The sequence below is a fragment of the Euphorbia lathyris genome, chromosome 10 (genome assembly GCF_963576675.1).
Source record: "Euphorbia lathyris chromosome 10, ddEupLath1.1, whole genome shotgun sequence".
In the NCBI taxonomy this organism is placed as follows: domain Eukaryota; kingdom Viridiplantae; phylum Streptophyta; class Magnoliopsida; order Malpighiales; family Euphorbiaceae; genus Euphorbia; species Euphorbia lathyris.
This window is the reverse complement of record NC_088919.1, coordinates 35,563,535-35,635,623: the sequence shown is the minus strand read 5'-3', so window position 1 is coordinate 35,635,623 and position 72,089 is coordinate 35,563,535. Positions and strand designations below refer to the sequence as shown.

The following is a 72,089-nucleotide window of genomic DNA, read 5'->3' as shown; positions in this document are numbered from 1 at the left end:
GGTCGAAATGATCGAGTCGTTAGTCAAAACCCGCAGTCTCGTCCATATGGCGCAATTATATGGTTTGGCTTAATTCGGCTTCGAGATTTTAAACGGGGTATACTCTCGTTCTAGGCACGTATTCAACGGCATTGGTTTATTTTCTTTAACTACTCGCGGGATTAACATATATCGTAGATTTGGAATGATTTTGGTCGTTTAGTTCATTTTTGTCTTTTTATTTTCTTAGTCACCTTTTGCGGACACGTCCATTTCTCTTAAGAATGACACAAGGCATAACGTAAAAGCTCGTCTTTTATTCGGGAGGGACGGGCTACTTGTGCGAAACTTTTCACGTTACAACAAGGTCGTTCGAAACAGAAATGTTCTTCGTTTTCGTTTCGTCGTGATCTCGTTTTATCCCAATTTATCTAAAGAATGTGAATAACGGCTACCGTTAATATAGTCTTTTGTATCGAAATATAACTATCCTTAACACCGAACCGATTCATACTAATACGTGCTTACGCCATAACGTATTTCCTGAACATGTGCCTTCGTCGGGACACCGAAAGGGACAAGGCGGGTCGCACATGTTCATTCATATGAGATGACTAAGTCGTCTTTAGTTCAAATCGTTTTGATGTTTTAGGGTAATTAGTATGTCGATTCATGAGTATATATTAACGCATCGTCTCATTTTCTTTACATAACTTAGGATTAGACACGTATCATGGCGGTTTGAAAACACGAACTGATTCATTTATCACATCAAAAATAGTAACGGGTAATCCTATGGAAACTTCTAAGGCTACTATATGCTGACACGGCTGACCGCGGGACCTCACAGGACCGCACAGATTCGCCCCTAACGAATGGATGGGGACCCTCTGGCGCCTTACTGTAAGGGGGAACTTACGCTAGCCTCTTTCGAGCGACGAATGGACTCTCGCTAGAGGTTTCGCGGAAATTACCCAAAGGGTTTGCAATAATGCATATGAGTGCATACGAAAAAAAGTAAAACGATCCGTCCCCGTTAAGGGCTTAATACACGCCTTCCGGAATCAAATTTCTCGCTTCCCCAGCAGAGTCGCCACTTGTTAGACGAGGTGCCGCGGCCTAATCTCCCGGGCGGACCGGGGGGGTGGACAACCTCATGGCGACGTAAGCGGTGATTGGCGCCGAAAGCAACCAATCGTGGAATCAAGCTGCTCGACAGGACCGGAGCTCGGAGATATGGAAGAGTCGCCACCCACGAATGGGAAAATGAACACCGATCCCTTGCGGGAGACCGGTGTGGGTTTGGGAAACTTAGGTACGAGCCGAGAAGGCTAGCTCCTTTCTGGAGAAAGGCTACTAGGCACCCCGACATCGCCCGGTTATGAACCACCGGCCTCCTACTCAGCATGTTAGGCGATAACGGACTAATCGTATACTTCTTTAAGTTTAAAATTCATTTGAAACCCTTTTCTTTCTCTTTTTAGAAACCATTTTGAGCATATATTATTGAAAAGCCACATCAGTAAAGAATCACCCATTTATGTTTATACATACACAGAGAGGGGGGGGGGGGGGGAAGAAGTGATTTATTTACAACCGTATTTAAATGTTATGTTGTGTGTTTATTCTACGCTAACTTATTTCCCCAAAACGAATTTATTTACATGGTTCGCACCTTAATCGCCGTTGGAACGATTTAGGTGCGTTTTAAAACCTCGTTTGATGAAGCTTACCCGAATCGTCGTTGGAACGACTCGAGTAATTGAAAACGTTAAAGTAAAAGCCTTTTAATAAGAAAACGTGGTTAAACATACAAGTCAATTTTATTTTGTACAAATTCATTAAGAAAGCGATTCAAAATCTCCATTATTAACAAAGAAAACGATTTTGATTACAATGTTCGCTTAATCCGTCGTTGGAACGGACTAAGGTTTTAAAACGTGGTGTTTTGAAGACGATTTGAAATATCAACCAAAATGACTCTATTTATCTACGTTAGAGATCTAAGAAAGCTCATTAGCTTAAATAATTTAATTGAAAACTCTCTTTTTGTGATTTATTTTCCCCACTTATTTAATGGACTCTCTAACTATTATAATTATAATAAGACACTTATTTAAAGCAAGACTTATAATCAAACAAGGCCCATTTGAGACATGGACCCATGAATGGGCCCAAAAGAATAGAGAAAATAATTTAGACATATATATATATACAAGTAAATCAAAAAGGAGGATATGAAAACCCAAAAATTAATATAAGAGGAACTTTATGTATATGGAAATAATAGGTACTATATACTTATACTTTAAAAATGCTAAAACAATAAGTAAATCTTATGGATAAGAAAATAATATTTACCCAAAAATAACTTCCTTCAATAATCAACAAAATAACCCAAATGTTCCCAAAACTATACATATATATACATAATTAATATAGTTTAAATACCAAAAATGACATATACTAATATCCATCCATTATTTCTCAAAATATCAAATAACTAATATTTAAACATAGCCTAAGTTAATAAAAAGGAAATACTTATATATATATATTTATACTTATATTATAAAATAAAATAAAAATGATATACCAATATTCTAAAATAAATGTATATACTAAAATTCTAAAATAATTTGAAAAACATGTATTATATAATTATATATATATACTAAGGATTAAAAGTCTAAAAGTTAAGAAAAAGGGACCGAAATGACATTTTTTACATTATGGCAGATTTACCGACGGAAACTCCGTCGGTAAACAGCATTTAGTGACAGAATTGACAAATTACAGCAGCACTCCAATATTTTCCAGATTTATTCAAAAGCTTTAAATTAAATCTAATTCAATCGTTTTGGACTTCCGAACTACCAAAGATGGATCATAGTCGAAAACGGAAGTTCCTAAAACGATGTTTTTATTTTAAAACGTTATTTGGAAACCTCTTTTAAATTAAAAAACTTATAATTACAACATTTTTGATACCCGAACTACCTTTTTATCGGATCACGGTTCGTATTGGGATATCCAAAACGAGGTTTTTATTTTAAAACAAAACCGAATTTTATTTAACACGAAACGAAAATTAAATAAATACGCTAACTAAATAAAACGTGACAAAATAAATAAATAACTAAAGGAATAAGAACTATAGCATAAAAAAAATAAATAGAAGGAGAGAATAAATTAAATAAAATAAAGAGTCTAGTCCTCGGATAATACCTTTAATTCGGTATCTGACAGTCGAAGCCGATTGATTCCACGAACCGCGAGCTCCCGTTTTTAATGAAAATTTAGTAAAAAATTGAACTTAGGAAATTTGGAATTTTTGAGGAAAAAAATATTTTTCTCAAAAAATTCACTCTCTCTCTCTAAAAATGTTTAGAGTGAGAAAGTTTATCCAAAAATCCCCCCAAAAGCCTCTCCTTCACCTTGGGATCCGTGCCCTTATATAGGGAAACGGATCCCGGAACAATGGACGACGCCCAAAAAAATTTGGGCGTCGCCCATTGTGGTTGGGCGGCCGCCCAACGGCGTTGGGCGAGCGCCCAATGCGTGGTTGGGCGCCCGCGCCCAACCCTCGTCGGGCGTCCGCCCGACGCGTTGGGCGTTCGCCCGACGTGGTTGGGCGCCCGCCCGGCGACCCTCGGGGCGTGCCCCGCACCGTCGGACGCGTGCACTCCGTGGCCGCCGAGCGCGCGTTCCGCGTAGCCAGACGCTTGCACGTCGCGGCCGCCGAACGCGCGCGTCACGCTGCCAGGCGCTTGCGCTCAACGGCCCACGAGGGCGCGCACCGCCAGCGGTCCCAGGCATTGCTCGGACGTCGAGAGCGTGCCACTCGCGGTGCGTCCGACGGACGCCGCGCGCACGTCTCGAGCCGTCAAGCGGGCGTTCGACCATCGTCGTCCGTGTGCGGGACGCCGTCGCGTGCCCGCGCCGTGCCGTCAATTTTCCTCCGCTTATTATTCTTTATATATTTTTCAAAACTTCCGGAATCAATCGCTTCGACCGTCTTGTTTTCAGGTTTTCGTCACAGGTCCTCCGACTCGGTGTCTACAACGTGGTTTGGAAATTTTGGATCTTCAAACCCAGGAGGTTGATTAACATATACGTCTTTGTTTATGAAACCATTAAGAAATGCACTTTTGACATCCATTTGGTATAACTTAAAGTTCATGAAACTGGCACAGGCACACAATATACGTATTGCTTCTAACATAGCAACATGTGCAAATGTTTCCCCATAGTCAATTCCCTCTTGCTGACTATAGCCTTGGGCTACAAGTCGAGCTTTGTTTCTTATCACATTTCCATGCTCATCTAGTTTGTTTCTAAAAACCCACTTAGTTCCTATAGGCTTTTGATCCCTAGGTTTAGGCACTAAATCCCATACCTCATTTCTAGTGAATTGGTCAAGCTCTTCTTGCATGGCATTTATCCAATATTCATCGTGCTCAGCATCAGCAAAGTTCTTTGGTTCATGTATAGAGACGAATGCAACATTGCTGAGGAATTTCCTAAGCTGATCTCTGGTCATTAGCTTGTTGTCAGCAACATCAAGAATGGACTTTTCTGAATGTCCTCTTGGGATTTTTATTTCTTTGGGCAATGTTGAGTTGTTTGGAATATGTGTTTCTACAATCTCTACAGGAATAGATTGGTCAGCAAAAGTTATTTCAACTTCTTGCTTACCTTTGGTCAGCCCTTGTATTGATGATTCAGAGGCTCCATTTTGATCAGCGGAAGCTGACCTTAGTTCATCTTCAGTGAGCTGAGTTAACTTTCCTGCAGGGTCAGCTTCATCGAACTCAACATGAACAGACTCTTCTACAAACTGAGTTCGTTTATTATAGACTCTATATGCTTTACTGTTTGTTGAGTACCCTAAGAAGATTGCTTCATCAGCTTTAACATCAAATTTTGCAAGATTGTCCTTTGTATTGAGTATGAAACATTTACAACCAAAGGCACGAAAGTAACCAATGTTGGGCTTTCGTCCTTTCCAAAGTTCATATGGGGTTTTCTTAAGTATAGGTCTTAGTAGAGCCCTATTCAGTATATAGCACGCTGTGTGGACAGCTTCACCCCAGAAGTACTTTGGAAGCCTATTTTCACTCAGCATGGTTCTAGCAATTTCAACAATTGTTCTGTTCTTCTTTTCAACAACCCCATTCTGTTGAGGTGTTCTATGCGCAGAGAAATTATGGTCAATACCACTGGTTTCACAGAATTCATCAAACTGTTGGTTTTTGAATTCTCCACCATTGTCGCTTCTAATATGAGCTACTTTTAGGTTTTTGTCAATTTCAAGCTTTCTAATAAGTGTAGTGAACATCTCAAAAGTTTCATCCTTGCTACTCAGCAAGATAATCCAAGTGTACCGAGAGAAATCATCTATAATGACCAAGGAAAATTTCTTACCTCCCAAGCTGAGTGGCTGGATAGGTCCGAAAAGATCCAAGTGTAGTAATTCCAATGGTCTCTTGGTTGAGACAATATTTTTACTTTGAAATAACTTTTTGGTTTGTTTCCCTTGCTGACAAGCTTTACATAATTGATCTTTCTCAAATTTCAATTTGGGTAATCCCTCAACTAATTGCTTTCTAGCTAATTTTGCAAGAAGGTCCATGCTAACATGCCCAAGTCTTCTATGCCATAGCCAGGAGTTATCCTCTTTAGACACTAAGCATATGTTTTTGGAAAACTGTTTTTCTAAATTTAGCATGTATACATTATCTACGCGAGGGGCAGTTAAAATCAATTCATTTGTGTTCCCCTCGAGGATTTGACACTTAGTATCATCAAATACAACCCTTCTGCTGCTCTTGCAAAGTTGAGCTACACTTAGCAGATTGTATTTGAGACCTTTAACTAGGGAGACTGACTCAATAGTTGGGTTACCTCCGATAGTACCTGAGCCGACTATCTTACCCTTCTTATTGTCTCCGAAGCTTACACTTCCACCTCGTTTAAGCTCTAGTGTGATGAATTGTGTTTCATCACCTGTCATGTGTCTTGAGCATGCGCTGTCTATATACCACAGCTTTGACTTCTCTACGCATGTCAAGCTAACATGCATTTTAAACTATTCATTTTTAGGTACCCAATTCTTTTTGGGTCCTTTCTTGTTAGTGTAAACAAGTGCAAAATCATACTTTAATTTGTGACGACATACTTTTATAGCGTCGCCTGGTTTACCACAAAAGTCACAAAATTTTACCCTCTGAGGGTTATACTGAGTGTGGTCAGCATTGTTGTGCTGAGCATGCCAGCATATCTTTGTGGAATGTCCTTTTCTTCCGCAGAAGTCACATTGGACAACTCGCTTGTTATGCCAACACACTTCTTTTGTGTGCCCCCTTTTTCCACAACATTCATATTGAGTGAACTGCTTATGCTGGCTAGTACTTGTGTACTCACTATGGGGTTTATTCCTGTTTGAGCCTTTTATTTGACTCTGTAATATTGTAACATCCTTTCTAAGTTTCTTTGACTCAGATTGAACCTCCGTGACAAGCTTATGCATTATTTGCATGTTTGTATGTAAATCTGAGTTGTCCTGGAGAAGATATCGGAGGTCACTTAGCTTGACCCCTTCAATCTCGTCACACCGCCTGCTAAGTGATTTGATTTTCTTGTTACACTTTTTAGTTAGTGCATATAAATCACTCAAGGCATTTACCATTTCATTTCTAAGCAAGAGTAGGGATGTTACCTCATTGTTGTGTTCCTCCTGGTCAGTTTCATTAGAGAGGTCAGCTTGCTCAGATTGAGATTGGTCAGCTCCATCATCTGCCATGAAGCATATGTTGGCAGTTTCATTTTGCTCAGTTTCGGATGATGTTGATTCATCGCTGTCACTCCATGTTGCTACCATTACCTTCTTGTTTCCCTTCTTATCTCTTTTTAGGTTTGGGCAGCTTGACTTGATGTGCCCAGTTTGGTGGCACTCAAAACATGTGACAGACTTGGAGCTGTCCTTCTTATATTTGTCACTGGACTCAGCTTTGTATTTGTCACCTCTTTTGTATGGCCTTTTGCTGTTCCTGTCATTTCTTCTGAACAGCTTCTTCATCTTTCTAGTGAACATGGTTATTTCCTCATCATCAGTTGACTCAGCTTCTGTGGAGTCAGCTTTCATCACTAGAGATTTTTGTTTCTTATCTTCAGATTTTTCTTTTGCATCAAAATTTTTCATAGAGATCTCATGGGTCAGCAGGGATCCGATTAGCTCATCATATTTGTAGGTAGTCAGGTCCTGAGCTTCTTCTACAGCTGTTTTCTTTGCTTGCCAACTCTTAGGTAGACTTCTCAGGATTTTCTTCACCTGTTCCTCTTCAGTGAAGTTCTTTCCGAATCTTTTGAGCTCATTTATGATGTTGGTGAATCTTGCGTTCATTTTTTAGATGTCTTCGTTTTCGTTCATCTCAAACAGCTCGTAGAGTCTCATATGCTGATTGACTTTGGACTCCTTAACCTTACTGGTGCCTTCATAGGTCAATTCAAGCTTTTTCCAAATCTCCTGTGCTGACTCACAACCTAAAATCTTATTGTATTCTCAGCATCTAAAGCACAGTGAAGCATATTTATAGCAGAAGCATTATTTTGCAATTTTCTGAGGTCATCCTCAGTCCACTCAGCTTCGCTCTTAACAATTTTCTCATTGTTAACAGTTTTATATGGCACATGTGGACCTTGAACAATTGCAAGCCATACACTCATGTTTGTGGCTTGAATAAAGTTTTTCATCCTATTCTTCCAGAAAGTATAATTAGATCCAAAGAATAGGGGAGGTCTAGTGATTGATAATCCCTCAGGGAGAATCTGTGTTGTTTGGTTCCCTGGAAGGAAACGAGTGCTATTCTCAGCCATTTATGGGATCCGCTCAAGATAGTTATATCTTTGAGTAATGGGCTTTGGCTCTGATACCACTTGTTGGTCCCGTGTGATTAGTTCCAGGGGGGTTAGGAACTAATATAACGTTTTTTCGTTTAATTGTATGCTGACTTAGTTATTTTGCAAGTTGGTCAACTCAGCTTTTAGTCAGCTTGGCCAGATATGTTATAAGACAGCTTTGGACGGATATTGACTAAAGCTGTTTTATTTATAAGTTAGATATTGACACTCTTGGAGGTCAGCTTCTAACTCAGCACTTGAAATTACTCAGAGTTAACTTTAAACAATTTTATATGCTGAGTAAATTTCACATACAACACATGCACATATATAAATAGAGAGAGAGTTTAGAGATTACTCAGTATCACTCATCCTGGTTCGGCCTCTCCGCCTACGTCCAGTCCCCAGAATCCTCCGGGCTTTTAAAATCCAATACTGAGCTCTTTAAAGGTAGAGCACAAACCAATTACAAGGTAGTTGAATATGCAAGAGTACCTTCCTCTATTCGTCTACTCAACTCCTACTAAGTGCTACAACCCAACACCTATATTTCTCTACCACTGAATGTTTACAACCAAACACTCAGCACAGCACTCTCAATTTTACAATTGATAAACACTTGTTCCTTTTCAAATAAAGAACACTTTAGAAGATTACAAGTAATCACTCTAGCATTTACACAAAGAATGAAAGATGGGTGTAAGATCTATTTTTGTAACTAAGTGCTTTTGTATCTTTTCTCTCTTGTATTTTTCTCTTTTTTAGTCCGGCAATGATCCAAGGATTTTGATTGTCCTTATATAGGAGAAAATCTGGAATCGGATCATTTTCAAAATGATGTAGCCGTTAAGGTTAAAATGGCTCTTTTAGGGGACAGGTTCTGGTCAGCTTCAGACTGTTCCGGCCATTCCCTTCCTCTGCATTTCCTCAGACGTCAGGTTTGTCTTCTTACGTCTGGCTTGTCTTTTTGTGTCAGTTGTCCTTTACCAATAATCCATTGACCCATACATCTCGGAATGTGTCTTCTGCGTATTTCTAAGGATTCAATAATTGGTTCAGAGGGGCGGTAGTCGTTGTCTTTTAGCAAACGTATTTTTCATGCTGTCCTGAAGAATCACTCAGCTTCTGTTTCATAAAACCTTGTTATTTGTAATTTCTGTTGGAAATTAGGCTAAGGTATAGCAGCGGAAATATAAAAATTTTAGCCTACTTCCTTTTAACCATAGGATCCGTTAATCGTTATTTCATATAAAGAGGGATAAGAAGAAATACCTTTTGAAGAACAATCTACCGTTGTTAATGAAGTGCCCACAACTCTTCTCCGAGTTCCCAAGCACAAAGTAAAACACGGTGAGATTAAGTTAGAAACAACCGTATGAGATACAACCAAAATAGATTGCCTCTAATTAATCAACACAAGATCAAAGAAAAAGGAGATAGATGAAATTAATCGATCGATGGAAGCCGTATGAATTCTTGACCACGAACTAGGGGAGTCGAATTCTCTTTCTCTCTCTAAGCTAGGAATTTCGAAAATCACTAGGTGGGATTAGGGAGCATTAGTCGAAATTCATGTATAAAGGGGGTATATATAATCACTTGTATCTAAACCCTAGTTAGATAGAATTAGGTTACTTAATAGGAATTCAATTCGGAATAGAATTCCTAATTATTATCTCACTATATATCTAATATATCTAGGATAATAATAAATAACCTTATTGGATAATAATAGGAGTATATTAATCTAATTAAAACTCCTAACTTAATTATATCTTAATTAATTTAATTCATATTCCTAATCAAATTAGGATTAATGGAATTAAAATAATTCCTTACTAATTATATATAAATTTCGGCCCCCTTAATTAAATGGGCCTTACTGGGCTCAATTGGGCTTCCATCAATTAATAACATCCATCTCTCTTTTGGTTCCAAGTCTTATGTGTGATCCATTAGGTTCTTACTACTTCTGGCCGTATGCAACTATTAAATTAATTTCTTCAAGAATTATATTTAATCTTTGCATAACGGAATGATGTACTGAGTATGTTATTGGCAAGTCTGTAATCATTCCCCCAGAGTCCGTTAAGAAGACAGGTTGATTTTGTCGTTAACCTTTCCGTATTAGTTACAGTATAATTCGATCCTTTATCAACTACATCCTTGAACTGAATCTTCTGACTATGGATGATGTCAAGTCACATATAGCGAGACGTTCGTTTTACTTGTTTAGGTCGAGTCAACTCAAAAGGATAGGTTAAGTGAAATCTGTATTTCTTACTCTTAAGCTATCACCTTACAAGGATTTAGAGTCGAGTCTTCCACAAGCGATCCTTGGATGTATCTCCCATTTATCGGGAGTGATAAATGCTCAATCCAATGTATAACTACCCTGACATTACCTCATGTGACACCCAACCTTTGCTGTTCACACCCCAGAGTCATCTTTGTTAAGGATCGTGGGACAACAGGATCAAAGTCTCACATTCAGTAATTCAGGATGACCAATTAACATTCCTTTGAGTCTGAGGATTAGTTATACCTATTAATACCAATGAGATGAACAGGTGACAGGGATGAATATACCCATCCTGTTATCTCAAATCGGATCCCCAATCCTAATGAACAACTTTTTATCGGATCTATGTAACTGTCCAGATATCTGTATATATGAAGCTTGTGAGATCAGCTTTCTGTCGGACAGAAGACATTGTTACATACAAGTCTCAATAGTGATATATCAATCCTAAACATATCACTTGACTTGGGGTGGTTTTAAGTTTATTAGTTTATTATAAAGTTTTGTCTCACTTCATGCTTGTATGAACACTTTATAATCACTTTAAACAAACTTACGGATTTCCTTTTATTAGACTTTATTTAGTGCTTAAAAGGGATTGCCTTTATATAGTTATAAAACATATATCTCATTGAAACAAATGATATAAAGAACAATTCATTTACATTAAGTTTGTATCCTAGAACAATTGTCTATAGGACACCAAAACCGCAACATACTCCCACTTGGACTAAAGCCAATTGTTTCTAAAACTTATCCCAGTAGAAGTTAAATGACGATCATGTACTTTTTGGGTTAAAGGCTTTGTCAACGGATCTGCAACGTTGTCCTCTATAGGTACTCTTTCTATTCTCACATCTCCTCTAGCCACAATCTCTCTAATGATGTGGTATCGCTTAAGGTAATGCTTGGATGCATTATGAGAACGTGGTTCCTTTGCTTGCGCAATGGCTCCATTGTTATCACAGTACATTGTAATGGGATTGACAATGTCAGGCACCACACCAAGTTCTATAATGAACTTTCTAATCCAAACTGCTTCATTTGCTGCTTTTGTAGCGGCGATATACTCTGACTCGGCCATAGAGAAAGCCATGCTTCCCTACTTGGAACTCTTCCAACTGACCGCGCCCCCATTCAAGATAAACAGGTATCCTGATTGGGATTTAAAATGATTCTCATCTGTGAGATGACTAGCGTCTGAAAATCCTTCTATTTTCAGATCTCCTTCTCCGTACACTAGGAACATATCTTTAGTCCTTCTCAAGTACTTAAGAATGTTCTTGACAGCAATCCAATGCTCGTCTCCCAGATTCCCTTGGTAACGACTCGTTACAGATAACGCGAACGCTACGTCAGGTCTAGTGCATAGCATAGCATACATAATCGAACAAATTGCGCTGGCGTACGGGACTACAGCCATGCGTCCTTTATCATCATCGGTTTTAGGACATTGATGATTGTTTAACTTTACTCCATGTAACATGGGTAAGTTACTTCGTTTCGATTCAAGCATGCTAAACCGATTTAGCACCTTTTCAATGTATGTAGCCTGTGATAGACCAAGCAGTCTTCTCGATCTATCTCTATAGATCTTTATACCAAGTATATAAGTTGCTTCACCAAGGTCTTTCATTGAGAAGTTACCAGATAACCATACTTTCACTGACTGTAAGAGAGCAACGTCATTTCCCATTAATAATATATCGTCCACATATAGTATGAGAAATGCTATAGAGCTCCCACTTGCTTTCTTGTAAATGCAAGCTTCTTCGCAATTTTGTTCGAAACCAAATTGTTTTATGGTTTCGTCAAAACGCTTATTCTAGCTTCTAGATGCCTGCTTGAGTCCATAAATGGATCTCTGAAGTTTGCAAACTTTATTTGCATCCTTCGATATGAAACCTTCAGGTTGCATCATATATACATCCTCAAGCAGGTTTCCGTTCAGGAAAGCTGTTTTCACATCCATTTGCCAAATCTCATAATCAAAAGGAGCGGCAATTGCAAGCATGATTCTGATTGATTTGGACATAGCCTCAGGAGAGAAAGTTTCGTCATAATCAATTCCTTGCTTCTGACGATATCCTTTCGCTACTAACCTAGCTTTGTAGGTGCTAACCTTTCCATCCATGTCTGTCTTCTTTTTGAAGATCCACTTGCACCCAATGGGAATTATCCCTTCGGGTGGATCAACCAAAGTCCACACTTGGTTAGTATACATGGAATCCATTTCAGAATCCATGGCCTCAAGCCATGCTTTAGAATCTGGACTAGCAAGAGCCTCTTCGTAGTTTTTGGGTTCGTCGTCTAACACGGGAACCTCATTATCATCTCCCACTAGAAAACCATATCTAACTGGGAGTTCACGAACTCTTCGTGATCTACGAATAGGTGCCACTGGAGTCTCATCTAATGGGACTACTTCGGGTACCTCAACCGCTTCTGTTGTTTCAGTTGGTGTTTCTTCTTCTTGAACTTCCTCAAGTTCAATCACGCTTCCCTTTTGTGTTTCTTCGAGAAACTTTTTCTCTAAGAAGGTTGTGTGCTTGGATACTATTACTTTCTGATCATCTGGATGATAAAAGTAATACCCTATGGTTTCCCTGGGATATCCAATGAAGAAACATTTATCAGATTTAGAATCTAGTTTGTCGGACGTAATGCGTTTGACATACGCTGAACAACCCCATACTCTCATAAACGAGAACACGGGTTTCCTACCAACGAACAATTCATATGGTGTGGAAATAGCGGATTTAGTTGGTACTCGGTTTAGGGTGAAGAGGGCAGTTTCTAAGGCATAGCCCCAGAACGTCTTTGGAAGTAAGGCCATGCTCATCATGGATCGTACCATATCCAATAGGGTACGGTTCCTCCTCTCGGATATACCATTGTGTTGTGGTGTATAGGGAGGTGTCCATTGTGAGCATATCCCACATTCAGTTAGATAATTCAGAAAATCATCCGAAAGATATTCGCCACCTCGATCGGATCGAAGCGTCTTTATTTTCTTTCCTAATTGATTTTCCACTTCATTCTTGAAGCATTTGAACTTGTCAAAAGCTTCTGATTTGTGCCTCATCAAGTAGATGTAACCATATCGAGTATGGTCATCTATGAAGCTTATGAAGTATCTGAATCCTCCTCTTGCTTGGACCGACATAGGACCGCATACATATGAATGAATGAGTCCTAGAGTGTCTGATACACGCCCACCTTTATTGCTAAAGGGTGTCTTTGTCATTTTACCTTTTAAACATGATTCGCATGTTTCCAATGATTCGGAATCGATTGGATCTATAAGCCCATCTGAATGTAGCTTTAGCATGCGTCTCTTGTTTATATGGCCTAAACGACAATGCCATAAGTAAGTTGAATTATCTAGCTTATGTCTTTTGGTATCAATTGCGAAAACAGAAATATTATCATCCAACACATAAATCCCATTTTGTGATATTCCTGAGAAATAGAAAATCGAATCTCTATAAAAATCGCAACGTTTGTCTTTTATTGAAATATGAAAACCGTCGTCAACTAGACGGCTAATAGAAATAATGTTACGAGACATCTCAGGAACGTATAAACAATTCCTTAATTCTATTACAAGCCCAGAGGGCAAAGATAAAACATAATCTCCAATTGCGAGGGCGACAACTCTTGCTCCATTTCCCACTCGCAAGTTTATGCTTCCTTTCTTTAGTTCCTTAGTCTGTTTTAGCTCCTGCATATTTGTACAAATATGAGATCCACATCCGGTATCAAGTACCCAAGATTCAGACTGTGAAACTGTATTTATTTCAATATAAAACATACTAGATGTTGAAGCACCGTAATTTTCCTTCTCATGGAAGGTTAGGTACTCAATGCAGTTTCTCTTCCAATGCCCCAAGTCACCACAATAGTAGCACTTTCCTTTGGGCTTCTTTGATTCCTTTCCCTTCGTTTCGGTGAGCACAACCCCCTTGCTTTTATCAAGATGGTTTGGATTGGGAGAGACCCCTTTCCTTTTTCTCGATCCTTCAATAGGAAGGGCCAGTATCTCCTCGTTTTCTTTTATAATGGGCTCGACTGACTCGAGCATATGTGCAAGCTCTACAAGAGAGGTTTGCAAGCCACTCATTTGGTAGTTCATAATGAACTGTGAGTAACTCTCGTGGAGGGACTGAAGAAGTAAGTTTTCACTTAGTTCATGGTCCATCGCATCTCCAATACTAGAAAACTTGGCGATAAGGCTGATCATCTTTGGCTGATCATCTTTGCACAATGTGCCATTACAGATGTGTCCACCTGCATCTTGCTTTTATATAACTCCTTGGTTATTTCGAAGCGTGCGCACTGAGTTTCATTCACAAATAACTCTTTAAGGTGCTTGATCATGGAATAGGCATCCATATTTGAATGTAGTTGCCTTTTAACTTCCGGTGTCAAAGATACAAGTATGATGTCTCCCGCTTGATCGTCATCAGCTTTATGCTTCAAGTAAGCATAAAATTCCTGGTAGGGAGCATCATCAGTTGGGTAAGGGGGTATCGGTGTATCAAGTACATACCCTTTCCTCTCGAACTTCAAAACAATTTTGAGGTTGCGATACCAGTCGGTGAAGTTTGAACCATTCAATTTGTTATCAGTAAGGATGTTTTGCAGATTGGTGTTAGTCATGATTTTAAGAGTGCGTTTAATTAAACCTGAGAGTGAGAAAGAGTAAACGTATGCCATTCGTTTGCTTTAAAGTATATCAATCTAAAATTATAGGACTTTTAGTTTATTTTAGATTGCTCCCACTATTTTGCCAAATTAATAGCCCTCCATATGAATTCGAAGAATTTCACAAATCCTTTAGTGAGCTAGGATCCTAACTCCTGAGATTTCGCCTTGATTTTGCTCAACAAGCTAGTCTCATTTGTTAGGTAGATTCATGTAATCAATCACATCTCGAATGTGACTCCTAGGTTATTGGGTTACTAACCACATTAGTAACTAATATGCTATTCACATTAATCCCAACCATATTGCCCATTAGTTTATGACAACATGAGTTTGCTCATCCAATTATCATAATCTAATTTAAGTATTACCCCATATTCATGAAAGAACGATTTTCGATAATTCAGGTGTTACCATAAGACCCCGAGCTTGAGTTTGCTCAACAACCCAAAGGCCCCCAGTACTGCCGGCTGAATTATAATATTAGGGAGGGGCAACCGATTTTAATAACTTATTTACTTAACTTTTTAACGAGGGATTTTTATTTTAAGTCTCATAATCTAACTTAGTCTTGATTTGCTTTAGCATACATCAGACACATACATTCACATACATTGGCGTTATGGACATATCATCTAAATTATTCCGTCGAGCCAAAGACGGAATAAAAGGGCAAACCTAAGGAAATACTAACTATTACATATTTCTCTTTAGGTCCTCCGTCTTCTCCATGACGCCTTGAAATTACATATTAATTTCTATACTACTATAAGAAAACTTCAATTGAATTGAAGGGAATCAGATGAGAGGAGAAATTACAATAGATAGTAGAAAGGCAGGACACGCAGGCCCTATTTCAAAAATACCAAAAGACTAAAAGAGGGTCCAAATATGTCCATAACTCCAAACATGCATAGACTCAATTAAATAAATTTAATTGGTTGATTACATAACCGTCTTATGTAATATTTAGGTTAATCACATTAACTCGTCAAATTAACTTTCATCCAATTTTACTTCTAATCGTTTTGTATCTTTATATTAATTCTTAGATTAATATAACCATATAAAACGTTGATTATGCATGTCCCAATTATTTTGATTTCAATTCATTTAACACTTTGATTTACAACTTGGTAAAAACAAACTTTTAAACGAATTTTCATTCGATAATCAAAACAGAAAACTATTAATTTCCGAAACATATATATATATATACAAATTATATTCAAGCCGATTTTAACAATTAAAATCAAGTGGGATTCGAGCTGAGGGCCCAAAGCCGGGCTGCTGCCGTCGGGCAGCAGCCCCGCGGCTGCACACGCGGCTGCTGCCGCGAGGCAGCAGCCGCGCCGTGAGGCACGACCCGAGCCGCTGTCGTATTTTTTTTTAAATATATAAACATATATATATATATATATATATCAGATTTTAAAACGGTTTTAAAAATGATTTTTAGAAATAGGAAAAACTACAATAGATTTCCGTTTTATCTTTAGAATTAATAAAACTAATTTTATTAACCTAACCATAAAACTAATAGATTTTGTTATAATGATTATCAATCGAAATAATCAGGAACATACGCATAATCTATTTTAATTAACAATTAATTAAAACTTATTTATCTTTAGAATCAATTAATCAAAACAATTTGTTAATTAATCCTAACTATAAATATTTATTCAATCCTATTGAAAAACTTCTAAATTTTCATATATGAAATAACGGATTTAACGATGGCTCTGATACCACTGTTGGAAATTAGGCTAAGGTATAGCAGCGGAAATATAAAATTTTTAGCCTACTTCCTTTTAACCATAGGATCCGTTAATCGTTATTTCATATAAAGAGGGATAAGAAGATATACCTTTTGAAGAACAATCTACCGTTGTTAATGAAGTGCCCACAAATCTTCTCCGAGTTCCCAAGCACAAAGTAAAACACGGTGAGATTAAGTTAGAATCAACCGTATGAGATGCAACCAAAATAGATTGCCTCTAATTAATCAACACAAGATCAAAGAAAAAGGAGATAGATGAAATTAATCGATCGATGGAAGCTGTATGAATTCTTGTCTACGAACTAGGGGAGTCGAATTCTCTTTCTCTCTCTAAGCTAGGAATTTCGAAAATTACTAGGTGGGATTAGGGAGCATTAGTCGAAATTCATGTATAAAGGGGTATATATAATCACTTGTATCTAAACCCTAGTTAGATAGAATTAGGTTACTTAATAGGAATTCAATTCGGAATAGAATTCCTAATTATTATCTCACTATATATCTAATATATCTAGGATAATAATAAATAACCTTATTGGATAATAATAGGAGTATATTAATCTAATTAAAACTCCTAACTTAATTATCTCTTAATTAATTTAATTCATATTCCTAATCAAATTAGGGTTAATGGAATTAAAATAATTCCTTACTAATTATATATAAATTTCGGCCCCCTTAATTAAATGGGCCTTACTAGGCTCACTTGGGCTTCCATCAATTAATAACATCCATCTCTCTTTTGGTTCCAAGTCTTATGTGTGATCCATTAGGTTCTTACTACTTCTGGCCGTATGCAACTATTAAATTAATTTCTTCAAGAATTATATTTAATCTTTGCATAACAGAATGATGTACTGAGTATGTTATTGGCAAGTCTGTAATCATTCCCCCAGGGTCTGTTAAGAAGACAGGTTGATTCTGTCGTTAACCTTTCCGTATTAGTTACTGTATAATTCGATCCTTTATCAACTACATCCTTGAACTGAATCTTATGACTATGGATGATGTCAAGTCACATATAGCGAGACGTTCGTTTTACTTGTTCAGACCGAGTCAACTCAAAAGGATAGGTTAAGTGAAATCTGTATTTCTTACTCTTAAGCTATCACCTTGCAAGGATTTAGAGTCGAGTCTTCCACAAGCGATCCTTGGATGTATCTCCCATTTATCGGGAGTGATAAATGCTCAATCCAATGTATAACTACCCTGACATTACCTCTTGTGACACCCAACCTTTGCTGTTCACACCCCAGAGTCATCTCTGTTAAGGATCGTGGGACAACAGGATCAAAGTCTCACATTCAGTAATTCAGGATGACCAATTAACATTCCTTTGAGTCTGAGGATTAGTTATACCTATTAATACCAATGAGATGAACAGGTGACAAGGATGAATCTACACATCCTGTTATCTCAAATCAGATCCCCAATCCTAATGAACAACTTTTCATCGGATCTATGTAACTGTCCAGATATCTGTATATATGAAGCTTGTGAGATCAGTTTTCTGTCGGACAGAAGACATTGTTACATACAAGTCTCAACAGTGATATATCAATCCTAAACATATCACTTGACTTGGGGTGGTTTTAAGTTTATTAGTTTATTATAAAGTTTTGTCTCACTTCATGCTTGTATGAACACTTTATAATCACTTTAAACAAACTTACGGATTTCCTTTTATTAGACTTTATTTAGTGCTTAAAAGGGATTGCCTTTATATAGTTATAAAACATATATCTCATTGAAACAAATGATATAAAGAACAATTCATTTACATTAAGTTTGTATCCTAGAACAATTGTCTATAGGACACCAAAACCCCAACAATTTCCAAGTTGTGTATAAGTTTAGTCAGCTCAGCTTCGTGAGACAGTTGTTGTGGGCGTGTATATCATTGTCTTTTGATGCTGAGTTTGATTCCACTCAGCTTGATACTTTGGGCTTCTATGCTGACCTCTTCCTGTCTTACTTTTTATATTTATCTTTATTTATACTCAACATTGAACAAATGGATTAGTACAATTAAAATAAAGCACATAAATTTAATTGTCTCTTAATCATGGATGATTTTGTCAAATCAAAATCTTATGGAAAGGTGTTTCAACAAGGTTGACCACTCCCGCTGGTTCTCGAAGGGATTTGTGGAAGCTGAGAAACCCTTCTGTGAGTGGATCTCAAAGAACAGATGGACCGAGCTGTTCTCGACTCGAGAAGCCACCTATCCTGAGTTAGTAAAGGAGTTCTACGCTAACCTAAGAGCCACTGATGATGACCAGGACTACATGGTCACCAAGGTTCAAGGGAAAGATATCTTCATTAACCCTCCTTACCTTGCCTCACTGCTAAAGCTGAAAACCGAATGAGCTAAACTTAGAAAATCAGGTGACCAAGATAAAATTGATTATCCAGCTGAGTTTTGCAAACCTACCGGTCATGTCGGGGAAATCTCGAGTACCTCCATGGGTCAAAATCAAAAGATGGCCCACTACATACTGGCCAATTTCCTCTTTCCAAAGGTCAACTCCACCAGCTCAGCGTCAAACTTCGAGCAGTGCTTCATCTGGCACATGCTGACCTACCAGCCGATCAACATGCTAGTCTTTCTAATCGGTGGTTTTCAAAGAAGTACTGGAACCTTTAGGTTAGGCTCCATTATTACCAGAATCCTCAAAGATCACCAGGTGAGCTTGGTTGAGGAAATCAATGTTTGGGGGACTGAAATTACCGCAGCTGCACTGTTCGACTTGGTCTATGATCAACCCATTGCCCCTAAGAAAGGAACAGGGGCCGTTGTTCAGGAAATAGAAGGGATGATGATCAGAGAAGGAAAGAAAGTGAGGAAAGCTCAAGCTGACAAGCAGGATAGAAAGAGGAAAGCTGTTCAAACCTCCTCTAAAGACGCTGACGCTCCACCGAAAAAGATTCAGTTTGTATCCAAGGGAACTAAACCTCAAGTTCAACAAGGTCAGGTTGGACATAAGTCAGTGGAAAACCTCAAAAGGCAACCTGAGCCTGAGGAAGAAGAAAAAGAGGACACTCCAGAGCAACCACTGAGAAAGAAGAAGAAGATTTCTTCTGGGTTAAGTCCTATTGATGCACCCCCACTTGATGTCGTCATCTCTGAAGACTCTCATTTTGTGAGAAGTCAGGGTATTGATCTTGAGAAAAACCCCACTGACCAAGATGAAGAAGAATTGGGAGGTCAGTTTGATGCTGAGGAGATAGCAAATGTTGAGCAACATTAGATAGCAGATGTTGAGCAACATGAAACAACCAACACTGAGCAGGTTGAAGAAGAAGTCGAGCCAACAGCAAAGGATCATGCTGATCAAGGGGCAACTTCACCTACTGACTCAATTGAGTCCCTTCCTGCTGACCCCTCTCCTCAAAAGACTAAAAGATTAAGGAGACTTAAAAAGAAGGCTCGTAAATCCCCAGTGATTGATCTTCTGGATGACTCACCACTGCGGGATCCGATCACTGATCTCTCTGATATGCAGTTTAAGTTCTTCTCCAATCCCACTGAGTCTCCTCTAAGAGAGCACCAGGAAAAGCAAGCCTCTGTTTCTCAGCCTAAGGAACATGCCGACTCAATTGCTACTCTAAGCTAAGGTGATACCGAGCAAGTGCTCGAAGTTCCTGCTCCTCAACATACTGAGCTAGCTAAGGAAACACCTGCTCAGGTCAGTGCTGAAACACCTCAACCTCCTCAAACCAGTCAGTTTCAGCCTGACTCTGAGTAAATAGATAATTCTGCCGATCATCCTCCTCCACATCCTCAAGTGCAGAATATCAAATAGTCAGCTCCTGCTGGCAATCTAAACTCAAGTCCAGCCGCTGATCATGCTGGCACTTCCAATAATGAACTGAACCAAACACCTCCTCCATCTGATGGATCCTACAACTACTTGCATGCCATTGAGTCTGGTCGAAGAATAATTGACTCAACTCAAGCTCTACTCCAGGACCTCCATCAAACCAATGCCGACGCCGCTGGCTTAGTTCCTATTGAGCCAACTCAACTTTCGTCTGTCACTCAACTTCTCATAGAAATAAAAGGTCTTAAGGATCTTCTGAGTGTCATGACATCACTCCAGTCTCAACAGCCCAAGCAGGAATCAATAACAAAGCTGGCTGAACTCCAGCTGACTATGGTCAATCACTTGAACTCTCTCCAGGGTCAATTTCAAAACCTGTCAGCTACGAACTCTATGTATGCAACTTCTGCTGAAGTTCATCAACTCTTCACCCAGCTTCACTCTGAGCAAGCCAGAACCAATGCTCAACTCTCTTCCTCCTCCCAATGCTCCATTGAGCAAATTAGTGAGGCTGTCCGTCTACTCAACTTGAGTAAGGAAGAGATGGAAACTGACCAACTCAAGACAAATGAGCTTCTGCAACACTCCCAATCCATCTTCAAACACATGCGTCATTCGAATGCTCAACGTCAGTATTATGACTCGACTCTGCATAAAATGTTTCATCAAGCCTTTGTCATACTGATTGACAGCATCACCTGGGTTGGGAAGTCTCAAGAATACATTCTAAGTATGCTCAGTGCCCCGGTCAGGGTTCCCCGTGATATCTTGGATGATGGTGTTCCTGTTTTTGATGGTATAAATGAAAGCACGCGCAAGCTTAAGGCATTTTCTGTACGGTTAACTCGTGCTGCCCTCAACGACACCTTTATTCCTCCTCCACCCAATGCTGGCAAAATGGGGGAGAAAGAACAAGCTCAAAGAACTCAGCAAACAGGAGAAGCATCTGGAAGTCAGCAGAAACAAAAGGGAAAAGCCAAAGAACACTCTCCCACATCAACTACAAGAAAAAATAGCTTGACTAGGATTGCTAGTTTTAGCTTGTACAACTTGTGTTCTTTTCCTGATGTATTTTGTTGTGCTGACCATTAATCCAAAAGTATGCATGCATCTACCTTTTCAAATTGACTAAACTTATGTGATGCTACGTATCTTCATTAAATCAACTGTGTTATTTGGTTACATTGCTTCATGATTGTCTGCTGTGTTGATCTATATGTTGACCTCTTTTATATGTCCTCTTAACTAAAACTCATTGAACAAAGACATACTCAGCGTACTCTGATATCTAAATCTTCCGCATAACTTAACTGAGTTAAATAAAATATGTTCCATGAGCTGACCTTATTCTGAAAACTGACCTTAGACTTACTTGATTAAACCTTGAAATGTTTAAAGTAAAACTAAGCTAGTAGCTCAACCCTTACGGGGGAGTATCTAGAGAAAAACAAGGTCAACTATCATGGGGGAGCTCAACACTGAGTTCCTTACTGAATATTTTTGCCAACATCAAAATGGGAGAGTTTGTTGAAACACCTTTCCACATGATTTTGATTTGACAAAATTATTTATGTGAATGATAAAAATATTCTAACACATTAAATTTAAATGCTTTGATTTATTCACACTAATGTGTTTGTTCAATGTTGAGTTAATTCAATGTCAAGACCAAGTCAACAGATCAAGACCTCACGACCCAGGAAGAGAAAACACAATCGTTCTAAGCAAAAGCACTAGCTCAGCATGAAGAAGGATCGAGAAGTCTTCTATCAACTGCTTCAAGATGAAGCTGCTGAGTTAAGCAATAAGGTAGTCAGGTCAGCAGGAGAATAGAACCAACTTAGAGACAAAGTATTTCTACTTTGGGTAAAGCTCAGAAGACGCAGTAAGCTATCTGGAAGACTTTACTATAAATGTCGAAACATTCTGTTCATCTGACGAAAAGCTGCTGAGCACTGCCGTAGACAGAAGATACAAGAATCTCATTGGCCAACGACACTGAGCACGTCCTGAGTGAGAGCGATAGGAAGCCGTTAGCCTCCAACGGTTATTTCGAAATTCGAAATCACCAGTATTTGAAGTGTCACTATAAATAGGCCTTTCCAATGCTTCATTCGATGCAGATCTTCAATCAAGTCGAAACGCTGACCAAATTCATACTTGAAGTTCTATGAGAAAAGCAAAGCAAATCTTACACCAATTCCAATCATTGTGTAAAAGTCAAGAGTGATTTCATTCATCTAAAGTGTCTTAGCAATTGTTGTTTAGGACAAACACTTATCATTTCTAGAAGAATAGAAAGGAGAAGCTGAGTACTCAGTTATAGTACTCAACGGTAGTTATAGGAGTGAGTAGAGGAATAGAGGAAGGTACTCTTGTATACTCAGCTTCTGTTGTAAAAGGTTTCGTGCTCTACCTTTAAAGAGCTCAGTAGAGGATATAAAAAGCTCGGAACGAGTTCCGGGGACTGGACGTAGGCGAAGAGGTCGAACCAGGATATATCTGCTGAGTAACATATTTCTAACCTTTAAACTCCTTTATATATTGCTTGCTATAAAACTGACTAAATAACGAACTCACGCTGAGTTGAGTGCACTAAGAAGCTGAGTTCAGGAATAGACTTAAGTCCTATCTCCTGACTCAAGGAAAGAAGCAAACTTAGTCACCAGTTGACTGAGCTTGTGTCTTAAAACTACTTAGCGCCACTGTGTAAACCTTTTCTTAAAGAAAAGAAGTCAGCCTTAACGGACAAAATTTTAAATAGTTCCTATCCCCCCCTTGGAACTAACCTTGTCACGTTATACGGGACCAACATACTTGACGAGTTTAGGCATGATAGACAAGTCGACACTACATCCGTCCCAATAATACTCCAGAATCTTTGAAAAAACGTCAGGTTCATCCCGTCCGACCCTGGGCTTTTATCCGGGTGCATAGACAAGCACGCCAATCGCACCTCCTCTATCGAGAATTCCTGCAGCAACTGTTCATTATCCCCCTCTAAAATTCTGGATTTTATCAAACTGATTACACTTTCCGCATCGCTTCCCTTGCTTGTAAATATACCGTTGAAATAATTGACCAACAGCTCCTCAAGCCTTTCTCCCTATCTACGTTTCTCCCCGTTCTCATCTTCGAGTTCATTGATTGAATTATTTCTTCTTCTTGTTGTTGCATACTCGTGGAAGTAACGAGTGTTGCAGTCTCCCTCTCGCATCCAAAATAATTTGGCCCTTTGTCGCCAAAAATCTTCTTGCTGGGTAAGAACTAGGTGGTAGTCCATGGATGCCTTCTTGAATAGCTCAAGGCCCGCTCAATCAGTCCTGCTCCTCAGATCGCTGACCAGATGGTGCAACTCGCCTACCCGCTTACTAAAATTGCCTTGGCAATTCTTGCTCCAATTCTGGAGCGCTACTGCGCACTCTGCTATTCTCGACTCAGTCGAAGCTCCACCCTTACGATTCCATGCTTGAGATATAATTTCACCGCACTGTTCGTCCCGAAGCCACACATTTTCGAACCTGAACCTGCGTGGATACACGACCCTGATCTAGGTCTTAATTTCTAAGCAGATAGCAGTGTGATCAGAACATGATGTGCTGAGATTGCTTAAACTTGTATTCGGAAATACCTCTTTCCAATTGGCATTAATAAATCCCATATCGAGCCTTTCCCTGATCCAGCGCTGAGTGCCTCTTCCTGTCTCCCAAGTAAATGGATATCCTGACATGCTCAGGCTTATGAGCCTGCACTCTTCAATCATAGCTCGAAATCCCTCTATCAAGTTCTCCGGATGTCTGTTACCCCCGATCTTCTCCGACTGACTCATAAGATCATTAAAGTCCCCAATGCAACACTAGGGGATATTTGTATTAAGAGCTAAACTTTTTAGCTTTTCCCACGAGTCTCTTATCCTGTGTCTCTCTGGGCATCCGTAGAATCCGGTTAGCCTCCATTTAACATCATTGTTCAGTTCTACCATAACATCTATGTAGTTATCCGTTGAGCCGTTTACTGTAACAGTACCGTTATTCTTCCAAAACAATGCCAGACCCCCTCCTCGCCCTCTACTATCAATCGCATACCACTCTTCAAATCCCAACTGTCTACTTATGTTCCTTATTCGCTCTTTAGCCACCTTTGTTTCCATAAGGAAAAGAAACATCAGTTTGTGGGCGCGCACCAAGTCCCGAAGGACATTAACTGTTCGTGAATTGCCCAATCCACGACAGTTCCAGCTGATGATACTCATTGCCCCTGACGGGCCTGATTCTCAGGTCCCGTCTCCATCCCGTTATTATACTGAACGGTGCAATTATTGTTTACCTCCATTGTGTCTGTCACCACCCTCTTTCTTTTTAGATCGATGCTCACTCCCTCCTCGTTGAACCCTGTCATGTTCAGATTCAGTTTCGATGATCCTTCAGAATAACCATAGACCTTCCGACTGCTTCCGAACCCACCTTCTGAACCTCCCAAATCTGCCTCAATGTCATTGAAAACTTCCTCAAATTCTTCCATCGGTTTCTGAATCCATGCTTTACCATTCGATGAGCTTGGTTTCCTGAGCGTTGCGCGTAATGAGCTTCCAAATTTCCTCTCCGTAGGGTTTTCCAAATTATCAAACAGTGCATTACAGAACTTATCTATATGTCCGATTATTCCGCAGTAGAAGCAGAATTGAGGGAGCCTTTCATACTTATAAGTTACCCAGAATTCTGGTCCTCCCCGTCGTTGTAGAAACTGACCAACTTTCAGATTCCTCCGGACGTCGACTGTCGCCTTGATGCGGAGATAGCTTCACCGTAGCCCTGTGAAATTTTTAGGATTTGTTTCAATGAAAACTCCAAGGTCGTTTCCTAGTGCCTTGCACGCTGCTTCCGTTTGGAAATCAATAGGGAGATCAAACACTTGAACCCATATGATTAAGTGGTGAAGTTCAACTTGAGATGCTTGTTCAGATGTTTTCAACTCTTTCACTACCATAACGTTCTGATTAAAGGTCCACGGATCGTCATTAAGTACTCTGATCATATCTAGCTCATGGTAGAATTGAAATAGGTACCTTCCTCCTACCTCGGTTTCAAACGCAGTTACTCCTTTTACGGGCCGCCAGATTGCTGCTAGGGTTGTCTGCATTGAGTCGAAGTGGATTGTTCGAGCCACGAGGAACTATCCGATCACAAAGTACAACTGTTGTGCGTTACCTAGTAAAATCTGTTCCTCGTCTATGGCCAGTCCTCCTTCATCGTTATCTGTTATATTCAGGTTGGCGTACTCATCATTCAGGTTCATGTTTTTTTGGCTTGGTGTTTTGTATGGCAGAAAGCGGAGGGGGTTGCGATTGTGCTGGTGCTGGTACGCTGGGTGATAGAGGAGGCGAGAGTTTGATGGTGGCTGTTTATGTGGTTGTTTGCGATACAATGAAGAAAAAAACTTAGGGTTTAGAGCTTCTTAGTTCGAGAAGACAGAAAGCACTCCACTTGGAGAGACAGATAACTCAATTCAAATTTTCTTTTAGTTAGTGATGTTCTTTCTGGATTCATAATTTTTCCTTTTTTGTTAATTTCAATATGATATATATATATATATATATATATATATATATACCATGTATTGAAAATTATGTATAATTTATAAATAATTATATATATATTTAATATATATAAATATTATTTACGTATCACATCATCCGGTCCGACCAATCCGAGTCATCTGATCCGATCAAGTGACCCGTGACCCAGTTATAAATCCGGTCTGATGTCCGGCCCGGTTCTGATAACATTGGTTACAGGGAATGAAGAATTAATGGGTCGGGATATAAAAAAGAAAAGTCCAAAACAAAGAGTTTCTCTCTCGAACCAGCAAGGCTTCCAGGAGTGCATCTTATTTCTTCCCCCCTCTCTCTAGATCAGAAACAGCAAGGACTCCATGAGTTTTTTTCATGCTCTGTCCATGGCTTCCAGCGAGACGAACTACCTATTCCTATTTAAGAAGGATTCTTTTCCGATGGGTGGCCATCTCCTCCCGGTTTTGGGTAATTTCAGATTTATTCTTTTGGGTTCTCATGTGGTTTCAGTGAGTTCCACTCACTTTCACCTAGCTGATTAATATAGTAATCAACTCGACAGGAGTTCATTGTCGGGATGCTACTCTCTATTTTTTTAAGACTATTCAATAAAAATTGATTTGCTATTAGAGCAAAAGCATAATTCTGAGGCACTTCAGAACTGCTACGGGGTGTTTGTTAGAAGGGATGTAGGAGGTGGGATAGGGATAAAAAACACACGAGATAAGTTATCCCGTGTTTGTTTAGAAGATAGAAGAGTGAGACGGATGGAGAATAAGCCTCTTATCCCTCAAATCCTATATCCAGGAGGGGGAGGTGGGGGAAGGGGGTGATATAAGGAGGTGGGATAAGCTCCTGCAATTTTAATAGGATGAAAAAGTCAATCTTATCCCTCAAATTAATGTTATGTAGTTTAAATAAGGTTAAAATAGTAAAATGTATTATTTTATCCCCATCCCTATCCCACATACCAAACATTGAATATTAATTCTCGACTATCGTATTTTTATCCTTATCTCTATCTCAACTTTTATCCATATTCCTATTCCAATAGAATACCAAACGTCCCGCTATAGTTAGATTATTTAGAATTCCGCAGAGCTAAGTGGCTTTTGTAGGAGATAATTATTATTAATTATCTCTTTACCTATTATCAGATACTAACGGATGACTATTGTGCTATTTAGAGTTATTTAATAACTAGTGTTTTTGTTTATTGAGAATTCTAATTAAACTCTAACTAATGTAATCCATATATATATGGAAGAGTTCTATGGAGACTATCATTATTTTTAATAAGTGACATGGTTATAAGTTATTATGGTTACCTAAAAACTATATTTCTCTCCATGTTATAATATTTCTCTCTCTGTCATTAACTATCTCATTAACTATCACGTTAAAGTAAATTCTTCCTCTATCTCAAGAAATCTCTCTCTTCATTTCATCTTTTAACTTAGCTGATTACATTTGTTAGCTGTTAGCTGATTTGATTAGCTGTTTGTGTAGACCTGTTTGGTAAAAATTAGCTGATTGATAATAGCGGTTTGTTCAAAAAGACGAATAAGGGCATTAATTTTGGCGCAGGAGAAGAGAGAGTCTATCTATTAGGGTTAAAGAAGTCCATTAATTTTCATATTGCAAAACGCTAATTGAAAAAGCCCATTTTAAGAGCTTTTTCTAAATTAGCGTTTTCATCCCAAAACTCTCTCCCAAACCTCTCTCCACCAAACACTCCGATTAACGGTTTCAGTGGTCAAACCTCTAAAGTTGGTCGAAACCGCTCTTTTTATCACAAAACGCTCTTACCAAACAGGGCCTAAAGCTTTACAGGCATTAATTTTGGAAGCTGAAGAACAAGATGAAAAGCTTTACTGGAATATGAATGGAAAGAGGTAGCATAAATGTCAGTAATGAGATTTGTAATAGATGAAAAAACAATGAAGAAAATAGAGATGCCAAGGAGAAGTAGAACATAATTGGGTTTTTGGGGTAGTTGCTGATGGAGATTAAAAAAGGAAATGAAGGAGAACAGAAGGAGACACGAAGGAGAAGGACATTAAAATTAAAGTAATTTTATTTTTTAATTATATTTAAGGGATAAGTTATCAAAATAGGCCTAAGATTTTTGGAAAAGTACTAATTTAGGCTCAACATTCAAAATAGCACCAATATAGGCTTAACGTTTACAACACAATATCAATTTAGGCTTAACGTTTGCAATATAGCATCAATTTTGGTCTCACGTACAAAATAGCACAAATAAAGGCTTAACGTTTACAATATATATACAATTTAAGCTAAATGTGATAATTAAATTAATCATATTATATTCTTTCCCTTCTATATTCCTATTTATTATAATACAATTAATTAATATTCTTGCCCATTAAGATCTTATATTTGTTTTTCATCAATGATTCAATGACTACTGAATTTCATTTCTCATGTAATATATGCAAACTAAAAGTAATTGAATATCTACAATATTTCGAACACTGACATGTATCAATATTATTTTAGTTTGCATATATTACATGAGTTATGGAATTTAGGAATCATGGAATGGTCGATGAAAAACAAATATAAGATCTTAATGGACAAGAATAAAAATTAATTGTATTATAATAAATAAAAAAATAGAACTAAATAAAAAGAAACATATATAGTTAATAGAAAAAAAATATAATATGATTAATTTAATTATGAAATTTAGCTTAAATTGTATATATTTTATAAACGTTAAGCTTAAATTCGTATTATTTGTAAACATTAAGCCTTTATTGGTGCTATTTTGTACGTGATGCCCAAATTGATGCTATATTGTAAACGTTAAGCCTAAATTGATATTATGTTGTAAACATTAATCCTATATTGATACTATTTTGAACGTTAAGCCTAAATTGATACTTCACCAAAAACCTTAGGTCTATTTTGGTACCTTATCCCTATATTTAATTACTTTAACACTTGTCAATTTTTAAATGGATAGGCGTATTGTAAAAATTTCAAAATAAATACTCTCTCCATCCATTATATAGGTCATTCTAGGAAATTAGGTTTTTCCCTAAATATATGTCATTTTAGGATTGCAAGAACTTTTTGTTTAGTTTTTTGGTCCAAATATTAAATATTTTATATTGGTACATGTGTTTTTTATTATTCCAATGCTTATTCTCTAATAGTGACATGAGAGAGAATTTTTTTAGTTAACCAATATGTTTTTTAATTTGTGTGAAATATCTTAGAATGACTTATATAATGGAATGGAGGAAGTATGATTTTTTGGTGGTGTGAATAGACCATGATTATGTCAAATTAGCAATTTTTATGATATTGGAATCATGTCCTTTGTATTTAGTGGAATTTGATGATAATGTTTATTTATTATTATTATTTTTTTTTTATTAATGGTGCTATGCAAAAACGCAGAGCAGGAGCAAAACAAATAGATGAAACAGCAGCAAAAAAAAAAAAAAAAAAAACTAAGAAGAAAACTAATGTGAATTTGATGATAATGTTTATTTATATTGCAATTAGGTTGAAAATGGATGATATTACATATTTACTATTGGCATTGATATCACATTAGAATATATGAATTCCAGAGATTATAAATTTAATGATTGTTTATAAATAAATAAAAATGAGTTTCCAATCCTAAAGATTTAAGAATTTATAAATTGAGATTATAATTCTAAGAATTTATAAATTGAACTTACATTTATTACGTTACGTTAAAGATTGTAAGTTCAATGTTTGTATATAAATAAAAGAAAGCTTAAAGAAATATAAAAAATCTAAAGATTTACAAATTGAGCTTACAATTTTAAGAACTTATAAATTAAGCTTACAAGGGATTATGGAAAACCTAGCCGCCTCATCGGCGATTGCTGGAATCCTTGGCTGCCATGGCCGGACCGGCCGATTCTGTCTTGAACGAAGACTATGTGGACATGAGAGTTCTCTTCAATCCAAAGTTACGAGCAACGCAACCGACGACTCCCGCGCAGCCACTATCGAAATCGTATGCCGGTATTCTCAAAACCAACATTATCGAAACTCCTCCTTCGTCTGCAGCCATCTCGGACATTGGAGGAATCAAGACAGTAAAAATCTCTCAAAAGGCTTACGATCGGAGAATTGCTCTTTGCTCGACATCCCTAATCGGAAGAATAATATTGAATAAGGGAGACACACCTTGGAAGGTGGCTGACCTGAAGAGGAATTTGTCTAGGATCTGGGGGATCAAAGACGCTTGGAGATTGATTTCAATTGGAAGAAGGTTTTATCATGTAATACTAGAATCACAGACTTTAAAAAATCAAGTTTTGGCAAAAGGGGTTCTCAATGTTAAGCCGGGGACCTTCCGTTTACAACCTTGGGTTCCGGATTTTGACCCTTTCACGGAAAAATCGACCACAGCGCAAGTATGGGTTCGACTGTATTCTCTCCCATGGGAGTACTGGGACACACAGATATTAGCCGATATAGCAAGTTGCATTGGCGGTTTGATCAGGGTGGACAGAGCAACGCTAGAGGGTGACTTTGGACACTTCGCAAGAATGTTGGTTGATGTGGATCTAAGCTCAGACCTGCCAGTAAAATTGGGGATTGAACGTGAAGGTAAACAATTGTGGATAGAGGTGGCATATGAAAAGCTTCCAAGCTTTTGCAAAGTCTGCTCGAATATCGGACACATGGCTTATGACTGTAAGAGAAATAAAAAACCTGATACGGGAAAAATAGCATCAGTAGGAATGCAAGGTAAGAAAGTTACTAAAGAGCCAGTTCGCCTGGACATTCCTGTGAAACTGGCAACGAACATAATCATTGAGGATTTACAGCCTCTGAATCAGAATGCGAGAGAAGGTGACCAAGGAGGGGTGAAGGCGGGATTAGAAGATGAGGAGGTCCCGTCGAGCGATGAAGAGGGGTTAGGGGCCTCAGAGGAGGAAGAGGAAGAGGAGATGTCACGAGACGTTCAGAACCAGATTATTCTGGCGGGTAGTCCATAGCTAAAGGATGGGGGGAGTATATCGGATTTTGATCTGGATAACAGAACTGCTTCACTAGGAGCAGAAAACTTGAATGACAACCACCTGTACCAGGATACCCAGTCATGGGCAGACATGGCAGATGATGAGGATGGGACGTGGGAAACAGCAGGATCAAAGTCAGTCAAACATAAAGCAAGGAGGAAGGACACTAAGACATAATCAACTCGTGCTAAATGGGTCAGTACACTGCCTCAGAGATACAAATGAATGTTCTATACTGGAACTGTAGAGGTATTAATAATCGCGATACACAGCGACATCTTACCAATTTATGTAAATTACATAAGCCGAACATTTTATGTCTAGCTGAGCCTATGGTTGACATTGATAATGTTAATAGCTCTTACTGGGAGAGTCTTGGGATGACTATGGTAAGCTCGAACCAAAGGAATCCGATTACATTATGGGTTTTTGCGCAGGTCCACTTGGCTACGTCTGTGACAATTATTTTTACTCATGAGCAATTTGTTTTGTTAAGTTTTGCTTATCTGGGAATTACTAGTTATATATGTCTTGTGTATGGAAGTGTCTGGGCAAATAGAAGAGGTGATATGTATAGTGAGATTGAAGGGCTAAGGCTTTTATTGCCTGGGTCATGGGTGATTATGGGAGATTTCAACGCTATCCTGGGTTCGCACGAGAAAACGGGCAGAGCTCCGGCTTCAAGACCTTGCAGGGATTTTCGCAATTTTATTGAGGAAGCTAAGCTGATTGAGCCTCATGAGCAAGGGCTGATTTTCACTTGGAGCAATGGGCGTTCTGGCTCCGCTAGGGTGGAGAGTAAGCTTGATCGCACTCTTATTTCTGAGGATTTCTCCGATCATTGGGATATTTACAGCAGCGTGGCTATGACACGGCACCACTCGGATCACTGTCCTTTACTGTTCAGAAGTTTGAAAAGAATTAGAAAGCTAGTTCGCTTTAGGTTTCAGAACATGTGGGTGCAGCACCCGAATTTGCGTGAGGTGATTGCGAGTTTTTGGGAAAGTCATAGTACAGGTTTACCGCCTATGCAATCACTGTGTGCGAAATTGAAGCATCTGCGCAGCTTACTTCGTAGATGGAATAGAGATGTCTTCGGGATTCTGGATGTCAGAATTGAGCAAGCCAGCGACACTCTTAACCAGGTTCAGCAGGAAATTATCAGTTCCGGCTTCTCCTCGGAGCTGCACAGGCGTGAATTAGCAGCACATGATGAACTGGATGTGGTGCAAAAGCAGAAAGAAACTTATTTGAGAGATAAGAGCAGAATAAAGTGGTTGAAGGAGGGAGACCGGAACACAGGATTCTTTCATAAAATGGCTAAAATTCAAACGGCACACAGCGAAATTAATGTCTTGCAGATTGACAACGAGCTGGTCTCAGACACCTGCCATATTGATACGCATATTGAGAACTACTTTAGCAATTTGTTCAAGTCAAATGGCAACTACCCACATGAACATGCCAAGATTTTTAAAATCATCCCTCGTCTGGTCACGAGTTCGGAGAACTGTGCGCTGACTGCCTGCCCTGATATCTCAGAAGTTCGCAGAGTTGTCTTCAGTTTGGATAGCAATAGCTCTCCCGGACCTGATGGCTTCACAGGTCAGTTTTTTCAGACATTCTGGGACATTGTGGGCTCGGACATATTTGCCATGGTTAAAAGCTTTTTCGACTCTGGGCAAGTAATTCCGGGTCTGAACTCGAGTTTAATGGCTCTGATCCCAAAATTAGATGATGCGATTTCTATTGACCAGTTCAGGCCAATAACCATGAGCAATTTTGGCTACAAGATTATTTCTAAAATCCTGGCTGACAGACTGTCTGAGATCACATCTAGGATTATCTCCCCCAATCAATACGGGTTCATTGCTGGGAGAAGCATACATCAATGTATTGCTCTGGCCTCAGAAGGTACCAATATGCTTAAAAAGCGATGCTTTGGAGGTAATATGGCTGTAAAAATTGATATTAGAAAAGCGTTTGATACACTTGACTGGAATTTCTTGCTAACAGTGATGGAGGCATTTGGATTCTCAGTCCAATTCTTGGACTGGATCCTCAATATTCTTTCTTCGGTGCGCATTTCTATCTTGACTGGAGGTCAAATTAATGGCTTGTTCAGGTGCTCTAGAGGTGTCAGACAGGGAGACCCTCTGTCTCTGCTCCTCTTTGCCATCGCAGATGACTTCCTTAGCCGCTGGTTATTGCATCTCTAAGCGGCGGGTAAGATCATTCCAATGAGTTATTCAAGGTCTAAAAACTTTCCGACACATTTACTGTATGCAGATGATGTTCTCCTCTTCTGTAAGGCCTCGATTAGTAATCTTCGGATAATTAATGAAGTTTTTACAACCTATGGGTCACTTTTAGGCCAGCAGGTTAACTGGACTAAATCTGAATTGTTCCTCTCTGATTTTATCCCGCTTCGCAGGAAGGTGAGCTTGGGAGATAAGCTTGGTATTAAGCTGGGCTGTTTACCTTTCCGTTACCTTGGCGTCCCGCTGTTCGTTGGCCTGCCTCGCAAGCAGCATTTACAAGGGTTATCAGATAGGATCCTGTCACATTTCTCCCGCTGGAAGGGGCGATGTCTTTCAATGGCAGGGAGGGTTGCCCTTGTTAACTCTGTGATTCATGCAAGCTTCATCCACTCATTTATAGTGTATAAATGGCCCCGGGCTCTGATCGCTCATTTGAATAGCTGCATTCGGAACTTTGTCTGGACAGGATCAATTGATAATAGAAAATTAGTGGCTGTCTCGTGGAAAAATTGTTGTAAATCCTTGAAGGAAGGTGGTCTGGGCATGAAAGATCTTCGTGTTCTGAATCTCGCCCTGCTCGGAAAGATGGCCTGGGGGCTGCTCAGGGATGACTCCTTCTGCTTTCTCTTGCTTCGTTCCCGTTTTATCAATTCTGCGGGACTTCCTAGGAACTATGTCACTTCCACGATCTGGAATTCAGTGAAGGAAGCTTACAATAAGATAAGCCTTCACTGCTTCTGGTGGCTAGGCCGTGGTTCTAAGCTTAGCTTTTGGAATGGAGCTTGGATAAATCCCTCAATAGCGGATCAGGTTGGGTTAAACGCTAGGCATAGAAGGGAAGCTACAGAATGTGTTAGTGATTTTTTCAGAAATGGAATCTGGAGTAACTTGCCAGCTTTGGTGTCAAGTGACGTGGAGTGCCGGATCAGAGCTATTCGGGAAGGAGAGGACAGGGAAGATGTTTGTGTTTGGAAGCCGGCAACTCTGGGGGTCTTCAGTGTAAAGCTTTTCTACGCTTGGCTGCAAGGTAACTCAGTGGAAGTAAAGTGGTGTCGCTTCATCTGGGACAGAAGCATCCCGCCATCACATTCAATAATCTGCTGGAAGGAAATTCTGGGGGCCTTGGCAACACATGATCGGCTGCGAGCGAGAGGATGCCATGTGGTTTCCCATTGTATTCTCTGCAGAACAGACACGGAAACAGCGTCCCATCTTTTCTTAACTTGCCCTTTTGCTATGCAGGTTTGGAGTTTAATTGAATCACTTTTTGGTAGAGCACTGTTTACTTCGGGTTCCCTGCTGGATTTGATCAATGCTGCGATGCAACAGCAATTTAGCTCGCAAATTCGGACTCTTTGGAAATCTACAATTGTCAACAACATATGGATTCTTTGGAAAACGAGAAATGATGCGATCTTTGAGAATGAGACTCCTTGCATCTCGATAATTTTGCGCAGGCTATGGCACTCTCTTCAGGAATCCGGCAAGCTCGGCAGGGGCTTTATATGGAACTCGATAACGGAACAGAAAACGCTCAATGAATTACAGCTCCCAATCCGTAGACATCGCGCTCCTCGTATAATCCCAGTCCGCTGGCAAACACCGCCGGCTTTCTGGATGAAAGTTAATACAGATGCCTCTGTTAGTGGGAGTCCAGGTACAGCGGGTTGTGGCGGGGTTTACAGATCGGCTTCCGGAGAATTCTCGGGGGCTTTTTCATACCATTTAGGGACAACGTTTTCATATGCTGCTGAACTTTCAGCTGCAATCACAGCAATTAATGTGGCTTTCGATAGGGGTTGGATGCAGCTTTGGCTTGAAAGCGATTCGACGTTTGTGGTGCAGGCCTTGAAGAGTCGAACCAAAATGGTGCCGTGGTCGCTAAGGCAGGATTGGTTAAAATGTCTGGCTAATTTGGACTCAATGTCAGTGGTGGTCTCTCACATTTTCCGCGAAGGCAATCAAGTTGCGGATCTTTTAGCTAAACATGGTAGAATGAGTTCAGACTTTGTTTGGTGGACTGATATACCACTTTTTTGTATCTCCTCTGTTCTTTGTAACTTAGGAGGATGGAAAATCTACAGATTTGCTTAACTGGTTCCCTTATGTTGTTTCTATTGTTTTTCTGTTTCTCTTTAATAAATTGGTTTTGGGATCGGGTGCTTTGCCCAGGGGTGCCAGCCTAGCTGGGATGCCTGTAATTTGCACTCCCTGATTGCCAGCCCTTCAAGTAAAAATTGAGCTTACAATGCTAAAGATTTATAAAGTGAGCTTATATTTATTAATATCATGTTAAGTTACATTACGTTAGGTAGCGTTAAGACGTTAAGTTACATACGTTGTGTCACATTAAGTTATGTTACGTCACATTATGTTACATCACATTAAGTTATGTTACATTATCTCATATTAAGTTACGTTAAGTTACGTTATATTAGGGATTGTAAGCTCAATGATTGTTTAGGTTACGTTACGTTAGGGATTGACAACTCAAGGACTCTTTATAGAGAAATGCATCACTATAACCCATGCTTTAATTTAATCCCCTTTCTACATGTAATCTGGGAAACAACAACAACAACAACAACAACAATAATAATAACTAGTCGAAAACCCGTGCGATGCACGGGGTATGAAACTTTTATATAATTTAGATAAATAAATAAATTGACATATTTACTTTTAAATAATTTTATATCATGCTATGAAAAAAATTTATATTATGTATATTTGAAATTAATATATATATTTTAATGATAATTCAAATTAAATTAATTTTAAAAATTATTGATTACTTTTTTATAGAATTTTAACTAAAGATTAATGATTTATTTACTTTTATAAAATTCAATGATTTGTACTTTTTAGAAATTTTAATACATTTTCATATTCCAACTATTCTGTGAAACAATAATAATAAAATAGCAGATTAATAAAGAAATATATTAGAATATAATAAAAAAACTAAAAATTGAATTAAACTATAATTGAAATTAAATATTATATTTACGATAATATAATTGAATTAAAATATAATTAAAATTAAATATTATATCTACGATACAAAAGAATTACAATCTACTTTAAAATGGAAGCAACATCAATATATTATTCTATAAACTATTACAATCAATACTTTTCTAATGTTGCATATGTAGAAACTTTATCAATTCAATATGTTACATATAAAAAAAATAAAATTCGTAAGAATTAGTCACAAATTCATCTTGATGATAATTATTTTGGTTGATGGAATTTCATGATCACCAAGTATTCGAATTCAATTATTCATTCTGCTACAATAACCCAATATATCTAATTGAATCAGTTTAAGATGATGATTTCTCCTATTTTCATCTCGTAATATCTCATCAAGACATTCGATTAATTTGTTCTTCATTCTTTCACTATATAGAATATCAGCCATACTCGCAGATATCACTTATTTGACTTCATTAATATTTTCTAATAATTATATATTCTTGAATTTTGTAAGTGAGAAAAAAAATAAAAGAATTGAAAAAAAAATGAAGGGACAAAAAAGATAATTAGGAGAGAACCATTTTCCTCTCGGGTTTTTTTTTTTTTTTGAAAATAAGAGAAAATGTCGAGACATAAGCGTATAAAGAGGAGAGTGAAAATATTTTTTGCCCATTAATTAAACATTTTATTTTTTCTTAATGAAGTATTAAGTCCATAAATTACTTTTAGTTAAATAGAATTAAATCGCAACTGTAACCACTCAGTACAAAAAAAACGTCTTATAATTAATATGTGAAATTAATTATATTAATTAGAATCATTATGCTCAACATTTGAGAATTTGAAGAGATTCAAATAATAATATTTTCTTAATTAATATTTTTCAATAATTTGTCCTATGATCATATTTCATTTTCATCTGTTAAAAACTCTTGAAATACTAACAATTTTGTACGAACCATAATATAATAGTTAAAAATTATATAAGCCAATGTTGCAAAAACAATTATCTCAATATCCATAATTAATGTACATTTTTAGGATTTTGAGCATCAAAATTTATTTTTATTTACCTTGATTTTGAATTCGTATCTAGCATAATCCACATTCTTCAAGAATAAACATCTTATCAAGCGTATTAGACGCTTACAATCTCCTTGTCTAGAAAATTGGAAAAAAATAACTTCTTGATAATAATAATAATAATAATATAACATAATTTATATTGAAATAAACTTCATTGTAAGTATAATATTCCAATATCTCTTTAATATTTTATTTAATATGTCTCAAACTTCAATGAACAACTATCATGTGAAACTTTATATCTATTTGTACCAAAATGCATAAAAATAAAAAATACAATCCATATCAATTAGCTAAACTCAAACTAAAAAAATGAGTGGATTTCAACAGGTTCCGAATTAGAAAAATTAATCTAACTTCAATTAAAACTAAAAATTGAGTTCATAAAAAGCCAAAAATCTAAATTTTAGTTGGAGTTAACAATTAAAACGATAACACATAGGAACATATACTAAAAAAGAATGCAAATATACAAAATCTTTATTTTAGTCATTTTGAAAAATAAATAAATAAAAAAGAATACATGGATAAAGTAGCGAGAGGTATGGAATCTGGATAACGACAGAAATGGAATTTCATCTCTGAAAGATGAAACTATAACAACAATTATTTAATAAAAATAAAACAACAGCACAATTGAGAAAGCCAAAAATTGAGTTCATATAAAGCCGAAAATCTAAATTTTAGTTAAGAGTTAGCAATCGAAACGATAACACCTAGCAACATATACTAAAAAAGAATACAAATTTACAAAATCTTTATTTTAGTCATTTTGAAAAAAAAACATGGATAAGGTAGCGAGAGGTATGGAACATGAGTGACGACAGAAATGGAATTTCATCTCTGAAAAATGAAACAACAACAACTATTGTTTAATAAAAAGAAAACAACAACACAATTGAGAACAAAAATAACTACAATATATGAAAAAAAATCGAATAGTTACCTTGAGAAACATAAGAATTTCTTGTAATTTTTGACACTTTTGTGTTTTCCGGTTTTAGTTGTTCATGCATCTTCTATTTCTGTCGGATTTCTTCAATTGAAGCTATCAGTTTGGAGAAAAAAAAAAGACAAATAAAAAAGAAAACATAGATAAGATAGCGAGAGGTATAGAACCTGGGTAACAACAGAAATAAATCTGAAAGATGAAACTATAACAACTATTGTTTAATAAAAATAAAACAACAACATAATTGAGAACAAAATAACTACAACATATGAAAAAAATCGAATATTTACCTTCAGAAATATAATATTATCTATCGTGACCAATGAATATAATGATGGAATACTATCTATCATGCTTTATATAGAAGTTTATTTGTGACTTTTGGATTTCCTTTGCTTTGTGTTTTTTCATCTCCCCGTAACTCTTGCTTTCTTTTATTATTTTAATTAATAGGCTAGTCTAAATTTGCTATTTTTAATTAATTAAATATTTATTTTTAATTAATTAATTATTTTTAATTTGATTTTTTACTACGTTGACAACTCATTAAAAAGACCTCTAAAACACTTCTTCTCATTTCTCTCTGCTTCCGTAATTATATATAGTATAGATGTGAAAACTAATTGAGATTATGAAAATGGCAATGGTAAAATATGAATAGATATCGAGAGTCTCATGTTTTAGATTTACGGGTTTCTAAAATTGATTTGTACCTTGTTCGGGTTTTTCACACTCATGGATTATTAGAGACAAAGAGCCGTTTGTAGCTTTTCTCACTATGTTCTAGTCCGTGATTCTGTACAACGCGGCGTGGGGTCCACCTATAACATACCAAGAAAAGGTAATATAATTTCATCATGAGGGTCAAAAAATCCGTGCTCACGGTTGCGTTAAGTTATGTTACGTGATGTTACATTACGTTACATTATATTAAGTTACGCTACGTTATGCTAATATTATGTTACGTTACATTACGTTATGTTACATTATGCAAAGTTACGTTACGTTATGCTAATGTTACATTACGGTATTTTACGTTGCGTTGCGTTACGTTACATTACATTACGTTATGTTATGTTACATTATGTTAAGTTTCATTATGCTACATTACATACGTTACATTATATTATGTTATGTTACGTTACGTTACACTACCTTATGTTATGATAAGTTATGTTACGTTACAATATGTTACGTTACGTTAAGATACATTATGTTATGTCACGTTACCTTATGTCACATTATGATACATTATGTTATCTTACATTACGTTACGTTATGTTTCTCTAATTTACGTTATGTTCCGTTACATTACGTTATGTTAGGGATTTATAGATTGAGCTTACAATCTTAAGGATTTGTAGATTGAGCTTACAATGATATAGATCTACAACTTGAGTTTATAATCCTAAGGATTTATAGATTGAGCTTACAGTGTTATAGATCTACAACTTGAGCTTATAATCCTAAGGATTTATAGATTTAGCTTACAATCCTAAGGATTTATAAATAAAGATTGTGTTTATTACGTTACATTACGGATTGTAAGCTCAATGATCGTTTATAAATAAATGAAAGCTTAAAGAAATAAAAGAAAATTAAGGATATACAAGTTGAGCTTATAATCCTTATTTGAATTATAAGGTTACGTTACGTTACGTTATTCTAAATTTAGCTTACAATCCTAAACTTATCCACACAGATCAAAACAAGTTCAAGACAATAATTGATCAACCATCAAACACAAATCCCAGGTTAGAATCCATACAACAAAAAAATCGATCAAAATTATCATGGAAAAAAGAATTGTGTCTATTCAAACTAAATTTCTCGGATAATAGCAAAGTAGACGAACAATTGTACAATAACTGATTTTATAATACATAAAAAAAATATACAAACTGTAGAACCCATAGACCATCGATTCGAGTAAGAGAACATAGAGAAGATAAAAATTGAATCTTCAAATTACAAAGCAAACATAGATATCAGAACCCGAATGTGGTCTGGGAACAAAATCCTAAGACCCCAATGTTTATTAGAGACATAATCGGGTCTTAAGGCTAGCGAGGAAGAGACTATATAAAGTAAAAGTAAAGAAAAATACAGAAAATCTAAGAAAATGCCACATCAGCAATTTGATTTATAAAAATCTGAAAAAACGACACATCTATCTATCTATCTATATCTATACTATATTCTAAATGAGTAGAAAGAATGCTGATGTGTGGTTCTCACCCTATTCGATTGCTTATGTGTCATTTGTATAGTATTACTAACTAGTTTTAGACCCGTGCTTTGCACGGGTTTATTTTGTTTTATTTTTTTACTATTGTGTAGATATTTAAGAATTCACAAATTAAATTTTTAATGTATTTATAATTATTAAAATTTCTTATAATTGTTTTTAATATATGGTGCATTAAAGAATTTAAAAAATAATAAAGAATTCAGTCAATACTATTGAATTTTCTTTTGAAAACTATATTTTGAATATAATTATATGTTTTCTCTTAAAAAAATATAATTATACGTTTTTTCATCATTAGCAAAGCTAATAATAAAATTTAATTGGAATAACTAAGCTATGTTGTGAAACATTTATTTGAAACTGTATTTTAAATGCAATGATATGACCTTTTGTTTTTCTTATCATAAAAAAAATTACCCGTTTTTCTTTTAACTTTATAAATTACCTCATACATTCAATATGAGAAAATCGTCATAAATAAACCACGAAAAGATATTATTTTAATTAAAATTTTAATAGTAATTTAATATTTAGCATAATCAAAGTCAATAAATATATAGAGGTGCAAACCATCTGGGAAAGTGAATAGTCACTGCTGTCGGCGGTGAAAACACTTACAAACCAAAAAAAAAAAAGTCAATAAATATATCGCCCTTTGTTTTAAGCTGTTTAGGTTAAAAAAATTAAAAGATGGAAGGCGAAATTGCCCCTGCCCTTTCCATCTTTTAATTTGATAACTTTAAATTCTTTCCTTTCTCTCTTTTTTATTCCGGACAAAAGCAAATCAAATTTTGATAAATTTTCCAAATTGGTCCAAAGTTTTTTTAAAAATTCAATTGTTCAATCATTTTTAATTTTTACACAACTTCTAATTTCCATTATGATTTATTTACTATGTTAGGGATTATTAATATATTGTTTGCTTAAAGATTTTTTAGTGATTATAATTAAGGGATAAGGTACCAAAATATGCCTATGATTTTTGGAGAAGTATCAATTTAGACTCCATGTACAAAATAATATAAATATAGACTTAACGTTTAAAAAAAGTATCAATTTAGGTTTCGAGAACGGATTGGATACGTTATTCATATTACTTCATTAAGTTCTGATTTCTCTCTCTACGTACAATTGACAGAGTTTAACAGAGTAATATCAATGACGTGTCTCGTTTCGTTATCAAGACCTAAATTGGTACCCTTTCTTAAACATTAAGCCTATATTGATGTTATTTTGTACATGGAGCATAAATTGGTATCTTATCCCTATAATTAATTTAGGGTCTAATTTAGGATTTTTTGGGATTTATAAAAATAAGATGAGCCGGTCTAACCCGACCCGTAACATCTAGTCCAACACGTAGTATTTAAATTTTTTTTATCCACGGTCTAGCCCACCCGACCTATAAGTCCTGGCTCCGCCACTGAAAGAGACAAACGTAGATACGAAACTCAGAAATGCTAAAAAATAAATATATGTGCAGGATAGAGTATTTCCAATTGTAAGATTCTGCTACAGAAACATCAACATGTAATTAAATTAATAGAAAAAATGGTTAAAAAGAGATGACTAATGTAACAAAAAAACACAAAATAATCAAATTTAATTGAAGCCAAATAGAGAGTTTCTTTTGTACAACACCATTAAAAGCCACACAATATTCTTACTATTATCATCAAGCTCTTCAAGTTGCCTCTATACATATTTGGAATGACTAAATCCAATTATAGTGGATTGAAATCCCTTACTATACTATCTCTGCTAGTTATTTTACAATATTACAGTGAAAAATAAAAACAACTTAGCAAGTTCCAAAATGATTTCTGCTACCAAACAGCAAGAAAGATAACAATATGATGAATCTTTAAGGATCTATTACTATATCTTCAGCAGAATATTAAATGTTCAATTGTCAATTTTTCACGTTTTTAGAATTTTTATAATTTTCCTTTTCCTATTTTCTGCATTAATCTCCCCCACAAACCAATATTAACTCAATTTTCTATAACTGTTTAACCTGCTTTTATAGAAAACTGCTTCCTCTCTATTTCTGCTTATTCTTCGAACCGCTTCTTCTCACACCTGTTCAACAATTAAAACACAAAATTGATGGCGATAAGAGAAAATGCTAGATAGCTCTATCAGCAGATATAACATTAACTTGGTACACTCATGCATGAATGAATGAAACACATGCATGATTATCTATTCCTATGAGGTGATAATTATCATGAAGAATAGAGAATTATTTTGGTAAACCTGTATTCCGAAGCTTGCCAAAATGAAACTGCAGATCCCATATTCTAGTTGACAAAGGCATCTTCTGTGACCCACAAGAAGATTAAACCTTTCCAACCAGTTTCTTCTTTCACTCATGCAACAAAGTCCTCCTTTTTGTAGTTTATGCTGACATCAACTCCAACTTCCTTTACCTGGTACGATCTATAAGAAATTTATTTGGTCATTTCACTTCACCCCCAACCTGCTGTGACAGAAACACACTAACTCCTTGATGTTTAGCTATCTGAAGTGAAAATCATACCAAATATAGGGAAAAGAATTTAAAAGTAAATACAAATTCATAAAGAAAGATCACAAATGCAACCAGTCTAAAGGAAACCAACTTAGGATCTCTCACTAAAATATTCTCAGGAATTGCATTTTTAATTTGATACAACCAAGAAAACACAATCAGAAGGGAGACCACCAAAATGAACTCCTACCTTGTGCATTCTAATCCCAAACTTACTAAGGTGTAGCATTAAAACATAAAACAGAATACCAATAAATTAAACCATATTTTGAATGTAATAGTAGTTATTCTCAACAAAACAACAATGTTATGAATTTGAATAGCCTAAATAGCAACTATTCTAAGCATATTTAACGTAAATGCACCAATAAAAGAGAAAATTGAAATAGAGAAGACTAACGATTTACCTACCTAAGTACTAAGTTTTATCATGTAGATGCCACAATTTCTAAATAACAACCATATTCTGTCTTTTCAGAAGTAGAGTAAGCATAACGGCTTTAGAAGAATTCAAATAGGTCTAACATCAATTGTATCTTCCTCATTATCACCAAAGGTTGTATGAGCATTGAAAAAGCCTTTGTAAATTCATAATGAAATTTAATCTAACCTGAAGATGCTACAGCTGCAAACAATCCATATTCTGAAATCTAAAAAATCCCAAAAGAAAACAATTTGGAGCATGTACAATGACTAACTTTGCAAATTACACGGGCAGCTGGATTCTAAGAAATATCGTGGTGTTTTAAATACGCGAATCCAGAAGAAATGCAACTGAGGTTGCTGCTTTATATAATAGTAATAGATAGATACACAGATAGATGGTTATAGATAGAGTTGTACTGAATTTCATCCCCTTTCTTGAACTTACTGCTGTTGGAGCCTCCTAAACTCATATGATTCAAATCTCATTCTGTGAGATTATTAAATAATTAATTTAAAGATATTTTTAATCTGCTGATAAATGTCATTTTCCCAAAGCATATATGCATTGGGCAACCAATTTCAATACAACTCGTTAAAAGGGTTAGCAGGGAAGAGACTAAAAAATAAAATAGATCTTAATCAATAATGTTTAACTATTACATCACAGATTCCTACAAATAGGTCGTCTACATAGACAAAATACACTACACATGGAGAAGCACAAAAAAAAAGAAACTTTAACCCCATCATATTTATCCAGTGCATAAAATACAAAAATTAAAGAGGCATGTATGCTTATCTTGTTTCTAGTAGATAACAAACCTGCTTCCCAAGGTGCTTAGATCATCTAATGCATCCAGAACAACCATAGGTACCATGAAAAAAGCATGAGACCAACGGATCAAGAGCTTTACTAATATCCTGGTAAGCTAATCATGGCTTACTTAGGACTCCATGAACTTAATCATAAAAATCGATTGAATATAGTATATGGAGAGAAATTTAAGCACCAAAGACAATCAATTAAAGAGAAATTCATATTTATTTTAATTGGGAAGAAAAAATAAAAAGCCATGTTTGCAGTCTAGCACTAAAACGAAAGAAATACATCCTGCGTGGAAACGGCTAGGCATTGAGCTGCTTTGCTGAGCCTGCTTCTGGTGCATTGTTAACGCATAGTTGCTCACCTGGTAATAATTGAATAAGAAAAAAGGTCATCCATCACATTGCTATTAGAAAGGAAAATCAAACTCGACTGCAAGTTAAAGGGCACAAACCTCTAATGCTCTTAGTTGATTGCAACTCTAGCTCGAATCTTCATAAATAAAATCTTTGCTAATTCATATGTTTTTTTAATTGGGAAGAGTCGGTGAGCAATTGTTTTCATGAGTAGAAATCTGGTAGTACTGATACCCTGCTTCTAATTTCAAAATGAGGAGATTCATACAGACATACATGAATTTAGAGAAGGATCCTAAACCTAATCACCACCCTGCGTATAAGAGAAAAAACCAGAAGGCAAACGGAAATTAGAAATTAGCAGACATCATAAATGGGAATTGGAACTTCACATTCAAAGGCAAACAGAAATGGCAAATTAGCAGACATCAGAAATAACATCAAGATAAGGGAAATTAACAGACATCGATGAAGAAAGCAACATACAAATGAAGAAATAAAAGATAAGAGCAGTTAAGAAAGAAAATATTTACCTCTTGAATAAATCCACTCCATTTTCGAAATTGAATTGAAAAGTACCTGGAAAACCCACCTTACCCTTGGGAACCCGATTTCCTCCTTCCACCTCCTCTTGGGAACCTCATACAAATTACCCATCTAATAAAAATGACATATCTCTGATGAATTCTTCAATATACATTGGAAGTTTACCTCTAATTATATAAGTGGAAAACCCATTAGAAAAGGAAAGGTTGAGCAATTTACCTCTTTCAAAAGTCTTTTTGGCCAAGCAAATGGATAGATAGAGAGAGTGAGTGAGAGTTAACCCGGTGATAGGATGAACATAAATTACCGTCTGATTTGGATTAAGAGAGAGATTGAAATCGGGGAGAGGGAGAGGGAGACAGAAGCAATAGATGAAATCGGAAATGAAGCAGTAGTTGAGGAAGATAAAGTAGATATTTGAGAGACGGTTTTGATTTGAGAGAGAAAGGGAGAAACAGTTGATAGGAGTGGGTTTGGAAACCGTAAACGTTAAATATCTTCGTCTATAGATTGTGGAATAAATTAAATAATCAAGAGAAATTAGAAAATGACCGACACGTCAGACAGTTTATCTAGAACTTTAGAATATAATAAAGTAATAGATAGATAGATAGATAGATTTATTTTTTATTAATTAAACATTAAACAATCGCAACTATCTAACTTACAAACCAATGTCCACTTTTAAAAAAAACTACCATACACGTTCTCCCACAAACTGGTTTCCTTTCTCTCACCCCACTTTCTTTTCCTCTGCCTTTCTCCACGTTTCTTCAGTTCTATATTACCATTTTTTCTGTAGTTACCAGTACAAGTTTGATTGGGGTTATCCACCGTGCTAATGGATGCTGCTCGATTATTTAATTTCTGCTAGATCTTCCATGGATTTCCTTGGGATATCCATGTTCAGTCCCACTGTACCTATCGGTCGGAAGAAACGCAACACCCTTTTGGTTCCTCTTTCGTACCCAGTTCTTCTTTTCTTGCGGTTTCCTTCTCCCTTTCTGAAATTCTAATCGAATATGCTCCCTTTCAAATATGAAACCGATTAATCTTTCAACAATGGTGGTTTTCTCAGGTATCTATAAATTTAATTTCATTATTTCTTATCAAATTTCAAAATGCATGTTTATATATATTGTTCACATCTTTTTTTCTCTAATTATGTCGTCCAGTGGGTGAGTTGTTTTTTTTTTAAATTGATTAACATATATGCTACCTATGATGTTAATTGTTAAATGTATGTTTGGGATTTTCTATTGATTTTTTGTTTTTGTTTGTTGACAGAGAAAGGCTTCAATCTCCTCCTAGCAGACACTCTCTGATTCGTGCTGCTTCCGGCTGGGTTTTCTATATACTAACAGTAATTCTGATTCTCTGCTCTCATTTTTTTTTTGTTTATTGAAATGATGCCTAACCTTGATAATTCAAAAATTCTCTTCCTTTTTTTCAATTTTTTGTAGAAAAATTATCATATCATTACCAATTCCGGGACCTTTGAATGAGTCCCTTTCGTAGTTTTTCACATCCTTCTTTTCTTTCCACCGACATGCTGCACTTTGGTTTGTAATGCTGTACTTATTTTATATTTCCTTGCATAATTGAACAAATTAGCTGTAATCTTAGAGTTTTCTTACTTTCAATTTGATTGTCATTAATGATTGTCATGGTATGCTTCTTCATATTGTAGGACTATTTGTTTCTTTTGCTTCTTAAAGTTATTATATTGTTTGATATTTTTGTTAGATTCTATTCCTAATGTTTAAATGATGTATTTATCCCTAAAATAAATGTATGGAGTTTTATCATGTCAATAGTTAGTTGGATTGGCAACTTAAAATATATGATCTCATAATAGTAACCTGAATTGGTCCATACGTGAGATGAATTTTATTAGTGTGCATGTCAATGTGCTTATAAAATTTTGACGAGACAATTTTTCCAGCCCTTATATTTCTCATATTTCAAATGTGTTTTATTAAGCACTCAAACTATTATTCCAAGACGCACTTGACAACTTCTTGTCAATTTTGAGGGTCTAATACGATAAAACTACACTATTTTGTTCACAAAGTTTTAATGCGGAAAAAACTATAAAAAGAATTTATCAAAAAAAGAGAAAAACTATAATAATGATGGTTCAATTACAAATGAGTTTTATTAAACTCACATACTATTATTATTTGTAATTGAACCATCATTATTATAGTTTTCTCTTTTTTTGATAATTTCTTTTTATAGTTTTTTCGGCATTAAAACTTTGTGAACAAAATAGTGTAGTTTTGTCGTATTAGACCCTCAAAATTGACAAGAAGTTGTCAAGTGCGTCTTGGAATAATAGTTTGAGTGCTTAATAAAACATAATTGCGATATGATACTAAATAGAATAACAATGTGACCTCTATTTTTTCTTCTCTTGCTGATATATATTTCTCTTTCGAGTTAACAAGTCAATCCTAAACGACCTGTTATTTACTAAACTAGAACACTATAATTATATGTAGATTTCATGTAGTGTAATTAGATCGTTTTGTGTGTGATTTTACTATCCTACCAAAGGAACTTAATTTCACCCTCTATTCATATCACATAACTAGGTGCGAGAATAGACATGCATGGATTTGACCTAATGGAGGAATTGGAGAAGTGTAATTAGCTGCGGATTTTGAATGCTGCTCCATGTGACATATGATGAATATATATCAATATAGGGTAAGCTATGCATGATTAAATAGGATTATTGCTTATTCTATGTAGATTTTTAGATTTCAGTAAGTTGGAATATGTATAACTATTTTCTTACTCTTTTTAATAATATCCCCGACCCATAGGTATCATGTAGGTTTCGTGCTCTTATATGGATTTGTGATTTTCTTTCTTATTTGATCTTTGATTTTGAAGTCGTTGCTTACTATTTATTTTCAATGGTGAAAAGTTCATTAGTTTTTAAGATTTAAAACCAAGTATCGGACCTTTAGTGAATTCTATGCCCATTTCCTCTGACTTTGCTTCAAGATGAAAAGCCAAATTGTTATTTCTTCGCTTTGTATGTGTTCTTAATTTGCAATTTAGGAGGTTAATTATTTGATTGAAAAATGAAGTTCATATAACATATGTGATTTCGCTTTTATTTTTACTTTTTTCGTTGACATGTTTGAACTTATCTACACATTTATCTATTTTCCATGAAAATTTAAGTGTGATTGTGATTCACTGGCACAATTTCCCTTTAATTTTACGTTCTAAAATGGATACCCTATTCGCATAATTGAGATGAAAAATGCTTAATGCAGGCCTTTGTATATCTGATGTTATTGCTGATTATGTGTTTTGTTTTATTAACTTATTCTATGTGAGCACATAGATTAAAATGGCATTGCACGTTTACTGAAATTGGTTTTTATTGGATCTTTTTTATAGTTAAATGGTTAAGTTTTCATTCATTATGGGATTCTACTTTACATACGTATATGATGTTTATTTCAAGAAACTACGTAATATACAATTTGGTTTCTGTTTGTTCTAAGGGCTACACTATGTGAACTACTTTTTCAACGTAGAGTGAAATTGGTGTTCTCTCGCCCTCTACGATCTGATCAATGACGTATTGTGTAGACTGTCTCTGCAGGTCATGTTGCTTTCGTAGACATGTGTCACGATTGCATCTTTGTTGACATTGTTTAATTTTTAACTTTTGAAATTTCTGCAGCAACTGACTTCAGATTGCTTAAATTATAATTTGTTGCATTATCCTTTTATTTGTTGTCTTTCCGTTTGCAATGTGAGGAAGTTAATCTAAAAAAAATTATTTTATTCTAAGAACTACTCAACCTATGTTTATTAGTTTTGTTAGGCCAAATTCGTTATTTCAAGTGTCAAATATTTCTATTAGAAAAAATCTATATCAGTTATCAACTTTGAAGGATAATTTGTAACAATGGTTATTAAAGTAGTACATTTTCAAAACAAATATTTAATAATGATTGAATTATTTATTATTCTTCAATATTTTAATGGATTATAAATTAAAAAATTAATATGCTTGATTAAAAAAAAATTATTATGCTACATTTTAATATTATTTTTTTAGTAAATATTTTATATAATTAAAGTTTTAATTTTTAAATTTGTAGATACTTACACAATAATGACGAAATCAAATAGCCGTGCAAAGCACGGGTCTAAAACTAGTAGATTCCTAAGCCGTTAGATACAAATAGTGTGGAGTGAGTGAGGCTCATTCCCAAAGTTGAAGATATACTTGTAAACCGTTCAAGAACTCAATAACTCAACTTTGAGTAATTTTCTTTATTGCCATTCTCTTAATCGCATAACAATATGCTTCCTTACTTTACTCCATTGTTTTATCGTTTCTTTATCATCAATCTCTTCATACTTGTATCTTTTTTCGATTTGCTGTTACAGATTTGGGTTTATAATTTGACGATGATGCAACTATGCTATGATTGCTATTTTCGAAAAGAATGGATTCTTACAATATTCTTAAGTGAATCTCACATATTGCGAATTTGATTTAGTTAAACTTGAATATGACGTATAAATTTGAGTATATTGCATTATATTTTGCTTTGCTAAGCATAATTAAAAACATATTTGTTTTCTTCATTCAGAACATGTACCTGTAATTATAATATAATTCTAAATTGGTGGGTGGGTACCCTAATTAATGTTGTAAATAGTATATAAAAACAAAACACCGAAATATAATCTGATACAGTGGATGAGTCAAACTAAGGTAAAGAAAATAATACTGTTGTGATCAATTTGAAGTTAGGGATTAATTTCTGATACATGAATAAAAAACAATTGAGAGGGTTGACAATAATCATATACATAAGAATGAATTTTGATGTAATAATCCAAATTGTGAAATGAGTAAAGCAGTGAGAGAATAATAGCAACAAAATGTGAGGGTGAAATGGTAATTAAGGAAACAGCAAAGCAGGTGCAGCTATAAAGAGGATGGGTAAGCCAATTAGTGAATTACACTCTACGAAAATGGGTTTATGCAGGTTACGGTAAAAATTCCCTATTTTTTATAACTTTCCAACAATTTGTTGGTTTATGCAGGTTAAAGATGTCATCATGAAAATGTAAATTCTGCAAAAATTTATTCGACATCAGTATGGAACGGTTTGAAAAACATGCTAAAAAAACGTCAGGTAAAAAGATATCTACCATTCTTTTTTTTTTTCCCTAGTCTTAATTCAGAAACGTTGATTTATTTTTTGATCAGAAATTCAAAGCCAACCACAAGGGTCCTGATGAAACCAAAAACAAATCTAAACTACGTGGGAACAGGTACCTAAGGTTTAAAAAATAATTCTCATTCTATTAGATTTTTTCTATTTTTTTTTTTTTTTGGAAATTACACCATAATCACATATTAGATTTATTTTACAAACAGCAGATGTGAAAAGGTGAAACAAACACCCCTTAAATATTGGTATTTTGTTGAATTTTATCAATTTTGTATTTTCTATTAATCAGAATATCAAAACCAAGTATTTTTTTATTCTTTTATCATATTTGACATTTATCCTATATGTAACAAAAGTTTTTGTAATACAGATCATTTACGTCTATTTTCATGAATTAATAAACATTCTGGGTTCTTTAAATGTTAAATATCGGAGGAGAATTCTTCCAAAAAAAAAAAGAACTATCAGAGGAGAATTAATGATTATCAATATTTTACTTATTGTTGTGGTAGGTCATGCTGAAGTATAATATTTTTACTTTCTTATTATTGCCGAGTATATTAAAGTACTGATTTTTTTTTGTCTTTTTTAAGTAGAAAGCGAAGATGAATCCTATTTTATAGGGATATGTTGTTTCATGGATAATTTAATGATGTTTGACATAATTGAGTCTCATGTAGTATTAATATGTAGTATTAATATGTGTTAGAATATATTGACCATTGTCTATATTAGTGTCATATAGACAAACCATTGTCTATATGAGTGTCATATCGACAGACCATTGTCTATACGGGTGTCATATAGACAAAGATTATATAATTGTCTATATTAGTGTCAAATAGATAAGGGTATTAGTGTCTTTATACATAATTGTAATTGTTTGACTATAAATACTGTAATCCTCTCTATTTCATATATACGAAATATCTCTTTCTCTTCATCAGTTTTCAATTCCAGTTAGGTTAATATGGTATCAGAGCTGGGTGGAGGATTCCAGATTCCGGCGACTGGAAATTGAGATGATCGGAGAATGAGAAGAAAGAAACAACAGTACAGATCGTACGCTGATATAGTGAACTCAAGTTTTGAAGAAGTTGAATCAGAATCAAGCGATTCTGAATCAAGAAATTCTGATCGTGATTCTGAATTAAGCAATTCCGATCGCAATTCAGATCGTGACAATTCTAATCGCAATTTCGACCGCAACTCAGATCAAGATTTCAATCACGATTCAAATCGTACTATTCCTAATCTAGAATCGACGATGAACACATCGGGTAATTCATCAAACAACCAGAGCAGTGACAATCCTGGTTTGATGATCGTTAATATAATTCTTGATGGAAAGAATTATAATCTGTGGAAGAGAGCATTGTTGCTTGCCATTAGTGCAAAACGCAAGACAAATTTCATCATGAAGAACGATGAACCAGCAGATCGAACCTCAGATGCTCATTTGAAGTGGAAAGAAACGGATGATCTGGTTTTCTCCTGGATCTTGAATTCTCTCACCAAAGAATTGGCTGCAGTCTTCATTCATGCAAAATCTGCTCAAGGATTGTGGAAGGAGATAGAGCAAAGGTATGGAGAAAGTAATGGTCCTCTTATCTTTCAACTTCGCAAGGAGATTTGTAGTTCGACTCAAGGAGGTATGTCTTTAGTAGATTTTTTCAATAAGATGAGAATGATGTGGGATGAATATGCAATATTGAAGCCTATTGAAAATTGCACTTGTGGAGAGTCAAGGAAACTTGCTCAAACACAGATTGAGGATGAACAATTGATGCAATTTTTGTCTGGATTAAATGCTGAGTTTGATCATGTTAGAGATCAAATCTTGATCATGGAACCATTACCTCCTGTTAATAAGGCATTTTCAATTCTTTCACGAATTGAGAAACAAAGAAGTGGAAGCACAAATAACAATGTTGTGGAGTTTGTTAATATGTCTGCTGGAGGTAGAAAACAAGGATATAACACTGGTTATAATAGTGGAAAAAGTGGTTATCAGACTAAAAACAAATCGGATAAGGTTTGTACTTATTGCAGAAAAGAAGGACATGAGCGTCAAGATTGTTTCAGGATTAAAGGATATCCAGATTGGTTCAAAGGGAAGAGGATAACAGGACCAGCCAAACACCAAGCAAATATGACACAAGAATCATCTTCTGAACTCGAAACTCCTTTATCTAACTGTGATTTTGATGATAGTGAGGCATGCAGGAAAGATTCGATGCAGGAAATGTTGCAAAAATTGGAGGTAATGCAAATGGAGGTTCAGAGAGCTATCAAAGGAAAACAATCAGACCAGGAATTTTCTGCATTCGCTGGTTTTGCTGGTGCTTGTGCAGGTAATAATTCAGTTCGAAATCCTGAAATATATGCTGAATGGATAATAGATTCAGGTGCTACTACACGTATGACCTCAAATTTAGGAATAATGACTAATGTTACCAAGTTGACAAACACAAAAAGGATTTTTCTACCAACAGGAGAAGTACATAATTAGTCAGTTTCAGGGGAGATGTGTTATTTCAGAAGAATTTGCAATTGCATAATGTTCTGTATGTTCCCAATTTTAAGCAAAATTTGATGTCAGTTGGTAGACTGTTGAAAGATCAACACATTACAGTGAAATTTTGGGCTGAATATTGTGTTTTGCAGGACCTGAAATGTGAGGAAATCATCGCAGTGGGCAGAATAAAGAATGGTTTATACTACTTGAATGCTGAATCCTTCAATAAAGATGTAATAATGAATTTGTCTAGTCCGAATAGTATGCTTAGCAATAAGTTTACAGTTTTATCTGCTAAAGAAGATTGTTCTGATGTGTTCTTGTGGCATAGAAGACTTGGTCATATGGCTTCAGATAAATTGTCACATGTTTTTCAGTTTCCTAACTCTCAGCAATTTAGTCAGTGTGATGTTTGTTTAAGAGCTAAGCAAGTCAGACAACCTTTTTGTAATAGCTCTATTCAATCAATAAAAGTTTTTGATTTGCTACATTTAGATTGTTGGGGTCCTTATAAGAAGACTTCTTTGAGTGGAGATCGATACATGTTGACAATTGTTGATGACTTTAGCAGAGTCACCTGGACTATTCTATTCAAACATAAGGATCAAGTAGCCAGTTTGTTAGAAAATTTCTTAATCTTGGTCAAAACACAATTTCAAATGGAGGTGAAATGTATAAGAACGGATAATGGGACAAAATTTATTGGAACTAACACTCAATCAATTCTTCAGAAATATGGAATAGAACATCAGAAAACTTGTGTTTACACTCCGCAGCAAAATGGAGTTGTGGAGCGCAGACACAGGAGTTTGACAAATGTTGCAAGGGCATTATTGAAGGAAGGTTCACTGCCTATCAAGTTTTGGGGAGAAGCAATGCTTCATGTCACAGTGCTGTTAAATGTGTCTCTTAATAAAGTGTTGAAATGGAAGACCCCGTATGAAGTGTTGTATAATAAGGTACCAAATTACACAGATTTGAGAATTTTTGGATGTGCAGGGTATGTTTTAAATGTCAATCCTAAGAGGGGAAAGTTTGACGACAGATCGAATCTGAGTATATATCTGGGTTATTCGGCTGGACAAAAGGGGTGGAAAATGTACAATACAATTACACAGCAATTGTGTACCTCAAGAGATGTCAAATTTCTTGAAAATGTTTTTCCTTATGCAACTAACCAACACAATTTGCAGGAAGTTGCTAATTCTCATAATGGCAATGAGGATTTTAATAACATTTTCAGGTCAATTCCATCGGATGATGAAGAAGTTGAAGTCCTTACTGCAGATAATCATTTGACAGACACATCTCTTATTGGTGATTCAACTTCAACTTTGCCTGTAGAGACAACAGTTGATGCTTCTGCACCCTTGTTACCTTCAATTGCTGCCAACAGGCCTCATCGACAGCATACCAAACCAGGATGGATGAGAGATTTCGTGATTAATCAGATTTCTCATGAAGGAAGCAGTTCTCTTTTGTACAGTCAAGAGCATACAGCTTATATGGCAGAATTAAATAAAGAATATGAGCCAAAGAATTATAATGAAGCCAAAGGGAATCCTAAATGGGAGAAAGCTATGTCTGAAGAAATTGAAGCTTTGGAAAGGAACAAAACTTGGAAGCTGGTGCATCTACCTTCAGGAAAGACAACTATCACTTCCAGATGGATTTTCAAAGTGAAATATGCTCCTGATGGAACTGTTTCTAGGTATAAAGCCAGACTTGTGGCTCGTGGTTATAACCAAACATATGGAGTGGATTATCATGACAGTTACTCTCCTGTTACTAAAGTAACCACAGTGAGAGTTTTTCTTGCAGTGGCTACGACCAACAATTGGCCAATCCAGCAGATAGACATTAATAATGCTTACTTGCATGGATCAATTGAGGAGGAATTATACATGGAAGCACCAGCAGGATATGATAGTCAGGGCATGGTTTGCAAACTGGAAAAGTCCTTATATGGACTTAAGCAGGATGGAAGGCAATGGAATAAAGCTTTCACAAACAAGTTGATTCAATTGGGATATGTGAAATCCATACATGATTATTGTCTATTTACTAAAAGAACAACAGATGGCCACTTCCTTGCATTAATCGTATATGTTGATGATGTACTTATAACTGGTACATCAATGGAATTGATTGCAGAAACTAAAAGAGCTTTGGATGAGTCATTCACTATCAAAGATATGGGAGAAGCTAAGTATTTTTTGGGAATAGAACTAGCAAGATCAAACAAAGGTTTGCTTATTTCTCAATCAAAGTATATCAGGGATTTGATAAAGGATGCTGGATTGACAGAAGCTCATAGTGTAACTAGTCCTTTTGCATCAGGTGTTAAACTTGATGATGAAGGTTCTCCACTATACACTGAACCAGAGAAATACAGAAGAATGGTTGGCAGGTTGCTTTACCTTGGATTCACAAGGCCTGATATTTCCTTTGCTACACAACAATTGAGTCAGTATATGAGCAATCCAACAGTAATACATATGGAGACAGCAATACATGTGGTGAAATATTTGAAGAACACAATTAATGTTGGTTTGTTCTATGGCGTGGCAGCTGATTTGCGAAACATGGAGGCATACTGTGATTCAGATTGGGGAAGGTGCAAAATCACACGTAAGTCAGTAACAGGATATTGTGTTTTTATAGGGAAAAATTTGGTGTCTTGGAAGTCCAAAAAGCAAGGAACAGTTAGCAAAAGCTCTGCTAAAGCAGAGTACAAGGCTATGTCCACAACATCTTGCGAACTTAAATGGTTGTCATACTTATTATCTGAATTCAGGTATCAACCACAATTGCCAATTCCCTTATATTGTGATAACCAATCAGCCATTCACATAGCGGCTAATCATGTATTTCATGAGCAAATGAAACATGTTGAAATAGATTGCCATATAGTCAGACAACATATGGAATCAGGGTTTATTAGCACTCCTTATGTGAGTTCTTCTCAACAAATTGCTGATTTACTGACAAAGCCTTTGACAGGACCTCAGATGGCCACAGCTTTGCATAAGATGCAGTTGTACACTTATGCAGATTATGGTTGTGCAAGTTGAAATTCAGAGTATCTCAACTTGAGGGGAGGCTGTTAGAATATATTGACCATCGTCTATATTAGTGTCATATAGACAACCCATTGTCTATATGAGTGTCATATCGACAGACCATTGTCTATACGGGTGTCATATAGACAAAGGTTATATAATTGTCTATATTAGTGTCAAATAGATAAGGGTATTAGTGTCTTTATACATAATTGTTATTGTTTGACTATAAATACTGTAATCCTCTCTATTTCAGATAGTGACTTGTAGGGTAAATTACATGCGTGGTGTACAACCTTTACCCATTTTCACACTTTGGTGTATAACTTTCAATTTTGCACACTAAAGTGTACAACCTTCTCGTGACCTTACAGCAGGTAAAAATGACCGGTCAACCTAGTCAACATGTCAAATCATCAATTTTTAACCCATTTTTAATGAGAATGGGACCCGCTCATCTTCTTCAACCTTATATCTTCATCTTTGTTTTCTCCCTCCATTTTTTTTGTGACAAATATCATTTGTCTCTCTAACTCTCATCTCTCTCATTTTCAATTTCTCCCTCTAACTCTCCACTCTCTCTCTAATTCTCCCTTTCTCTCTCTAACTCATAAGCATTAACAAAAAAAAAAAGAATTACAGGATCAAATTCCGGAATTACATGACAAAAAAAGAGAATTAAACTTGCCAGAAAACTCTCAAATAAATTCACCAAAGGATCCACTGCCAGTCTTCCGTCCCAGCTTAAATTTGCCACCAATTATATGATCAAATTCAGCAACAGCAACCATAGTAACCCAAAACTACACCTGTCAGATTCTGAGACAATCCTGTTCCTCCGTGTCCGAGTGTGCGTAAATAATCAAAACAAAACAAAAGATTACACCTAATCAGAAAACTCACCACAAAAACTCCGATTTCTCCACTATCAAATTAGAGGTCTCTGCTTAGTGTTGAGTCTCCTTCAATGGAGAAGAAGAAGAAGATAGCTCCTGATTTTGATTGTGATTTTGTAGGCAATAGCAGTTATCAAATCGAAAATAAAAGCACAATTAAAGTTGGGAGATTTTTTCTTGGTTCTAAGAAATCCACAAATTACAGCAACATTTAATGGATTGTTTAAAAATGAATCCAATTTTCCCAAAAAAGAAAAGAAAAGGATGATAAATTGTGTATTGTATAAGATTCTTAAGATCTTGATAATAATCATTTTATTAGCTTATCATTTACCAATTATTTTGCCAAAAACAAAAGTTCCTCAAAAAACGCAGAAAATAATAGAGAGAAAGAACGGGAGAATATCTAGCAGAAACAATAATTGCGGCAAGAATTTGGGGATGTGGGTTAAGGATGGGGATTGAGTTTTCTGTGAAAAAAAATTTAATATTATGGGGAAAGAATAATATTAAGAAATGAAGAAGGAAGACAAAGGAAATAAGAAGAAGATGAGCCATTCGAGTTTGGGAGTTTGCCCGCAAGTGTAATTCCTTCTTTACTGTCAATGTCGTGAGTTAGAGAGAGAAAGAGAGAGAAAGAGAGAGAGAGGAAAGTTAGAGGGTGAAAGTGAAAATGAAAGAGATGAGTCACAGGGAGATAACTTAGAGAGAGAAAGCAAAAGAGTGAGAGAGGAGTTGGAAGGAAGGGGATGAGGGTACTTTAGTAATTTCATAATAGATGTATCAATTTTTTAATTTTTAGAATAGTCAATTCGCTGATGTGGCAATGTTGACTTGTGTTGACCGGTCACAAATACCGGTTGTACACTTTTGTGGGAGGTCACCAAAAGGTTGTACATTTTAGTGTGCAAAATTGAAGGTTGTACACCAAAGTGTGAAAATGGGCAAAAGTTGTACACGACGTATGTAATTTACCCGTGAGTTGTACGTAAAGAACACTTTTTTTTATATATAAACAAATGCCCATTTACCGCTTAATCCGTAGTTTAATTTTGCCTTATTATTTTGTTACTGCCAATTCTTGATTCAGATCATTTTCTTGCACAATGTTTCTCTATTCATAATGAAAAAAATATAATTTGAAAGGCATCCCACACACAGAGAAAGATGATAAAACAAATTATGTTTGTTCACATATTCAATCCAAAAAAATTAGCTTTTCCTACATGGTAAACGACATGCGACTATTTGCATATATATAGTTTTTCTCACAATTTTATATTCGTTTGAGATATTATCTAAAAGAATAAGGCCAATAGGTCCCAACAACAACCATAACATACCACAAAAAGCAACGAAGGAAAAATGAGATAAGCAAACTACTATACCTTAATGACTCTGTGGATTTGACCATGGGCACAAGGGCGGAGCCAGGACCCAAACCTCGAGAGGGCTCCACCCTATGTAGAATTTCTTTTCGTATAACGTCTCTAGAATTTTTTTTCCAGCATGTTCAATGTTCACTAACAATTTATTTAATTTTATAACATTTAGTTGAATATCTTCAATCAAATTAAAACCCCTAAAATATATCATATTATCAATTCAATAAAAAAAACCCTAAAATTTAGAAATGCCTTAAACCCTTAAATAAAGCTCTAAATTAGAAATCCCTAAAAAAACCTAAATTAAAATCTCTAATTTAGAACTCATAAAAAAACCTAAAAATAAAATAAATAAGACAAAATAAAGAACTTACTTGAATTGAGTGAGAGTAGAAAAAAAAAGATTGGATGAATATAAATTTATAAAAAATTGTGGCAGTTTAGGGAATTTTTCCCTACCTCCAAGCCTTCTCTTCTTTTCTTTTCTGTTGTTGAATGAGAAAAGAAAAGAAGAGCATAACGATGTCGTTGTAATGGGCGTACACCTGTGTTTGTGGATGGAAAGGGCATAAATGCTTTTTCCATCCTTTTTTTTAAGTTGCTGCAGCACAAAACGGCGTCGTTTTGTACTGCACAAAACGACGCCGTTTTGTGTATCAGCAACCTAAAAAAAGAGCAAAAGTTGGGTGAAACTTTCACCCATCTTCTGCGATATTTTTACGCGGCCATGGCTAGACCTCTACTCTGGGGTTTTCCGGCGGGACCGGAGGGTCGGCCGACCCTCCCCGCCCCATCTGGCTCCGCCCCTGCATGGGCATGAAGACAAACAAGAGCCTTGAGAGTCTCACGAAATAATGTGGCAATAATAGCCTCTTCACAACCTTCTGAATAAGAAGATTTCATTATATGAAGGCGGGATCCCCCAGCCATGTATGGCATAACAACCCAAAGGTTGTGGCCCGCAGTCAAAGAACAATGCGCTCGTAATACATTTGGATGGTCCATCAAGGTCATTGCCTGTACCTCTCGCCGGATACCATCCTGCATCGATTGTAACAGGAATTGTTGAAGTACTGTAGCAGTGTAAAATTTCATATTTAACATATAACGAGATCCAGAAACCAGAAGCATGCACCAATGACACACCAAACACATATGAACCGCAGATTAATATATTTTTTAAAATCTAATAAGCCACTGAAATTTAGCAAAGGAGGAAGGAGGATAGAATTAATCTGTACATTGTAGAAGTCCTGCTGCAATATGTATGCTTTAGATACTCAAGGTTCATGATGCAAGGGAAAGGTGAGAGTACTTAGAATGATTAACTTATGACAGGAAAATGGTAAATGAAATGGACACAAGTGGCAAAGGTTTTATGTGACTGTAAATTAAGAAAGAAGAAAAACCCGTGCACATGATGGAAGGTAGAAGTGACACACATATCAACTTGTAATGCACACCCCTAAATAAGAGCATATACAAATATGCTATACATTAAGCAAGCATATGAAGTCCCAACTAACAGAATAATCATAACCGCAACAAGGAAAAAAATAGATAAAATTCCAGTAAATATCCAGCCCAATAATTAACAAATGTCTAAGACTTGTGCAAAAATTCAAAGCTCATTGTTGCACCTCTCCAAATCAAGAAGCTTGATAGCAACTATCTCCTTGAGTGGAAAGTAGAGAGCCCTATAAACAGTGGCGCTCACACCTTCACCAACTTCTTCATATAACTTGTTGTAATCTTTTGCATTGACTTTAAACCTTTTCTCTGAAATGTGGTCTATAGTTTCCTTTTACAACAGACCATTAACACCCACTTTACTCGTAGATGAACCAGCAAATATTAAGTGTGTATGGTTATATTGAAGGTAAAACTAGGTTGATACAGGGTCTTTTCCAATTCCTAAGCATTTCACCCTTCTTCAACATCAAAAATTGTATGAACCCAATGGTTTCATCAAGTTTATACACAATTTTCTTGGAAGGTGAACATTCAAATCAATAAAGCAACAGCACCTCTACAACTTCAAAATTAAGCTAGAATCAGAATTATAAAGTTATAACCCTAAGAAATAAAAATAAGGGAGATCTTATATCAACTATTTTCAAAACTATCAATTTGGTTATGGATTATCAAATGCTACTCAAGGGAGAGAAGGTATTATCAAGCACATTCAGAAGAATTCGCACAAAGACTATCACAAGCATCTCCTCCAATTTCTTCTACACACTACAGTGTAATCCAAATTCAAGCCAAGTAATGCGCCAGTTGATTCAGGTGTAGAAGTTGAAGAGCCTAGATGCTTGGAAATAATTTATGAAGAACCCATATGAACCCAAAGCGCATAATAGAAGCATAACTTGAACCTAAATGAACAAAAGAAAAGAAAAATAATCGGTCAAATTCATGATTTCATTGTTGAAAAATAAATAAACTGATATTCTGACAGCATTTACTTTTCGTGAAGAATTCTAGACAGAACAAAGTACTGTACTAACATCAGAACATAGTAAAACAGAGAAAAGTGTTAACAAGGTAGGATTTGTATGAATCTTTCAAAGAGATGTGTAGATACAACAGCTTGAATGTTGCATATTTCGCTCTCTTCCCCTATTAGATTTATAACCGAATTCCTGTCAGCTCAACAGCTAGGTCATAACAAACTTATTCCTATTGTAACCTTATTCCAGCTAGCTAATTATTCCACTCTTGCCGATGCTTTGACCTTCTTACACACATAAATCTTCAATTCCCTCAGCCCATTAGTATTCTGATCCACATATCTATTTTCTGTAGCAGCTTGACCAGCAACGAACAAGTGATCTTTTTCATCTTGGATCTCCTGACTGACTGCAGCTTGCTGTTGTGGCTTGTTTCTGCAATCATGTTCAGTGTGACCAAATTTGTGACAATAATTGCATTTGGGTTTTCCTTTCTTCCAGCAATTCTTCTCCAAGTGGTTCGTAAGTTGACATATGCCACAAGGAGAAAATTTCCCTTTCTTGTCTCCATCTTTGGATCTCCAAGTATTTCCCGAACTTTGGCCTTATTTTCCTTCCGATTTATTTTTTTATCTGAAAGAAGAGGATTTATTTTTGTGTCTGGACTGCAAAGCTCCCTCAGAATGAATTTCTACTCGTCTGCAAATTCTTTCTTCATGAGCTTGTAGAGTACCTAGTACGTCGGTGACTGATGTCTGGGAAAGATCATTGGATTCGATAACGCTGACGATTGAATCAAAATTTTCAGTCAGTGTAATCAAGAGTTTCTGGATAACTCTTTGATCACTAATATCTTCTCCATAAGCTCGTAGCTGGTTCACAACTTCATTAACTCTTGACGAGTAGATTTTAATACCTTTGCCATCTTTCATTTTAAGGTTCTCGAAATCTCTCCGAAGAGTTTGGAGCTTGATGTTGCGAACTTTGGCAGTCCCTTGAAATTCATCTCTCAATATTTCCCAAGTTTGTTTAGCCGTGGTGGCATTCATGATTCTTGGAAAAATTGAGTATGAAACATCATTGTGAATTTTTGCTAGTGCATCTGCATCCTTCCGGGTCAATTCCTTTTGCTGATCTGGAATCGGCTTGGCGGTGTTGGCTGATTTTGGAGTTGGTTCCTGCTGATGGAGAATTTTGTGGAGTTCCTTGTTCTACAATATCCCACAAATTCGAAGCACGCAGTATCGTTCTGAATTTGATGCTCCAAAAATCATAATTTTCACTGTTGAAAATTGGGACAACGAGTGTTGAGTTGGTTGAAGGGAAATAGGCTAACGTATGGCAACGGAAATATAAAATTTTTAACCTTTTTCCATTAACCCAAGATCCGTTAATCGTTATTTCATATAAAGAGGGATAGAAGGAAATACCTTTCGATGAACTATCTACCGTTGCAAGCAAAGTGCCCTCAACTCTTACTCCGAGTTCACGAGCACAAAACAAACACAAGATGAAATCAAGTTAGAACTCAACCGTATAAAAGCAATCAAGAATAGATTGCCTCTAATCAATCAATCAACACAAGATCAAGGAATAAGAGAAAGAGATGAAAATCAATTGAACGGAAGGAAGCGATAGATGATCTCGTCCTCAATAAGGGGGTCGAAATTCTCTCTCTAGATGGCTAGGGTTGGCCGAAATTTACATGTAAGGGGTATATATACTCTCATGTATCTAAACCCTAGTTAGATAGAATTAGGTTACTGAATAAGAATTTAATTCGGAATAAAATTCTTATTAGTTATTATCTATAATTATATCTAAATATAAAGATAATAATAATAACCTGATAGGATAATAATAGAAGCAATTTAATCTCATTAAACATCCTAACTTATTTATCCTTTTATTAATTTAATTCAAAATCATAATCTAATTAGAATTGTTAAAATCAAATTAATTGTTTATGTATTTTATATACATAAAATCGCCCCCCCCCCCACCCCCGTTAAATATTGGGCCTTAGTGGACTCAGTTGGGCTTCCATCAATTAATTAACATCTATTTCTCTTTTGGGCTCCAAGTCTTATGTGTGACCCATTAGGTTCTTATTGCTTCTAGCCGTATGCAACTATTAAATTAATTTTCACAGAATTATATTTAATCCTTGCATAACGGAATGAGTACGCAAAATGTGATTAGCAAATCCGAAACATTCCCCCGGAGCTATAAGAAGACAGGTTGATTCTGTCGTTGACATTTCCGTATTAGTTACAGTATAATTCGATCCTTTATCAACTACATCCTTGAACTGAATCTTATGACTATGGATAATGCCAAGTCACATATAGCGAGACGTTCGTTTTACTTGTACAGGCCGAGTCAACTCCAATTAGATAGGTTAAGTGAAATCTGCATTTCAAGTCTTAAGCTATCACCTTGCAAGGATTTAGAGTCAAGTCTTCCACAAGTGATCCTTGGACGTATCTCCCATTTATCGGGAGTGACAAATGCTCAATCCAATGTATAATTATCCTGCAATTACTTCCTGTGATACCCAACGTCTGCCGTTCACACCCCAGGGTTATCTTTGTTATGGATCATGTTACAACAAGATCAAAGCATCACATTCCATAATTCAGAATCACTAATTAACATTCCTTTGAGTCCGAGGATTACTTATACCTATTAATACCAATGAGATGAACATATGACAAGGATGAATCTACCCATCCTGTTATCTCAAGTCGGTCCCCAATCCTGATGAACTCCCTTTCATCGGATCCATGTAACTGTCCAGATATCTGCATATCTGAAGCTCGTGAGATCAGCTCTCTGTCTCGACAGAAGACATTGTTACATGCAAGTCTCAACAGTGACATGTCATCCTATTTCTAAACATATTACTTGACTTGGGGTGGTTTTAAGTTTATTAGTTTATTATAAAGTTTCGTCTCACTTCATGCTTGTATGAACACTTTATAATCACTTTAAACAAACTTAGGGATTTCCTTTTATTAGACTTTATTTAGTTCTTAAAAGAGGTTACCTTTATATAGTTATGTTATGAAACCATATCTCATTAAAACAAATGATATAAAGAACACTTCATTTACATTAAGTTTATATCCTAGAACAATTGTCTATAGGACACCAAACCCCAACATACTCCCACTTGGACTAAAGCCAATTGTTTCTACAACTTATCCCAGTAGAACTAAGATGATGATCATGTACTTTCTGGGTTAAGGGCTTTGTCAACGGATATGCAACGTTGTCCTCAGTAGGTACTCTTTCTATTCTCACATCTCCTCTTTCCATAATCTCTTTACAATGTGGTATCGCTTCAGGTAATGCTTGGATGCATTATGAGACCGTGGTTCCTTTGCTTTTGCAATAGCTCCATTGTTATCACACTACATAGTAATGGGATTTACAATGTCAGGCACCACACCAAGTTTTGTAATGAAATTCTTAATCCAAACCGCTTCCTTTGCTGCTTCCGCAACTGCGATGTACTCTGACTCGGTCGTAGAGAAAGCTACGCTTACCTGCTTGGAACTCTTCCAACTGACCGTGCCCCCATTCAAGATAAACAGGTATCTTGATTGGGATCTAAAATCGTTCTCATCTGTGAGATGACTGGCATCTGAAAATCCTTCTATTTTCAGATCCCCTTCTCCGTACACTAGGAGCATGTCTTTAGTCCTTCTCAAGTACTTAAGAATGTTCTTTACGACATTCCAATGCTCATCTCCCGGATTACCTTGATAACGACTCGTTATACTTAACGCGAATGCTATGTCAGGTCTAGTGCAAAGCATAACATACATAATCGAACCGATTGCGCTGGCGTACGGGATTACAGCCATGCGCTTCTTATCATCTTCGGTTTTAGGACATTGATGATTGCTTAACTTTACTCCATGTACCATGGGTAAGTTACCTCATTTCGATTCAAGCATGCTAAACCGCTTTAGCACCTTTTCAATGTATGTAGCCTGTGAAAGACCAAGTAGTCTTCTTGATCTATCTTTGTAGATCTTTATACCAAGTATATAAGCTGCTTCACCAAGGTCTTTCATGGAGAAGTTACCTGATAACCATACTTTCACCGACTGTAGTAGAGCTATATCGTTTCCTATCAATAATATATCGTCCACATATAATATTAGAAATGCAACTGAGCTCCCACTTGCTTTCTTGTAAATGCAAGCTTCTTCGCAATTTTGTTCGAAACCAAACTGTTTTATGGTTTCGTTAAAACGCTTGTTCCAGCTTCTCGATGCTTGCTTGAGTCCATAAATGGATCTCTGTAGTTTGCAAACCTTGGTTGCATCCTTTGATATGAAACCTTCAGGCTGCATCATATATGCATCCTCAAGCAGGTTTCCGTTTAGGAAAGCTGTTTTCACATCCATTTGCCAAATCTCGTAATCGTAGTGAGCGGCAATAGCGAGCATTATTCTGATTGATTTGGACATAGCCACCGGAGAGAAAGTTTCGTCATAGTCAATTCCTTGTTTCTGATGATATCCTTTCGCTACTAACCTAGCTTTGTAGGTGCTAACCTTTCCATCCATGTCAGTCTTCTTCTTGAAGATCCACCTGCACCCAATGGGTTTTATCCTTTCGGGTGGATCAACCAAAGTCCACACTTGGTTAGTGTACATGGAATCCATCTCAGAATCCATGGCCTCGAGCCATGCTTTAGAATCTGGACTGGTAAGAGCCTCTTCGTAGTTTTCAGGTTTGTCGTCTAACACGGGAACCTCATCATCATCTCCCACTAGAAAACCATATCTAACTAGGAGTTCACGAACTCTTTATGATCTACGAGTAGGTGGCACTTGAGTCTCATCCAATGGGACTGCTTCGGGTTCCTCAACCGCCTCTGTTGTTTCAATCGGCGTTTCTTCTGCTTGAACTTCATCAAGTTCAATCATGCTTCCCTTTTCTGTTTCTTCGAGAAACTCTTTCTCTAAGAAGGTTGCATGCTTGGATACTATTACTTTCTGATCATCTGGATGATAGAAGTAATACCCCATAGTTTTCTTAGGGTATCCAATAAAGAAACATTTATTAGATTTAGAATCTAGTTTGTCTGACGCTACGCGTTTGACAAATGCTGAACAACCCCATACTCTCATGAATGAAAATGTGGGTTTCCTACCAACGAACAATTCATACGGTGTGGAACTAGCGGATTTAGTTGGTACTCGATTTAGGGTGAAGAGGGCAGTTTCTAAGGCATAGCCCCAGAATGTATTTGGAAGTAATGCTATGCTCATAATGGATCGTACCATATCTAGTAAGGTACGGTTCCTCCTCTTGGATACACCATTGTGTTGTGGTGTATAGGGAGGTGTCCATTGTGAGCATATCTCACATTCAGTTAGATAATTCAGAAAATCATCTGAAAGATATTCGCCACCTCGATCGGATCGAAGTATCTTTATTTTCTTTCCTAATTGATTTTCTACTTCATTCTTGAAGCATTTGAATTTCTCAAAAGCTTCGGACTTGTGCTTCATCAAGTAGATATAACCATATCGGGTATGGTTGTCTATGAAGCTTATAAAGTATTTGAATCCTCCTCTTGCTTGGACTGACATAGGACCGCATACATCGCAATGTATTAATCCTAGAGTGTCTGATACACGCTCACCTTTATTGCTAAAGGGTGTCTTTGTCATTTTACCTTTTAAACATGCTTCGCATGTTTCCAATGATTCAGAATCAATTGAATCTATAAGCCCATCTTGATGTAGCTTAAGCATGCATCTTTTGTTTATATGGCCTAAACGACAATGCCACAAGTAAGTTGAATTATCTAGCTTATGTCTTTTGGTATCAATCGTGAATATAGAAATTTTGTCATCTAGCACATAAATCCCATTTTGTGATATTCCTGAAAAATAGAAAATCCCATCTCTATAAAAATCGCAATGTTTGTTCTTTATTGAAATATGAAAACCGTCATCAACAAGACGTCTAATAGAAATAATGTTTCTAGACGTTTCTGGAACATACAAACAGTTCCCTAATTCTATTACAAGCCTAGAGGGCAAACTCAAAGCATAATCTCCTACAGCGAGGGCGGCAACTCTTGCTCCATTTCCTACTCGATAGTTTATGCTTCCTTTCTTCAATTTCTTAGTCCGTCTGAGTCCCTGAATATTCATACAAATATGAGATCCACATCCGGTATCTAATACCCAAGATTCAGATAATGAAATTGTATTTATTTCAATATAAAACATACCAGATGTTGAAGTCCCGACTTTTCCCTTCTTGAGGGAAGCTAGGTACACCAAACAGTTTCTTTTCCAATGCTCGTCTTCACCACAAAAGTGGCACTCTTCTTTGGACTTCTTCACTTCCTTCCCCTTTGTTTCGGTGAGCATGGCCCCCTTGCCCTTCTTAGGATAGTTAGGATTGGGAGGGTTCCCTTTCCTATTCTGTGATCCTTCAATAGCAAGGGCCGGCATTCCCTCATTTTCTTTCATATTGGGCTCGACTGTCTCGAGCATATTTGCAAGCTCTTCAAGAGAGGTTTGCAAGCCATTCACCTGGTAGTTCATGATGAACTGTGAATAACTCTCGGGGAGGGATTGAAGAAGTAAGTCTACACTTAGTTCATGATCCATCGCATCTCCAATACTAGAAAACTTGGTAATAAGGCCAATCATCTTGACACAATGTGTCATTTCAGATGTGCCCTCCTGCATCTTGCATCTATATAACTGCTTCGTTATCTCGTAGCGTTCGCACTGAGTTTGATTCCCAAACAACTCTTTCAGGTGCACGACCATGGAATAGGCATCCATTTCCTCATGATGCCTTTTCAATTCCGGTGTTATTGATGCAAGTATGATGCATCCCGCGTGATCATCATCAGCTTTATGCTTCAGGTAAGCATTGATCTCTTCGATGGGAGCATCACAAGCCGGGGTAGGGGGTATCGATGTATCAAGTACATACCCTATCTTATCGAACTTCAAAACGATTTTGAGGTTGCGATGCCAGTCGGTGAAGTTTGAACCGTTTAACTTGTTATCGGTAAGTATATTTTGCAGATTTGTTTTAGTCATGATTTTAGGAGTGTTTTAATTTAACCTGAGAGTGAGAAAGAGTAAACGTATGTTATTCATTTGTTTTAAAGCACATCAATCTAAAATTATAGGTCTTTTAATTTATTTTAAATTGCTCCCACTATTTTGCCAAATTAATAGCCCTCCATATTAATTCGAAGAATTTCACAAATCCTTTAGTGAGCTAGGATCCTAACTCCTGAGATTTCACCTTGAGTGTACTCAACAAGCTAGTCTCATTTGTTAGGTAGATTCATGTAATCAATCACATCTTTAATGTGATTCCTAGGTTATTGGGTTACTAACCACATTAGTAACTAATATGCTATTCATATTTGTCACGTCCGGATCGGTGGTTTTATATTTGAAGACCATGTTCAGTGAGGGATATGACCTGTGTACACCGTGTGAAGACCTATTGGGTATGGCAGTGAAGTGTTGGGTAAGACCATATGGGATAAGCAATGTTAAGAGACGTCTCGACTATATATGTGGTTATGGATTGATACCTAAGGGGAAAAACTCGAGGATGGATACAATGTTTTAAGTTCATTTGGATTATGTTTTCGGTTATGATTGATTTTGATATAAGGCTTTACGTTTATTTGATTACAAGTTGGTTTGATAAAATATTTATTTGATTATAAATTGGTTTGATGAAACGTTTATTTGTTTTGATTCATTTTAACAAGATGCATTATATATACAAAGTTATATGAACTTAAGTTTTGAGTATATTTTATAAGGTTTTGATGATTATATTATAAACTTAAGTTTTGAGTATATTTTATAAGGTTTTGATTAAATTCTTTTATAAATGTATATATGTAGCTATGTTAAGTAAAGTTGGTTTTTATAGCGGATAGTTTCTTACTAAGATTTTTGTCTCACGTTTTTAAATGTTTTAATGTTTTTAGGTGAAAAAGTACAAAATAGAGAGAAGGTTACCGACCGATTAGGCGAGAATCAGATTGCTGCTTATTGTTAGAATTATTATTAGAACTTTAGTATTTAATTGTAATATGATGAAGTTGGTAAATATGTTGAGGTTTTAATGTAATAGGAATATGGATTTGTTTAGAATATACATTTAAGAGGAATACATAGAAAAGTGATATTTATGATATTTGGAGACTATTAAGTGTTGATTATAATCTTTCTATTTCACGTCCAATGCCGATTGGGGTCGTCTAGGGTCGGATGTGACAATATTAATCCCAACCATATTGCCCATTAGTTTATGATAACATGAGTTTACCCATCCAATTATCATAATCCAATTTAAGTATTACCCCATATTCATGAAAAACGATTTTTCGATAATTCAGGTGTTACCATAAGACCCCCGAGCTTGACCCAAAGGCCCCCAGTACTGCCGGCTGAATTATAATATTAGGGAGGGGCAACCGATTTTAATAACTTGCTTATTTACTTAACTTTTAATTAGTGAGAAATTTTTATTTTAAGTCTCATAATCTAACCTAGTCTTGATTTGCTTTAGCATACATCAGACACATACATTGGCGTTATGGACATATTATCTAAATTATTCCGTTGAGCCAGAAACGGAATAAAAGGTCAAACCTAGGGAAATACTAACTATTACATATTTCTCTTTAGGTCCTCCGTCTTCTCCATGGCGCCTTGAAATTACATATTAATTTCTATACTACTAAAGAAAACTTCAATTAACTTGAAGGGAATTAGATGAGAGGAGAAATTACAATAGATAGTAGATAGGCAGGATTCGCAGGCCCTATTTCAAAAATATCAAAAGACTAAATAGAGGGTCCAAATATGTCCATAACTCCAAACATACATAGACTCAATTAAATAAATTTAATTGGTTGATTACATAAAATATTTATGTAATATTTAGGTTAATCACATTAACTTATCAAATTAACTTTCATCCAATTTTAATTCTATCAATTTCGTATCTTCTATATTTAAGGGGGGGGGGGGGGGCAATTTTATGTATATAAAATACATAAACAATTAATTTGATTTTAACAATTCTAATTAGATTATGATTGTGAATTAAATTAATAAAAGGATAAATAAGTTAGGAGGTTTAATGAGATTAAATTCCTTCTATTATTATTCTATCAGGTTATTATTATTATCTTTATATTTAGATATATAGATAATAACTAATAAGAATTTTATTCCGAATTAAATTCTTATTCAGTAACCTAATTCTATCTAACTAGGGTTTAGATACATGAGAGTATATATACCCCAATACATGTAAATTTCGGCCTTAGTGGACTCAGTTGGGCTTCCATCAATTAATTAACATCTGTTTCTCTTTTGGGCTCAAAGTCTTATGTGTGACCCATTAGTTTCTTATTGCTTTTAGCCGTATGCAACTATTAAATTAATTTTCATAGAATTATATTTAATCCTTGCATAACGGAATGAGTACGCAAAATATGATTAGCAAATCCGAAACATTCCCCCAGAGCTATAAGAAGACATGTTGATTCTGTCGTTGACCTTTCCGTATTAGTTACAGTATAATTCGATCCTTTATCAACTACATCCTTGAATTGAATCTTATGACTATGGATAATGTCAAGTCACATATAGCGAGACGTTCGTTTTACTTGTACAGGCCGAGTCAACTCCAATTAGATAGGTTAAGTGAAATCTGCATTTCAAGTCTTAAGCTATCACCTCGCAAGGATTTAGAGTCAAGTCTTCCACAAGTGATCCTTCGACGTATCTCCCATTTATCGGGAGTGACAAATGCTCAATCAAATGTATAATTATCCTGCAATTACTTCCTGTGATACTCAACATCTGCCGTTCACACCCTAGAGTTATCTCTGTTATGGATCGTGTTACAACAGGATCAAAGCATCACATTCCATAATTCAGAATCACTAATTAACATTCCTTTGAGTCTGAGGATTACTTATACCTATTAATACCAATGATATGAACAGGTGACAAGGATGAATCTACCCATCCTGTTATCTCAAGTCGGGTCCCCAATCCTGATGAACTCCCTTTCATCGGATCCATGTAATTGTCCAGATATCTGATTATCTGAAGCTCGTGAGACCAGCTCTCTGTCTCGATAGAAGACATTGTTACATGCAAGTCTCAGCAGTGATATGTCAATCCTATTTCTAAACATATTACTTGACTTGGGGTGGTTTTAAGTTTATTAGTTTATTATAAAGTTTCGTCTCACTTCATGCTTGTATGAACACTTTATAATCACTTTAAACAAACTTAGGGATTTCCTTTTATTAGACTTTATTTAGTTCTTAAAAGAGGTTGCATGTATATAGTTATGAAACCATATCTCATTAAAACAAATGATATAAAGAACACTTCATTTACATTAAGTTTATATCCTAGAACAATTGTCTATAGGACACCAAACCCCAACATTGGTGCTTGCCATGGAGAGGAATACTATTTTTGCTGGATTTGATTATTTGGAGAAAATAATTTTTTTTTGATTTAGCCGCTTGACCGACTAGGCTTTGATACCACTTGTTGGAGGTATTGTGACTAATTTAGCGGAAGCAATTTTAATTAATCATAAATCATAAATAATATGACTAATATTAATAAGTACTTGAAAGGAAGGAATTTGAGTTTTTATTGAATTCTGTAAGTCGTTGTTTTCTATCACTTGCTGATGATGCTGAGTCAACAAGTCAGCATTGTAAGTCGTTGTTGTTTTCTATTACAAGAATGATGATGGGTAATCAAGTCAGCATAATTGTAAGCCAACCTGTCAGGGATGTGGTCAGCATGGTACTGAGGTGTTAATACAGGTCAACATGTTCGTGCTGTGTTCAGGACAACATGGTCTTGCTGAGTTACCACTGGTCAGTAGGTCTTGCTGAGTTAGTACATTTTGAGTAAGGATATTTTGGGTATTTTCACAATCTTGTAAAGGCTATAAAAGGTCTGGGTTGGGAAGTAGTTTGATACGAGAGATTATTCTTAGACTAAGTCATTAGTGTACACTGTGATATACTGAGTTGGGGATTGGGAAAACACGAGAGTTTCTGAAAAAGGAGAAACTGTTTCAATCTTGTTGTAATCTCCATTAATTAGTGAAGTTGCTAGATGTAGGCAGTTAAGCCGAACAGGGTAAATTCTGTGTGTA

General features: G+C 36.0%; 2 long non-coding RNA genes across 4 annotated transcripts; one reads left to right on the top strand and one right to left on the bottom strand.

The window, feature by feature from the left end:
* Nucleotides 1–42,289: 42,289 nt before the first annotated feature.
* On the bottom strand, nt 42,290–45,790 carry LOC136209083 (uncharacterized). Its single transcript, XR_010677388.1, has 5 exons — nt 45,544–45,790; nt 45,312–45,435; nt 44,877–45,091; nt 42,900–44,786; nt 42,290–42,722 (listed from the first exon to the last, which is right to left on the bottom strand). It is a non-coding gene; the product is annotated as an uncharacterized lncRNA (long non-coding RNA).
* Nucleotides 45,791–46,001: 211 nt separating this feature from the next.
* On the top strand, nt 46,002–50,926 carry LOC136209489 (uncharacterized). Of its 3 annotated transcripts, XR_010677552.1 has the most exons (5): nt 46,002–46,402; nt 46,612–46,886; nt 47,922–48,036; nt 50,416–50,507; nt 50,582–50,926. It is a non-coding gene; the product is annotated as an uncharacterized lncRNA (long non-coding RNA). The 3 variants fall into 3 exon arrangements; XR_010677553.1 differs by having other exon boundaries at nt 46,612–46,687; nt 50,416–50,926; XR_010677551.1 differs by having other exon boundaries at nt 50,416–50,926.
* The last annotated feature ends 21,163 nt before the right edge of the window (nt 50,927–72,089 follow it).